This window comes from Stomoxys calcitrans, chromosome 5, assembly GCF_963082655.1.
Source record: "Stomoxys calcitrans chromosome 5, idStoCalc2.1, whole genome shotgun sequence".
Taxonomy (NCBI): Eukaryota; Metazoa; Arthropoda; class Insecta; order Diptera; family Muscidae; genus Stomoxys; species Stomoxys calcitrans.
Window position 1 is genome coordinate 122,278,580 of NC_081556.1, and position 72,089 is coordinate 122,350,668.

General features: G+C 35.6%; 2 protein-coding genes across 4 annotated transcripts; both read right to left on the reverse strand.

Annotated features, from left to right (window-relative positions):
- Positions 1–3,757: 3,757 nt before the first annotated feature.
- Positions 3,758–8,900, reverse strand: LOC106088047 (uncharacterized). Its single transcript, XM_013253343.2, has 4 exons — positions 8,613–8,900; positions 4,286–4,386; positions 4,054–4,210; positions 3,758–3,980 (listed from the first exon to the last, which is right to left on the reverse strand). Exons 1-4 carry the CDS (start codon positions 8,749–8,751, stop codon positions 3,847–3,849), a joined length of 531 nt encoding a protein of 176 aa, XP_013108797.1. The 5' UTR covers positions 8,752–8,900; the 3' UTR covers positions 3,758–3,846.
- Positions 8,901–19,599: 10,699 nt separating this feature from the next.
- Positions 19,600–27,168, reverse strand: LOC106088045 (uncharacterized). 3 transcript variants are annotated; one of them, XM_059369544.1, is made up of 5 exons: positions 27,119–27,134; positions 26,721–27,050; positions 26,536–26,636; positions 20,447–20,606; positions 19,764–20,374 (listed from the first exon to the last, which is right to left on the reverse strand). In XM_059369544.1, the coding sequence occupies exons 2-5, from the start codon at positions 26,857–26,859 to the stop codon at positions 20,157–20,159; spliced, it is 618 nt and encodes a 205-aa protein (XP_059225527.1). In that variant the 5' UTR covers positions 26,860–27,050; positions 27,119–27,134; the 3' UTR covers positions 19,764–20,156. The 3 variants fall into 3 exon arrangements, with proteins under 3 accessions (XP_059225528.1, XP_059225527.1, XP_013108795.2); XM_059369545.1 differs by having other exon boundaries at positions 19,600–20,374; positions 26,536–26,633; positions 26,721–27,168; XM_013253341.2 differs by having other exon boundaries at positions 26,721–27,166.
- Between the last annotated feature and the right edge of the window lie 44,921 nt (positions 27,169–72,089).

Sequence of the window (72,089 nt, forward strand, 5' to 3'; positions counted from 1 at the left end):
GGTCAGTATTGCTATTGGTATCATAACGGGACACATAGGATCACGAGCTTACTTATGTAAAATCGGTGCGGCAAGTGATAGCATGTGTAGGGCATGCGGGAAGATGATGAGACGAGCATTTCCTTTGTCATTGCCGGGCTTTCGCGTCCAACAGATACCGGCAATAGAGACACAATATCAGACATGAACCAACTTAGGGGAGTGGTATTGAAAACAATTAAGGATTTTGTAAGTAGCACGGAATTCCTAACTTAAAATTTTCTTTTTAGAGGTTACTTTATAGTTTTTAGAGCGCACAACAAGCCGATTACTGGCTTGGGTGTATGTCCATAGTGGCATGGGGCGGATTAATATCTGCACCCTCTTTTCAACCTAACCTAATTTCTGGTGGTCATTAGCTCGACTAATACTAATACGATTCGACAAACAAAAATAATGTCATAAAATAATAAAAAAAAAAAAACAAGTAAAAAGCCATTAAGTTCGGGCTGGAGATCGGTCTATAAGGCAAATGCAAATTTTGCCCATGAACATTCCACTAAGGAACAGGGGCAAACTTCTCACCTATCAATGAGCGCAGTCCGAATCAATTTAAGCTCAATGACAAGTGGCCTCCTTTTTATAGCCGAGTCCGAACGGCGTATCGCAGTGCGACACTTCTTTGGAGAGAAGTTTTACATGGCATAGTACCTCACAAATGTTGCCAGCATTAGAAGGGGAAAACCACCGCTGAAAATTTGTTCTGATGATCTCGCCAGAATTCGAACCCAGGCGTTCAGCGTCATAGGCGGACATGCTAACCTCTGCGCTACGGTGGCCTCCGGTCTATAAGGCAGCTATATGTAAATATAGTCGGATCCAAACCATATTTGGGGCGGATGTCGGGAGACCTAAAACTACGCACTGTTTCAAATTTCAGCGAAATCGGGTAATAAATAGGGATTTTATGCGCTTCAGACCTTTTATCGGGAGATCGGTCTATATGGCAGCTATATCTAAATATAGTCCGATTTTAACCATATTTGGATCAGATGTTGGGAGGCCTAAAACTACTCACTGTGTTAAATTCCAGCGATATCGGATAAAAATTAAACCTTTATGGGCTTCAGACCCTTTATCGGAAGATCGGTCTATATGGCAGCTATATCTAAATAATACTTTACTTTAATTGGCTACGACAGAATATTTGCTCCACTATGTCTAAATATAGTCCGATCTAATCCATACTTAGTTAAGATGTCTGGAGGATTAAAATATCCCATCGTTTAAAATTTCAGCGAAATGGGGTAATAAATAAAGCTTTTATCGGCTTTAGACCCTTTATCGACAGATCGGTCTATATGACAGCTATATCTAAATATAGTCCTCTCTGAACCGTATTTGGGTTCGAAATTGAGAGGCCTGAATCTACTCACTGGTTCGAATTTCAGATAAATCGGTTAAAAAATAAAGCTTTTATGGGCTTCAGACCCATTATCGAGAGATCGGTCTATATGGCAGCTATATCTAAATATAAACCGATCTGAACCATACTAAGGTCAGATATGGGGAGGCTTAAAATAACTCACTGTTTAAAATTTCAGCGAAATTGGGTAATAAATAAAGCTTTTATGGGCTTTAGACGCTTTATCGGCAGATCAGTCTATATGGCAGCTATAACTAATTATATTGCGATCAGAACCATATTTGGGTCAGATAACGGGAGGCCTAAAACTACTCACTTTTTAAAATTTCAGCAAAATCGGATGAAAAATAAAGTTTTTATGGGCTTCAGACCCTTTATCGGCAGATCGGTATGTATGACAGCAATATCCTAATATGGTCCTATTTAGCCCGTTCAAGAACTTAAACAGCGTCCATCAAAAAGACGTATCTGTGCCAAATTTCAGCTCAATATCTCAATTTTTGAAGACTGTAGATCGATTACAACAAACGGACGGACAGACACACGGACATCGTTAAATCGTCTTAGATTTTTACGACGATCCGAAATATATATACTTTGTAGGGTCGAAAATTGATATTTCGATGTGTTGCAAACGGAATGACAAATGACTATACCCCCTATCCTAAGGTGGTGGGTATAACAATGGTTTTTCAGTGCAGTTCAGCAGGAATACAACTTCAAAATTTAAGAAGATTTTTCTATTTAAAACAGCAGATTGTGTTATTTGAAACAGTGGACGTAAATATTTTCTAAAACAACAGTCATGTCTGCTTTTCCATTTTTAGCAGACAAAAACTCTTGTTTTAACAAACATTTTGCTATTTTGAGTAACAAATGTCGTTGAGTGTACGATGGGACTATAACTCATCAAGGCCAACCCTAATACCAAGTTTCTGCACTCAGTATTAGCATTTTTCTAGACAATTGTTGGCCAGCCCTTCACTGGATTTTTTCATGTTTGTCCGTCAAGACCACTGTGCAATGGCGAGTGATGCACACATAGTCCGAACATATTTATGACCTTGAAACGATTTGTGAATATATGCATTATCAGAAGCTACAACATTGTTTATATACGGTATCTGAAATTTGTGGTTATTTGTGCTTTTTTATTTTTTGTTAATAGACATTTTTCCAGACGATGGTTTAATATTTTGATTTTCTTACAACATCAATCACATGGGAAAGCTCATTCGCAAGAGTAGGTAAGATATTTGGAATTTTTTTCCATTTTCTACTTTGGACAAACATGTTTCCAACAAATTGTCTTAAATTGTTAACTAAAACGTGTAAAGAAGAGGAAAATACCACGCAGATATATAATAACCCACACCAGTGATAATGTATAATACCTATACCAGCAAGGGTAGGTTAGGTTAGGTTTAAGTGGCTGTCTGCCATCAGAATAACTTAGACGTTTTCGTCCATTGTGATACCACAGGAACAGAAGAAGGAAGATGCCTTCTAGATACCAGCAAGGGTAAACCAATGTAAATTAAACCTTGATTACAAGAAGACTGGGCATGAAGTCATTCTAAGTCGAGCGGTATACTTCTGAGAATTACACATCTTTCAAATCGTTGTAATAACCTATACCACAGTAGTATAGAAAGTTCGATTTTTCGATATTGCAGAAGTTCTGGACAATGAGAGCATATTATTCCATGCATTGAAAAAAAAGTTGGGCCAAAATTTAAGATTTTTCCTTATTCATAGGATTTTAACAATAAAAACGAGCCAAAAACCAAAACCTTATATTAAAAGTTCTATCTTTAAATTTATTTTTCTATTTACTAACGAACATGACCATCCGTTTCAAATTTTGATAGCTGATGGATTCTTATTTTACATCATAAATGACTGTTCAATAATTATTTTTAGAAAAATTCTTTTCTAAACTTAGCATCTTAACCCTAAAACATTAAACATTTAAAGACGCTCCTATGTGTATTTTGCTGCTTGAACTACGGTTCAATGCTGTCCCAAGGTCAATTTCCTTACCTTCAACGATATTTTGACTTTCATTTTAGATTTTTGTCTTTAAACACAAGACGCAAAGTTAAGGATTTATTAACCTTAACTTAAAATTCTTAATATGAAGTAAAATATTTATCACCAAAGGGAATGTTTCCTTAAAAAAAATTGGCAAATTGATCACCTTTAAATTAAGTTTGCTAATCTTTGGTTCGAATCTTTAAAATAAGGACAAAAATTTTTTTAGTGTCCCACAACATTTTTTTCCTTATTTTCAGCTTCAAGAAATTTGTGAAGAGTCCTATCACAAATTAATTTATTTATTAATGTTTTATTAATTTTATTTTATTTTTTATTTTAATTTTTATTTCATATAATCTTAAGGTTATTAAATATCTTCTCTCGGTGGAATTATTTGCTGCATCTTATATCTGTCCTCCATACAAGGACTTATTAACGGGTTCATTATTACTTAAGGAATGATGTTCGGGCAATACTGGTCCCTTGCGCATTTTTTGATACAGCAGATAAATGGGCGAGAATAGGATTATATCGAAAGCTAAAAGGAAAGTAAGCATAGGAAGATAAAGAAAAATATTAAAAAATCATAGAAATTACATTAGTTTACTTACCAAGATAGATGATATTGCGTATAAGGCCCAAGAAGACATCTCCTGCTGGCTGATGATCGACCAAATCATAAACGAATACAGCAAGTATAACGAAACTACCGAGCACAAACATGATATAAAACAGATAAACGTAGGGCATCATTAACCTGTAGCGATCCTGAAAATGAGAAAAATACCATACCGTGTTATAACGAATATTTTAGATTCGAAACTTTAACTAGTAGTTAATTACCTGGTAGATACCCACAAGCAGCATTACACAAAAGGCAAAAGTTAACGCAGCAACGAGACATCCAAGAATACAGGCCACAAATAGGATGGTTAACTCACTTTCTAATGGGATAAAAAAGAAAGAAAGGAAAAGAAGAACAAAACAATTTTATTATGCTTGATATTTGCAAATTTGCCTATGAACAGGGTCAACTTCTCACATATCAATATAACCAATAATTCAAAATCAATAGGCACCTCATAGTGCAGATTTGTCAATCGAAATGTTTGCGTATCCAAGGATTAATGCAGCAAAAATTTCTGTTGTTTCACAAGGATGACGTAGGGGATGATTGATACCTAGCAACGGTTCTATTTTTCGCGAACCTTAAATTCGTGGATGCCATTAACACATGTTCAAGTTAATGAACTAGCATGTGCAGCGAAATGATGGTTGGCTGGCAATCACCCTTTTCGAAAATAGCCAAATACTTTGAAGAGATAATGGAATAGAAAAACTAACACCCTAATGCTAGGCATGCATTTGTCTCTGGATTTGAGGTTAGTCGGAGACTGAAACATCTGTTGTCTTGCTTAACTCCGGTGAATGAGAGGCTAACCACAATCCGCATAAAAACCAAATTTTTCATCATCAGCCTCATCTATGTCCATGCCCCCACGGAATACAAGGACTAGCAGACCAAGGATATTTTCAACAAGAGAGAATATGACCGCTGTCCCGCCCATGATATTAAAATTGTTCTGAGAGATTTTAATCCTACGATAGGGAAGGAAGACATCTTTGGTCCAACAGTCCAAAAGTCCATACTAAGCACATTTGTTAGAAGTCATAACGAAACACGTCATGCTAAATTCCAGCGAAATCGGATAAGAATTGCGTCCTCTAAAGGCTTAAGAAGTCAAGACCACAGATCAGTTTATATGACAGTTATATCAGGTTAAGCACTGATTTCACCCACACTTGGCATAGTGGTTGAAAATCATAACAACACACCTCACGCAAAACTCCAGTCAAATCGGATAATTATTGCGTCCTCTAGTGACTCAAGAAGATCAAGATCGGTTTATATGGCAGCTATAACAGGTTATAGAACGATTTCAACCATACTTGGCACAATTGTTGGAAGTCATGACAAAACACGTCGTGCATAAGAATTGCGCCCTCTAGAGGCTCAAGAATCAAGACCCCAGATCGGTTTATATGACAGCTATATCAGGTTATGGGCCGATTTCAGCCAAATCGGATAAAAATTGCGCCTAGTAGTGGCGCATATAGCCCATTTGCAATCCCAACCGACCTACACCTATAGGAAGTTTTTGCGCAAATTTTCAAGCGCCAAGCTTTACTCCTTCGAAAGTTTGCGTTCTTTCGACAGACAGACGGACATGGCTTGATCGACATGAAGGCATTCATCCAGCGTGTAAGATGTACAATCGATCCGTGGAGTAAATATAGATTCGGATCATTACCTTGTTGCAGAAACGGTTCGATCGGACACCCCACGGAAGCTGGATAATAAAAAGCTGCAAAGACAATAGATAGCAACGCTATACTCCACTCGACTGACCCAACTGCTTGATGGAAGTACTACTTCTCGCGATGTTATAACGGCGCAGTAGCAATCCATTGCCTATTCCATGGAAAATGCGCGAACCCATACTTGGTACAGGAAGCCTCCCCCAATGAACGCATGGTACGACCAAACGTGACGAAATACTACTGAAGCGAAGAATGCGGCATACAGCAGCAACGCACCAAATGAAGGAGGGGCATCGGGAGAAAAGGAAGGAGGACAAACGTCTATAGTGCAGAAAGAAAAGGGAAATGGAAAGACGTGAGTGTGAGCGAATTGAGATGTACAGGGGTCAGATAGAAGTCCGGAAACTCTACAGGCACATCCTCCAGCACAGACAAAGAAGGAAATCTGGTAACTGATACAGATAGTGTGATGAGGATATGGAAAGAATATTTTACACAGCTGCAAGTGTCCGACGTTGGCGACGAAGCGGATACCGCAGAACCAATATCTGATTATGATATAGAATGTTTACCTCCTAATCATAATGAGATCCATGTAGCTGTGTCCCTACTGAAGAATAGCAAAACAGCAGGAGCTGACGGGTTGCCGGTGAACTATATAAGACCGGACGCGACACGCTGATAAGGCATCAGCATTATGCATCAGCTTGTCTGCGCGATCTGGTTAGAATAGCGCATACCCGATGATTGTAAATCTCAGCATGCTATGTCCCGTACACAAGAAAAGAGACAAAATGGAATGTGCCAACTACGGAGGAATAAGTCTCCTCCCCATCGCAAACAAGATACTCTCGGGCGTGCTGTGTGAAAGATTAAAACCTAAAGACAATGAAATAATTGGGCCCTATTAGTGCGGCCTTAGACCTGGTAAATCCACCGTAGACCAGATATTCACACTGCGCCAAACCTTGGAAAAGACCCAAGAAGGACAAATCAACACCTACCATCTCTTTGTTGACTACAAAGCCGCTTTCGATACCCCTATTTGTTCAACTGTATTTCAAGCCATATCTGAGTGAGGTATCCCTGCAAGACCAATAAGACTCTGCAGGATGACACTTGCTGATACGCGTTCTTCAGTAAGAATAGGAAAGAATCTCTCCGAACCATTCAATACCAAACGAGGTTTCAGACAAGGTGACAGCCTATCGTGTGATTTCTTAAATAGTCTGGTCATATTGTCAAATGAATGAAGAAGCTCCAGCGAAGTAGTCTTTTGAAGGCGATCGCGATGATATAGGCAAACCGGGACGGCCAAGAGCCCGATGGAAAGATCAAGTGGTGAGAGACACCTCGAAACTTGGTGTCAGAGATTATAGAAGGAGAGCAGAAGATTGAGGCACTTGGAACGCTTTTCTACGTTCGGCTTATGGGACAAATGATCTCTCATAGCCAATTAATGTAATAAAAGTGGTTTTCAAAAAGTGAGTAATCAAATTGATGGCATTCTAATAGAATGAAGAAGGAAGAGGAAATTTGTATAGAAGTTAGAAAGAAGTCCTTAAATTTTAAAATACGGCAAAAATGTATTTATAGCTGTTTTCTTCCAATTGTCGCGGCTAAAGTGAACCCACTGAGCGGCGGTATAGAATATGCATAACCTTTTCAGAACGGGTCAGCGTAACAGTAACCCTGTTAAACAACAACAACGCAGCAGGAGCCGATGGGATGCAAGCTGTTCTATTTACGACCGAAGGCGACACGCTGATCAGGCGTATGCCTCAACTCAAATCTTCTGCTCAATCTGGCCGAAAAATGCATTCCCGATAGTTTGAATTTCAGCACACTTTCTCTTGGCCCCAAGAAAGGAGGCAAACAGAAAGCACCAGCTACAGAGAAATATGTGCATTCAAGATTCTTTCAAGCGTACTTTATGGGAGTTTCAAATAAAAAGTAGCAAGATAAGTAGACATTATCTATTCGGCTCTATACATGAACAAGTTATTCATACTACGCCAATTCGTGAATAAGATCCCGATTATACTTCTCGAGCTTCTAGATAGAGTAATTTTTATTCGATTTGGCTGAAATTTTACACAACGGCTGTCAAGTATGGTCTTAATGAAGTATCAAATTCGACTTTTCTGAAATTTCGCACATCACCTTCTCCTATAACCTTCAACACACGTGCCAAGTATAGACCGACTCGGTGTAAAACCTGATAGATCGCACATATAAACCGATCTCCCGATTTACTTCTTAAGCCTCTCTAGGGCGCTATTCCTATCTGATTTTTCTGAAATTTTGCACAATGACTTCTACTATGATTTACAACATCCAAACCTGATAAAGCTCCAATAGCACAGCATTCTTATCCATTATCCTTATATTGCCTATAAAGTGATACCAGGCAAAGAACTTGGCAAATGCGACCCATGGTGGCGGGTATATAAGATTCGGCCCGACCCATAAAAACCCTAAAAGCCGTTATCATTACTCGATTCAGTTTTTGAAAGAATTCAAATATAACCCGATTTTTTAGGTAAATCCATTGTGGTTGGTAGCCAAGTTTACGCCCGGTTGAAGTTAAACCTTTAGTACTTGGTTTTCTCTAAATTCTTTTAAATTACTACAATATGTTTTTATATCAATTGTGCTGCAGTGCAATCAAAGGTTGACTTAGTCCAACTTTAATCTGTCTTATTTGTTTATTTGCTTTTTTTCCATAATAGCTCGTTTTAAATAAACATAAAAGAAATATTTTTTCAACATTTCAGATATTTTATTTTGTTTATCACATTAATTCACTCTCAATTGTATTGCAATTTGGTGTGGATTATTCAATTACCATTCAAATGTTCCTCTTCAGCAAATTCATGATCAATTATACAGGCAAAGCCCAGAAGACCGAAAAAAAATATAGCCGATACTATTGTAGTGAACCAAGCCACAATCAAACTCAGCACCCTGACGTTGCAACAGCCCATTGTGCGTTGCGTTTTTCGTACGTGTCTGCGAGTCGAAAGAAGTTTTTTTTTTATTTCTTATAACGAAATGATTTTTTTGCGCGTACCACCGATAATCATTTAAACACTAGACTCTTGTTAGCGGACCAAATTGGACTGGCATTAGCATTTCAAAACAATTGAAGCACTGCTGTCAGCAACAATGTTGACTATACATACACACCTCCAGATGACATCGTGCCCCATCTTTGCATGCGCAACTCTATTGAATACAAACAAAAGCGAAAGCATGCGAAAACGCATAGCAAAACATACTGCAAAGGGGTCAAGCAAATGCGGGAGCAACAGACGCTAGAACGCCCAAAATATGTGACGTAGACAAAGTTAATTTGTATTTTGTATACATACTCGTATATGTATACAATGCTCGTAGTACAACAGCATGTTAAGCAAGCAACAGTTTTGTTTTGAGATGTGGTGCCATCCATAGAAAATAGCAGATATTTGGCGTAATGTAAAATTTATAAGCATAGCATACATTTTAAGCTAATTTATTTAATTTTTTTTATGTTCTTTATATAAATAAGTGAGAAAGGAAAAATGCGGGAGGCCGATGTGGGCAATATTGGAATGAAAGGCTTTTAGGTATATAATACCCAAATTCTGAGTCAAGTATCAGGGGTATAACCCCTCCCCAAAAGAAACCCCAAGCTGGCAAGTAGGCCCATTGGGCCAATATTGGACTCATACTCAAAGTATTTGGCGGTAGAGGGTAGCCTACACGAAGTGATACCAATTCAGAACTAGTGCATTTGTTTGTAACACCCAGAAGGAAGATAGATAGGCCCATTGATAAGTATACCGATCGACTCAGAATCACTTTCTGATCGTCTGTCTGTCTGTCTGTTCATGTTAATTTGTGTTCAAAGTACAGGTCGCAGTTTCCATCCGATCGTCTCAAAATTTGGTACAGACATATTTTTCGGCCTAGAAACGAAGCCTATTGAAATTGGAAAAAATCCGTTCAGATTTGGATATAGCTCTCATATATATATTCGTCCGATTTGCAATAATAATGCAATAAAATAGTCATTTGTTAACCTATTCTCTCAAAATTTGGCGGGAAGAATTTTCTCTTGACTCTCGACATTACTGGTGAATTTCATGGAAATCGGTTCAGATTTAGATATAGCTCTCATATATGTATCGCTCGATTTTCACTCCTAGAGCCACTGCATGGGCATTTATCGACCAATCTTGCCAAAAATTTTGCACTACGCTTTCTCTCAGCGACTTCCACAATATTTGAATAGTTTGGTTGAAATCGGTTCAGATTTAGATACAGCTTCCATATATATGTTCGTCCGATTTTGAGAAATATTGCAATAAAATGCTCATTTGTTAACTGATTCTCTAGTAATTTGGCAGGCGGGATTTTCTTATGACTTTTAAAAATGCTGGTGAAATTCATAGAAATCGGTTCAGATTTAGATATAGCTGCCATATATGTATATCGCCCGACTTTCACTTCTAGAGCCACTGTAAGCGCATTTATTGACCAATCTTGCCAAAACTTTGTCCAACGTTTTCCTCGACAATTCCCACAATATATGACAAGTTTGTTCCAAATCGGTTCAGATTTAGATATATCTCCTATATAAATGTTCGTCAGGTTTTGGGTATTTGTCAACCGTTGTAATTACAGTTTGAACATATTTGCTCGAAATTTGAATGTTTAATAACCCATCTGAAAACATCCGTCGAGGTCCATCAAAATTGCTTCGAAATTGGATATATCTCCCACATTGTTTAGTACTGGTTTTATTGTGGAAATATTTTTTATTGATTCAAATGACAATAAGTAAAAGCGTGATAAGTTCGGCCAGGACGAATTTTATAATCCCCATACCATGGTTTGCATTTTCAAGTTCTTTACCCGAAATTTGTTTATGGGCAAACAAAGAGTTCCGTGCTTCCCCGCTGACGCACCCCTTGAGCCCAATCCAACAGGATGACCCACCCACACAGTACTTGTCGGGTCCTGTCTCGACGTCTTCCCCTCCTGTTTCGATCGTGGCAGAGGGGCTTCCAGTCTCCTGCAATCCTCCAGACCTTAGAGATGTGGTCGATAATTCCTCAGGCAAGTGTTCAGCAACAACTGCTGAGTCGCCTTCTGATTGCCTAACCCCACCGCTTCTATACACTTTCAGTCACAACTTGTTGAATCAGAAGGATACAACTCCTTCAGACTTGTTGAGGTCTGTAAGACAGCCGGAGTTTTGTACGAAAAAAGCATGTCTCCGGTCGCCATCAGCCTCATCCAATCCACCAGCTTCTAGTCAGTGGTTGATTACAGTCCCTTAGTCTCCCATGTATGGACTTGGTACCCCAGCGTGTGCAATTCGTCGAAAAGGAATATCTTCTCCCTTGACTAAATTTAGTGCTGCGTCTGCTGTTACAAACTGGAGGAGGCCCAGGTCATTCTGCAAGGACATTAGAAATTGACTATCCCACTCCAATTGTTCCTAGGTATGCAGCCCTGTTCTTCTCCTTTATCGACAACTACCATCACCAAGCTGTCCCTAGCAACATCAGCAAAGCGTCTTGGATCCGTATTAATATTGTTCGCCTTAGATCTTTTTGGCATGGAATGTTCTCCAAGGGACCACATCATTTCCAAATCTAGACGGGAGCCTCTCTCCTTTTCGGTGAGAGTTTTAGGATCATAAATCTTGTTAGTTTTTCGAATTTCTCCGAAAAGTTCAGGCAAACAAATTGTGGTGTACCAGTCAAAAATTACCGTCCTACGTTGCTCAAGTGGTAAAGTTGCCACCCGTTTTGCCGCAGAATCAGGAAACCATTTGCTTCTAAGTGCTTCTTCCCTACAACTTTCGTTGGACTTGTCTCATCTTCATAGACCCGGCCAATTGATATTTTTCAAAATTTTCAGCATTTCTTTGCACAGATCGACAAAGAGAACAAACCTTTTTTACGGCCAGGTGTGCATGCAATATCTAATGTATGCTGGTGGGACAAATGTCCAAGGATGCCTCTATCTCACGGTACGCTTAATGACGATCTTGCATTATAAGTTGACGCAAGGGATCAATGTTCTCTGGTACAACGGCCGTATTTGGATGACCATCATGGGATTCGACTTTAAGCAAGCATAGGCCATAGGATGGTGTTTCATCCTCATACAAAGATTTAAGTTCATCGTGATACAAAGAAAGTTGTGGGAAATAATTATTTTTTTTTTTTTCAAAACAATACAAATGGTGTTTTTTCAAAACAATGGTGATTGGGCCACGATTTTGGTGGAAAATATCAAATTTTATGTCAGATTGGAACTGGCAACACAAAGTTTTGCCTAGGCCAGAAATAGATAAAGCAGCCCTCGTATACATATACATAAGGATTAACACACTTGTGCTTTTCAGTGTCAAAGTTCAGTTCATATACAAAGGCAAGTGTGCTAGGTACTTTTTTATTACAAGTTACACGCAATCTACTTCAAAATTTTCTGCAAAAGGTAGGGCATGTCTATGCCGCATGGAATACGAAGGACTTAGTTAGACATTATCTTTGTTTTCATTTAACACAGACAGACTAATTGTAATTCTAGAATACGGAATTATATGCTAACCCAATTTTAAACAAAGAAATATAACAAGTAAAAAAGCATTAAGTTCGGCCGGGCCGAACTTTGGACACCCACAACCTCGGGTTTATATGTAAACCCCATTTCGCCACAATGCGGTGAAAATTGGATAACTTAAGGACCCAAGTTCGGCACGGACATTGAGTGGTCTAATATATATGCCACTATTCAATTTTGTAGAACAAAATATTGATCTTTTTGGCAGATATATCCAATTATAAACCGATCTGAACCATATTAAGGTCGGATATCGCGAGGCTCAGAAAAACTCACTGTTTCAAATTTCAGCGAAATCGGGTAATAAATAAAGTTTTTATGGGCTTCGGTCCCCTTTTCGGCAGATCGGTCTATATGGCAGTTATATCTAAATATAGTCTGATCAGAACCATATTTAGGTCGGGTGTCAGGAGGCTACAAATAACTCACTGTTTAAAATTTTTGGAAATCGGTCAAAAAATAAAGCTTTTATGGGCTTCAGACCCTTTATCGGAGGATCGGTGTTATGGCAGCTATATCTTAATATAGTCCGATCTGTACCATATTTGAGTCGGATGTTGGGAGGCTTAAAACTGCGTACTATTCCAAATTGCAGCGAAATCGGATAAAAAATATAGCTTTTATGGGTTTCAGACCCTTTATCTGGAGATCGGTCTATAAGGCAGCTATATCTAAATAAGTCCGATCTGAACCATATTTGGGTCAGATGTCGGAAGGCTTAAAATAACCCACTCAATTTTTAAAGCCTCTAGAGTGATTACAACAGACGGACGGACAGACGGATAGACGTACAGACACACGGACATCGTTGAATCGTCTTAGAATTTTATGACGATCCGAAATATATATGCTTTGTAGGGTCGGAAATTTATATTTCGATGTGTTGAAAACGGAATGACTAAATGAATATATCCCCTATCCTACAGTGGTGGGTATAAAAAAGTGTTCTAAGCGTTTGTCAAGTTCATTGCCCGTTATCTCTTTATAGGCAAAAAAGGATAATGGATAAGAATAGCTATAGTATTAAAGCTATATCAGGTTATGGACCGATATGGGCCATACTTAGCTCGAGACCATAGGAAAAGTCGTTGTGCAAAATTTCAGCCAAATCAGACAAGAACTGCTCCCTCTGGGTCTCAAGAAATTCAATCGGTAGATCGGTTTATATGGGCGCAATGCCAGATTTTAGATCAATTCAAGCCATACTTGACATGTATGTTGTAGGTCATAGGAGAAGTCATTGTGCGGAATTTCAGGTAGCGCTCTAAAGGATCAAGAAGTATAATCGAGAGATCGGTTTATAAGGGAGTTATAGGAGTGCCAGGTTTTAGACCGGTTCGAACCAAACTTGGCACATCTATTGAATGTCATAGAAATCGTCATAGTACAAAATTTCAGTCAAATCGAATAAGAGTTGCACTCTCTAAAGGCTCAATAAATATATTTGGAAGATCGGTATATATGGGATCGACACAAATAGAAGCATTTTTGCAAAATATCAAGCGCCCGGCTTCACTCCTTCGAAAGTCAACGTGCTTTCCACAGATAGACAGACAGACAGGCATGACTATATCGACTTAAAATGTCATGGTGATCAAGAAAACATATACTTTATGTGGTATTAAACAAAAATTTGTATGTGCTACAAACGGAATAACGATGTTAGTATGCCCCGTCCTATGGTGGAGGGTATAAAAATTAAATTGTGAATCAACCGAAAGTTGACTTAGTCCACTTCGCTTATGGACAAAAACTCGGATTAATGTCGGGAAGGGAGATAGCGGCTACTATTGATGCCGAGAGAGTGAAGGTGAATGTCGTTAGGGGACCACCTAAGGGAGGGGTGATATCGCCTGTGCTCTGGATTCTCGTGATTCACGGATTGGAGAAGATTGGTGGTAGAGTTCATGCGTAAGCGGCCGATCTGTTAATTCTCGCCACTGGAACGTTTTGTGACACAATTCCTGAGTTTTTTTGGTTGGTGCTATACTACTACATGGACAATGGGTTGTGACCTGGGTGTGAATGCGGGGAAACGGAATTGGTCCTGTTTACGCGTGGCCAGTAGATACCGGTCTTTAGGTTTCACATATGCAGGGGATGACTTTTCAGTTATCGCAGACGGCGAAATTTTTTGTGGGAGATTTTAGACAGCAAATTGGATAGGAAATTGAACATGGGGTCAAGAATTACAAATGCCACTGCTGCATTGTGTTCGTGTCAGAAGTAGGGTTTGAGGCCCAGACTTCACTGGTTATTCTCGGCGGTGGTACCGCCATTACTGGCATATGGCTGCCATATCTGGTGGTCGGTGACGGATTTTATGTCATATGTCCGTAACCATTACAGGGTGAATAGGGTCGCACTAATGTGGGGAATTCAGCCTATGGACTAGTTGATAAGGGAAACAGGGAAGAGGACTCTTCTCAGATTGTCGCATCTTAGCTTGATTTGTGGGCCACCTAAAGAACATATACGTATATTGGATAGTAACTTGGCGGTCTCTCAGATGGACTTCCAGATATGTATGAACGCGGTGGATAGAGGACGGCGCATAAAGTTACGTACCCTGGCAGAGTGACAGAAAGGATGGGTTAGGTTTTCAGGCATTAACATTTTTACAGATGGATAGAAAATGGAGAATGGAGCAGGATGTGGTATATATTGCAACGAACTCGATATCCATGTCTCCTTACGGATGAGCAATGATATAGGACGAACGCAGAACATAGACTCTCTGGAGAAAATTCATTAAGGTGCGGTCATTACGATTATAACTGGACGCAATAAGTTAAGTAAACACACATTGCCGCTGGTGTAACGCTATAGATGCTACAGAGGACTGTTTTCATTTCCTATGCCAATCCCTTGCGCTACCCAAAATAAAAATAAAATGAATGATTTTTTTTCTTCTTTCAGGCACTAGAAGAACTCACAGGGTTTAACCCACTAAAATACATGGCCTTCATCGAAGCAGCAAAGTGGTAAGAGAAAGTATAATGAAACCTGTCTTCCTGGCAGGTCTTACTGTTGAGAGAAGAGGAATAACTCATGAGGAATCACAATGGGTTACATGATGGCCGACGCCGACATGCTAACCTAACCTAGTTCGATTCTCAAAGACCGGTAAGCAGACAACAACAAAGTACAAGGACTTGCTGATACCAAGAGTTGTTTACAACTTTTGGGACCACCATCCTATGGCGTATGGTTATTTCTTAATTTTAAAAAAATTAAATATTCAATATCAATTTTATTTATTTTTTTAAACTTTCTAGATTTTTGTATTAACTTTCTAACTCTGGTAAAAGCTTATGAAAGAGTATTTGAAAGAAAAATTAAAACTTTCAATTACAATGCACATCAATTTTCTTTGCCAATAACAAAAACAAAATCCATGAACTCATTCTTACAAATTGTAAGTAGTCTGTAATGAATACCCAGATACAAACACATGTACTCTTCCATATACTGGTAACAAAATGGCTAAAAATGCAAATAGTATTTTATTCCCATTTGGTGTAGAGGCCACGAAAGGATAGTGGAATTGGTCACGGTTGGAAAGTAACAAAGTTTTGTTTACAGTGTTGCTGATGCCCATGCTAGGTGTTTTAATTCATTTTGCAGCAGTTGCATGGGGCTGACATCATCACAAGTACGATAATCATATAAAAATGTTTTAGTGTATGCGTGGCTATTGAAAAAAAGAAGAAATATCCTAGTCATTGGGCAAAGTGATGTCAACTCTGAAGAAACCAAAATATAAAAATGATTTTCATTGAAACTTAATCTCGTCGTTCCTTTTGTAACACATCGAAATATTGATGTAAGACCCCTTAAAGTATATAAATTCTTGATCGCCATTACACTTCAAATCGATCTAGCTACGTCCGTTCGTCTTTATGTTGTATATCGGTCCATATTTAGATGAAGCTCCCGTATAAACTGATCACTAAACCGAACCGTTTTCTATGATATTGAACACATGTGCCAAGTATGATTCGAATTCGGGTTAAAACCTTATATAGCTCCCATATAATCTGATCTCTCGATTGTGCTTTTTGAGCCTTTAAAGGACGTATTAGTTATCCGACTTGGATGAAATATTTTACAGTGTTTTCTCCTATCACCTCTAACATACGTGCCATGTAAGGCCTTAATCGGTTTAAAACCTGATATAACTCCCATTGAACCGATCTCCCGAGTTTACTTCTTTCTTATGGTCTTTAACCTACGTGCCAAATATGGTTTGAATCACTACAAAATCTAATATAGCTCCCATATAAACCGTTCTCCCGATTTTAAATCTTGAGCCTCCAGAGGCCCTAATTCTTATCCGATTTGTCTGAAATTTCACAATGGCATCTACTATAGTCTCCAACATCTAAGTCAAGTATGATCCGAATCGGTTCATAACCTGCTATATCTCCAATAGCATAGCAACACGTATGTAAATGTGTCCGTTTGGGTGGGTTATGGGGTAGGGCGTCCCCCACAGTTTTTTGACTTCAAAGTATTATACTAATTTTGTGTTTTTGGGTTACCATTTCGCTTAAATCGATGAACCCATCTCCGTAATCTGACGTGTTTGAAAATCGCGGATATCAAAAATTTTAATATCCCATTTTCTCTGGGGGAACAAACTATACTATCTGTGAACATTTCATGAATATCGATACAGCCGTTTTGGAATTTATTCGGAACAAACACAGCGCAACACTTTAATTTGTATATAATAGACTTGCTGTACCCGGCCCGCTCTGATATACCTTCATTAGTACCACGCGAAAAATTAGTTTCTTACTTACTACCATATGTATCTCCCCAGTATATTTTGTTTAGTACCAAATATAGGGTGATTTTTTTGAGGTTAGGATTTTCATGCATTAGTATTTGACAGATCACGTGGGATTTCAGACATGGTGTCAAAGAGAAAGATGCTCAGTATGCTTTGACATTTCAACATGAATAGACTTACTAACGAGCAACGCTTGCAAATCATTGAATTTTATTACCAAAATCAGTGTTCGGTTCGAAATGTGTTCAAATTTTGACAAATTTTGTTCAGCGATGAGGCTCATTTCTGGTTGAATGGCTACGTAAATAAGCAAAATTGCCGCATTTGGAGTGAAGAGCAACCAGAAGCCGTTCAAGAACTGCCCATGCATCCCGAAAAATGCACTGTTTGGTGTGGTTTGTACGCTGGTGGAATCATTGGACCGTATTTTTTCAAAGATGCTGTTGGACGCAACGTTACGGTGAATGAACACATTTCGAACCGAACACTGATTTTGGTAATAAAATTCAATGATTTGCAAGCGTTGCTCGTTAGTAAGTCTATTCATGATGAAATGTCAAAGCATACTGAGCATCTTTCTCTTTGACACCATGTCTGAAATCCCACGTGATCTGTCAAATACTAATGCATGAAAATCCTAACCTCAAAAAAATCACCCTTTACTTTTTATTGAACCCCATATACCCATTATTGAAAAATATTCACATTTTTGGAGGTGTATGGAGGGGTTGGCAACCACCTATAACTTGACCCTCAATTTTAATACCATATTCGTAATCTACTGCCGAATACCTTTTATTTGAGTCCCATATTATCATGATCGTCTAATATGCCCACTTGGGACGGTTTGGGTTTGGGGGTGGCCCCTTTGTTAGTAACACCCAATTGTTAATATTCGATAATCATATTCGTACTCTACTCTCGAATACCTTTCATTGGAGTCCCATATTGTCCCGATCGGTCCACTTTTGATTTTGGGCGGTACTTTTGTTGTGGTTTTTGGCTTGGGGCGGCGCTTGGATTCAATTTTTGACATCATATTCGTATTATGCAACTGAATACCTTTTACTTCATCCATTATGAATGAATACCTTGTCTGAATCGGTCCATTTTTTATTTTGCACAATATTCTTGGGCTATAGAGGATCAAATTTTTGACGCTATTTACATATTTTACCCCCAAATCCCTTTCATTTGAGGCCCATATTATCCCGATCGGCCCACTTTTGATTTTGGGCGCTATTTTTGGGGCGGTTTTGAGCCTGGGTGTACTCGTACCCTAATTTTAACACCATTTACATATTTAACTGCTAAATACCTTTCAATTGAGTCACATATTGTTCCAATCGGTAAATATGACCTGCTGGGGCCTTTTGGGGGTGCGAATGCCTCTCAGACAACAAGGAATACATTTTCATGTCAGATTTGTACTCTACCCTATAGATTTGTACTGGACCCTCTCACCCTAGGGGATCCCCAACCCTTTAGTGGGTACTCTTAGTGTACTCTTAAAGTCCATTTGATACCCATATTGTCCCAATTGGTAAACATGTCCGTGTGGGTCGGTTTTGGGATGGGACTTCCCCCCAAGTTATTTGACGCAAAAGTTTTATACCAATTTCGTATTTTTGGGGTTCCATAAGAATGGCAAAAAATTTCGCTTAAATCGGTGCACCCATCTCCGAGATCTGGAGTTTTTGAAAATGGGGGTAGGGGGAAGGGTCTGCCACCCCTTCGGCTATCAAAAAATGTTGTACCCTATTACAGCCGTTTTTGAGTCTATACGGAACAGACAAACAAACTAACCAAAACAAAAACAAACAAACAAAGCCCAACAATTTCATTTTTATATCTACGTGAAATGGGACAGATGCCAAACCGGACACGGGATAGGTCCTCTGGTGATAGAAAGACCTGGAATAACCTATCACTTTCATAAGGGTTTGTCGCTCGATGTGACGAATTGTCACCATTCTAACACCGTAGATCCTGGGACAGTTCGAAACAGTAATATTAGATTATTGTAAACAAAAGTCCGTAGTCCCCCAATGTAGAATCTATCTTGGTTTTTATTTATCTTTGACCTGAGACCTTTCAAATAATAGTATTGCATTACATATCGGTAACCAATTTTTTTCATATGTACGAATTCATTGAGATTGTTCACTTTTGAGTGCTTCACTTTTGAGTGCTTCAATAAAAAACAACTGCTTGGTCTGCGTTTTTTGACAAATTGACGTTTGGGTTGACAAATTGACCCAACTTAATATGCATGTGAACCTTATGTACGAAGTGCATTCTAAGATGTAAATTCCTCCAATGGATTCCTTACAAATTATTTTTGATCGTCATGTTGGCAGGTGTTACCTTAACTTTCGTTTTTATACTTCATATTCTGTTTATCGAGGCCAAGCTGAAAAAATGAAAGGTATGTGGTTCTTTATTTGCAAAAACAAGCTTTCTCTTTATCACATGGAACAATATAATATGCATACATATAACGTACGTATATCCATACAATAAATTAAAATAATTTTATTTTGAATGCATTAAATCTGAAACAATTAAACATACGATTCAAATTTAAGCGGTCTTACAACGTCAATTATTGTTCATTAAGCAAATACGTTTGAAAAAAGCAATTATCAAATTTTAGAATTAAAATAAGGCTTGATTCAAAAACTCGAGATATGTACAAGTATTTGTTTATATTTGAACTTTATGCAAAGTGTTTTGTTTTTCAATGACATCATCTTACGTTGAATATAGAATGTTTTTTTTTTTCTATTATCAAAAGTTCTACTTATTCCAATTTACTCTCTTCATTAAAAAAAAATACTTAAATGTTAATTAATTTACTACTTAATCACCCTTGGGGCTGTCTAATATGCTGACCACCGTATATTTAGTCTAACAGTCTGGTTTTTTACTCAATGTCTATTCCATATTAACTTGGTGAGTGATTCAAAATTAGATATAAACCACTTTATCTTCTAAGGTTTCACCCTTCTTGGTAGAATGTTGGTTGTGAATCTTGTAAATATTTGTATTATAATTTTCGTTGTTAACCTCTTGATGTTCACACTCAGCTTCATACTCCTGTTGTTCCTCGAGTCTGGAGCAAGGAGGACTATCCCTCCATATTTGGTATAATTTGTGGACGGGTGAAAATATTAAAGCTTCGGCACCTGTAAGAGTTAATCGAGTGTTGTTTTATTTTCTAACCTCCTTAAGTTATTTGTACAACAAAGACAACTTACCCACTAAAGAGAAACTTAACAGCAGTGTTTGCAGAAGCTTACCAAACGCAGCTTTGCCATTCCAAAGACCACCTATGAAATAACTCAAGGCTAGTAGACCACAAACACTTATTAGGGTGTAAATCAGAGTTACGAAGGGCGCCAGCAGCAAATTTTTTCTCTGGGTGTAAAAGGGGAAAAAGGGATGTTATAACAATATTATACATAATTTCTTCGTTTGGTATTTCGAAGTCCTTACAAAAAATTCACCACCAGTAATTATTTCTTCTTTGTAACTCAGTGATTGTAAAAGACCCATAAGACCCCAAAAAATTATAGCCTACCCTACACGAAATTTAATTATACCCACCATCATAGGATGGGGGTATACCAATCTAGTCATTCCGTTTGTAACACCTCGAAATATTGATCTAGGACCCCATAAAATGTATATATTCTTGATGGTTTCGAAATTCTGATTCCAACTGGCCATGTCCGTCCGTCCGTCTGTCTCACTGTCGACATCACGATAGCGGTCGAACGCGTTGATCTAGCCGCTTGAAATTTTGCACAGATTCTTAATATTGATGTTGGTCATTGGGGATTGCAAATGGGGCATATCGGTTCTCATTTGGATATAGTTCCCATATAAACCGATCTCCCGATTTGACTTCTTGAGCCCCTGAAAGCCACAATTTTTGTCCGATTTGGCTGAAATTTTGCACATTGAATTCTGTTATGACTCCCAACAACTGTGCCAAGTACGGTCCAAATCGGCCAAGAAGCATATAAACCGATCACGCGATTTGACTTCCTGAGCCCCTCGAAGCCGCAATTTTTGTCCGATTTGGTTAACATTTTGCACATAGTGTTCTGTTATGACTTTTAACAACTGTGCCAAGTACGGTCAAAATCGGTCAAGAACCTGATATAGTTCCCATATAAACCGATTTCCCGATTTGACTTCTTAAGCCCATGGAAGCCAGAATTTTTGTCCGATTTGGTTAAAATTTTGTACTTAGTGTTATGTTATAACTTCCAACAACTGTGTCAAGTACGGTCTAAATAGGTCAAGAACCTGATATAACTCCTATATAAACCGATTTACCGATTTGACATGAGCCCATGGAATCCGCAATTTTTGTCCGATTTGGCTGAAATTTTGTACATGGTATTCTGTTATGACTCCCAACAATGAAGCCAAGTACGGCCCAAATAAGTCTGTAACCTGATATAGCTCCCTTATAAACCGATCGCCCGATTTGACTTCCTGAGCCCCTCGAAGCCGCAATTTTTGTCCGATTTGGTTAAAATTTTGTACTTAGTGTTCTGTTATGACTCCCAACAACTGTGCTAAGTACGGTTTAAATCGATCAAGAGCATGATATAGCTCCCATATAAACCGATCTCCCGAATTGATTTCTTAAGCCTTTACAAGCCTCGATTTCTATCCAATTTGGCTGAAATTTTGCATATAGTGTTCTGTTATGACACTCAACAACGGTATGGTCGAATTCGGTCTAGATATATCTCCCATATTTTTTAGCATGGTGGTGGGTTGCCAAGATTCGGCCCGGCCGAACTTAGCACGCATTTACTTGCTATACCCTCCACCATAGCATGGGGATATACTAATTTCGTTATTCCGTTTGTAACACCTCGAAATATGAGGTATATATAAAGTATATATATTCTTGATCGTCATGATATTTTAAGCCGATGTAGCCATGTCCGTCTGTCTGTCCAAAGCACGCTAACTTTCGAAGGAGTAAAGCTAGGCGCTTGAAATTTTGCACAAATACTTTTTATTGGTGTAGGTCAGTTGAGATTGTAAATGATCCATATCGGTGTATGTTTTGATATAGCTGCCAAATAAACTGATCTTGGGTCTTGACTTCTTGAGCTTCTAGAGGGCCCAAATATTATCCGATTTGGCTGAAATTTTCCATGGTGTGTTTTGTTATGACTTTCAACAACTGTGCTAAGTGTGATCTAAATCGGTTGATAAACTGATATATAATAGCTGCCATATATACCGACTCTTGACTTCTTGAGCTTCAAGAGGGTGCTATTATTATCCGATTTAGCTGAAATTTAGCATGGCGTGTTTTGTTATGACTCTCAACAACTGTGCCAAGTATGGTCCATAACCTGATATGGCCGCCATATAAACCGATCTTCCGATTAGACTTCTTGAGGCTAAATTTTGGCATGACGTGTTTTTTTATGACTTCCAATGACTGTGATAAACTTTATTTAAATCGGTCCATAACCTGATATTGCCTCCATATAAACCGATCTTGGGTATTGACTTCTTGAGCTTCTAGAGGGCTCAATTCTTATCCGATTTGACCGAAATTCTTATCCGATTTGACTTCCAATAACTGTGTCAAATAAGGTCTGAATCAGTTCATATCCGCATTTGGCAACCATATAAAGCGATCTTGGGTATTGATTCTTAGGCTTCTAAAAGGCGCAATTCTTATCCAATATGGTTGAAATTTTGCATATGTTGTTTTGGTATAACTTCCAACAACTGCTCCAAATATGGTCTAAATCGGTATAAAACCTGATATAGCTGCCATATAAACCGATCTCCCAGTTTGACTTTTTGAGCCTCTGGAGGGCGCAATTATTATTCGATTTGCCTGAAATTTTGCAGGTGGTGTTGTTCTATGACTATTTGAAAAAGTAATTCAAAGAACTTGACAAATGGGATCCATGGTGGAGGGTATATAAGATTCGGCCCGGCCGAACTTATCACGCTTTTACTTGTTTTTCGTCTATTTTTGGCATATTTTTGCACAAACAATTCGGGCCCAATTTTTAATGAAAATGTAGGATACTCCCAAACTGAATTAAAACTGCAAGAATGGCCCAAAAATTTATTTACTTTCTATACCCATCACTCAATGATATTTAGGATGGATGGGTATACTAATCTAGTCATTCCATTTTTAGTACCTCGAAATAATAATCAGTGACCCTTTGAATAATATATGCCCGTATTCTTGATCGTATTGACATTTTATGGCAATTAAGCCACGTCCATCCGTCTGTTGATATCCCCATAGCGAACGAGTAATAATATACGCTTTAAATTTTCATAATATTCATACTTTTTTTTTTTGATGGACAATGATTTACAACCTGTGACTGCAATTAAAGGTATTCGAGAATAGAGTACGAATATGATTATCGAATATTAAAAATATATATAAAAAAAAAAAAAAAAAATATATATATATATATATATATATATATATATATATATATATATATATATATATATATATATATATATATATATATATATATATATATATAAATCTGAACCAATTTTTCATAGGCTTCATCTCTACGCCGAAAACCATGCCTGTACCAAATTTGAAGGCGATCTGATGAAAACTGCGACCTGTTGTTTGTACACATATTAACATGAATCCAGAAACTAAAACGACGGAGGCGGCTGCATCTGCCGGATCGTAATTGAGCCAAAATAACTCCGGTTTGCCGGGGGAGATCACTTCCTCAAGGACCACACTATTCACCGCATCTGCTACCGTGTCTGCAAGAATGTTGTCTAGGCCCGCTTGATCTAGAGGTTCTATCTTGTATCGCTGGACCTCACGCTCTAGATCATGTAGATCTACCTTAAGGCTTCTGGGCGGTGAATACTTATACACAAGATGATGATTTGAATGGTATCTGCGATAACAGCCCAGTAGGTATTGCTTATACAGCATGCAGTTATGTCTTCGCACGCGTACGATCTTTGTCTCCTGAAAGAGGTGATATTATTGGCCAATATTGACAACCTCCGAAATTTCAGGCAAATCGAGTAGTAAATGCTCTCTTCACAGGCCCAGGAAGTCAAATTGGGAGATCGGTTTATATGGCAGCTATATCAGGTTATCAACAGATTTAGTCCCTACTTGAAACAGTTGTTGGGAGTCATACCAAGACAACATATGCAAAATATCAGTCAATTTTGACAAAAATTGCGCCCTCTATAAGCCCAAGAAATTTTTTCGGGAGTTATATGGCGGGTATATGAGGTTATGGATTGATTTATACCATACTTGGCACAGTTGTTGAAAGTCATACCAAAACGATATGTGCAAAATTTCAGCCAACTCGGATAATAATTGCGTCCTCTAGTAGCACAAGAAGTTTAATCGGGAGATCGGTTTATATGGGGGCTATTATCAACCGACTTGAGCCATACATGGAACAGTTTATTAAAGTCATACCAAAACAACGTTTGCAAAATTTCAACCAAATTGAATAAGAATTGCGCCCTCTAGAAGCTCAAGAAGTTTAATCGGGTTTATATGGCGGCTACATCAAGTTATGGACTGATTTAGACCATACTTGACAAAGAAGAAGTCTAATCGGGAGATCGGTTTACATGGGGGCTATATCAGGTTATGGGCACAGTTATTGGAAGTCATACCAAAACGATGTGTACAAAATTTCAGTCAACTCGCATGAGGTTTGCGCGCTCTAGAAGCTCACGAAGTCTATTCGCGAGATCGGTTTACATGGCAGCTATATCAGATTTACACCGATTTGAACAATAGTTAGCACAATTTTTGGAAGTGATACCAAAACACGTTCAAAATTTCAGCCATATCGGATATAATATGCACCTTCATCACGATTCAAATCGGTTAATAATCTGGTATAGCTGTCATATAAACCGATCTTGGATCTTGACTTCTTGAGCCAATAAAGCGCGCAATTCTCATCCGATTTTGCTGAAATTTTCCATGAGGTGTTTTGTTATGACTTCCAATAACTGTGCTAAGTATGGCGCAAATCGGTACATAACCTTATATAGCTGCCATATAAACCGATCTGGGATCTTGACTTCTTAAGCCTCTAGAGGGCGCAATTCTCATTCGATTTGCCTGTAATTTTTTACGACGGATCCTCTTACATACGTATTTATTATGGTCTGAATCGGTCTATAGCCTGATACAGCTCCCATATAAATCGATCTCTCTATTTTACTTCTTGAGCTCCCAAAGGGCGCAATTCTTATTCGAATAGGCTGATATTTTATACAGGTCTCCAACATATAATTTAATTATGGTCCGAACCGGACAATACCTTTATATCGCTCTAATGGCACAGCAAATCATTTGTTTTTCCTTTTTTTTGCCTAAGAAGAGATGCCGGGAAAAGAACTCCAAAAATGCGATCTATGGTGGAGGGTATATAAGATTCGGCCAGGCCGATTTTAGCACGCTTTTACTTGTTTTAAATTTTGACCGAGACTGGTTTGGTATTTTGCGATTTACGAAGGCACTTGTGGGTCGATTTTCATTTTGATTCATTATTTGGTTCGGTGATAAAAGAATTTTGCTGCAGATATGCACCAACATCCTCTAATTTGTTTAATAGCTATTTAGGTTGGAATTTCAAGAATTTTTAACATTTTTTGTTGAAAAAAAAAGTGTTTTCATTGATTAGTCTTTATTGAAAAAACTTGTTTAAATTTGTATTTTTTGTAGCGAAGACATATTGAAGACGAGTTTTAAGTAAAATTTGAACAAGATATGTCAACTTTTACGGGTGCTAAAATGTATTTTAAAATAGGAAATTTTCTATTAAAAAATTGAAAAAACCCCTCGAGTTATCAAAACACAAAGCCCATATCCCCCATCCGGGACTATGTCTCTTTTTTACGAAATATGTCGCCTAAGTCCGTGCAAAGTTTTTTTGCGCCAAACAATATTTATAGCCTCCCTAGCAAATTTACCAAAAAATGCAGATTTTGTAGCTATCTTTGCCCGAAATTGGTATTTCAGGTGTTTTTTGGGGCAGTATTAATTTTTAGATTTTTAAGGACACCTTCACCTTAAAGACATCTTCAAAATGCAGTACAAATTATTAAGATATTTCTTTTCGTTTTTTTTTTCTTAAAATTTTTTCAATTTGAATTTTCTTTTTCTGAAAATTAAAATTTTCAGCATGCAGTTTTTTTTTTGTTTCCACACACTAGTTTCTCTTTTCTAAGATTAATAAACTGGTGTTAAATACATTATCAGCTCGGCTTTAATCAATTTTAGATTTAGAAATTACCATGTTTGGTTTCTACTCACCCTGCTAATGCCCACAGCGGCGACTAGGGAAAAGCAAAACAGAAGAATGTGATACACCAGGCCTGCCGCCAAAAAATACATGGCAGTTAATTTGTTGTCTTCTAAGCAAAAACAAAAACACATTTGTGGTTATTCTCCAGAATTACAACCATACGAAAAAAATCATCTTTATATTTTTCTTTTACCATAGGAGTTCATGAACGTGTATTCACTGGCAACCTCAACAACCATTAGAACTACGAAAACATAGATGCCAATAATGGCCAGACCCAGATGAATATAGGCCGAAACCGCAGCGTAACATTTTAACCGATCCAGAGACATTTTTTGCAAACAAAATGTTTATCACTTTTGTTGATAAAAAAAAATAAAACTTGTGATGACGATTTGTTTTGTTTTTGTAACACGTTTCGAATAGATCTGTTGACTTTTTGCCAAGCAGCAACAACAATGATCGGCACAGCTACCCCACACCTCCGGAGATGTTGAAATCTTTCCGTCAACTGAAAATGATTCTTAATGTTTCGACAAAATGTGCAAAATAAATGTGCAAACAGCGGTGGCGCGTGAGCGATTCGCTTACCACTTGCATACACTTCGCCGCGTTTCGATGGACAGCGTTCGGTCAGAACGAAAAAAGGTGTTTGAAATGCTACGTGAGAACTACTGAAAATCTTAAATTCTTACACACAACACACAGATAGCCGTGCTGAGATCAGAACCCAAATACCGGCATTCCTATACACATGCGCACATGCTAGTGTTGGATTGTGAGCCCATAAAAGAACAAAAAACAAGTTAGGAAAGAAGCTTTTTTTCTGTATTTCTGGCTCTGACCGATCTCACAATGCCCTACCTGCCCACCAATATGGGTAGGGAGAATATTCCATCGGTCATAACCGTACATTAATTGGCTGGGAAGCCCAAACGAGTAAGACAAGCTTTTGTGAGAATTCACTGTGCCATTATTTGACTTGATTAAAATTTTAAATGTGTGAATAATTTTTTATTTGCGCTTTTTATTAAAGACAGTCAGCCACATACATAGCCACTATCTACTGGTGTGTGATTTCATAATAAATTGAGGCATTTGCGAAAGTAGATACCATACAATCTGTTGAATCTTTTCGAGATAATCTGTGCAACATGATTTTCATTCATATACTGTACAGGGAGGGCCACAAAATTGTAAAACACCTCAAATATAATATTTAGTCGTTAAAAGTAACAGTCATCTGTGGTGTTGATTATGGCAGAACATTTCAATAAAACTAGTTTTTAGAAATTCGCAAAAAATATACTTATTATGTAGTTATGAACAAAAGTCTTAAAATTTGATCGTAGGAGAAGATGAATGAAAACCAAGTAGCTGCTGTGAATGGCAAACAGCAATTATTTCTGCGATATATCGGAAATTCAAAATTCCTGCAGTTCAACTATAAACGTTCACTGTTCAACAGTTTGCCGGAAAAAGGTTTATCTAATAATGGGGGGACGAGCAGACCAAGGATATTTTCTATGAGCGCTTAGAGAGGCTACGGACACTGTGTCATCCTTGATACAATATCCGATATTTCAGGCATTGTGGATTACACCCTACCTGAGCCGCTTTGTGATAAAAACTACTGCACCACTATTCATGATAGAACCGATTGGAACTACGATATTCCTGGTAACAGAAGTTATATAGACTTCTATACGGATTTTTCCAAACTAAACCAGGTGGGCTTTGGGGTGTACTCTAAAGATCTAGAACTGGTCATATCGAAACGGTTACCTGACCACTGCAGTGGAATTAAGAAAGTGGTAGAATGGCTGAGATATAATGTCATTACGATGATTGGCATAAATATCTTCTCAGACAGCCAGGCAGCCATTAAAACCTGGAGAACGTATTTCTGAACACAAAAACTGCCATGGACTGTCGCAGATCTCTCAACGAGATGGCTGAACAGTTCAAAATTCATATGTTGTGGGTGCCGTGCTGCAGAGATATGCCAGGGAATTGTAAAGCGGACGAGCTTGTGAGACTAGGAACTACCCTACACATTCCAGAGATACTGGAACCTGTGGGTATGCCTCTAGCGATATGTAAGCTAAATTTTCAGGACCAGGCTCGAAGGACAACGAATGATAGATGGTCACAAAGAGGGGGTTGTGAGCATTCCAAAACTATGTGGCCTAATCTGGACTTGAAAAGGTCTACTGCTTTGCTGTCATTGGCTAGAACAGACGTCTCAGTCAATGTGTCTGTCATGACAGGTCACCGTCTAATCGAAAAACATGCTGACAGACTGAAGGTTGCAAGCAACGGCTTTTGCAGAAGCTATGAGGACATCGAAGAAGAAGAGGCTATAGAACCGCAGGAAGTGGAGGTGATGTATCAAGGATTTCACTTTAGGTTCTCATTTCTTTGAGGACCTGTCTGATTTAGCGGATGTGAACATTCGCAAGTATTGGCCTTTTAAAGCGATCTGGATAGTTCACCGGCAGGAACTAGAAGAAATCTTTCTTCTTCTGTTCCTGTGGTATCACAATAGAAGAAAACATCTATGTGAGTCTAATGGCAGACTGCCACTTAAACCTAACCTAACCTCAAGAGAGAGAGAATACGACCGTTGCAGCAAAGGTTCGCACCCGTCTAAGCATGGTGAGAAAAGCTGCAAACACAACAGATGGCAAAGGCATACTCCACTCGACTGGGCCAACAGCTTGATGAAAGCACTCCTTGTACCGATGATTTAACGGCGCAGTGGCAAACTATTGCCCACTCCATTGAAAATGCCTCGAAATCCTTACTTGCGTACCAGAAGCCTCCCCCAAGAAACCCATGGTAATACCAAGAGTGTCGAGATGCTACTGAAGCAAAGAATGCGCCATGCAGAGCAACCCTACAATCAGTAGCAACGCGCCAGATGAGGAGAGGCATTGGGAGAAAAGGACAGAGGAGAAACGCCTATTCTGCAGAAAGAGGAAGAAAATGGAAAGACGTGAGTGCACCCAGAAAAAAAAAGCTGATACCAAACGAGCTCATTTTAGTACCATACGGTATTGAAAGTAAGGCAACACCGAATGGTACAAAAACAATACCGAATGGTGTGAACGGAAAGACGTGAGTGCACCCAGAGAAAAGTTGATACCAAACGTGCTCATCTTAGTACCATACGGTATTGATAGTAAGGCAACACCGTACGGTACAAAAACAATACTGGATGGTGTGGATGAAATTTAAAATGGTTAGTACCGTTTGGTACTAGCCTGAATACCGAACAGGTATTAATTTTATTACCAATCTGTTATTAGTTTTAGCACCATATCGTTATTGGTTTTAGTACCAAACCGTTATCGAAACACCCCCAAATGAACCAAAAAAAAACCATTGAAAATAATTTGAATCTAATTTTATTTCGATTATTTATGTTGTAATTACAAAAAGTTATGTTACACAGTGACCAACCTCGATTCTTTGTATTGAGCAATTGATTCCATATGTATTGATTCCCGGAAGTGGTTTTCACACAAGTGACTATCCAGTTTTTGATGTAGAATGTCCTTAGAATTTGTACTATTTCCATTTTCAACGCTTTCGAGTATTGAAACAGGTTTTAATGCACACAAATTGTATTAAAACATTTTATTTATTTTTTTTACAAATATTTTATAATGGCGTCAATATTTTAAGTACAAAGCTCAACAACACTTCTGGAACGATGACAAGAATACAAGTGCGACGTCATCAATTCTTAATAGGCTCCTTTGTCTGGTATTGAATGGATACCAAATGGTATTAAAAATCTTTGCCAATGATGCGAACAAAACAATACCAGGTGGTGTTAGCAAAGTACCGTCATTTTTCTATCAGTATGTGAGCGTATTGAGATGTAAAGAAGACAGAATGAAGTCCGGAAATTCTACCAAAGAATCAAACATGAAACCAATGGCCTTTGGTACAGGCACATCCTCCTGCAGAGACAAAGAAGAAATCTGGTAACTAATACAGATAGTGTGCTGAAGATATGGAAAGAATATTTTACCAAGCTGTTAGGGTCCGGCAATGGCGGCGAAGAAGATACCGAAGAACCAATCCCTGATGATGGTGTAGAATGTTTGCCTTCGACTGAAAAACAACAAGGCAGCAGTAGCCGATGGATTATCCGCTGTACCATTTAAGGCCGGAGGCGACACGCTAATAAGGCATATGCATCAGCTTGTTTGAGCGATCTGGCTAGAAGAACGCATACTCGATAATTGGAACCTCAGCATACAATGCCCCGTACACAAAGAAGGAGAAAAGACGGAATGTACCAACTACAGAGGAATAAGTCTCCTCACCTTCGCATAAAAGATACTCTTGAGCGTGCTGTGGGAAAGATTAAAACCAAAAGTCAATTATATAAGTGGGCCATATCAATGCGGTTTTAGACCTGGTAAATCCAGGCTAGGCCAGATATTCACGCTACGCCAAATCCTGAAAAAGTTCCGAGAAGGACAAATCAGCTCCTACCATCTCTTTCAATGATCAATGATTCTATTATTATAGTATAATTTCCCTTGGGAAAGGGTAATTTTAGTTACATTTGCCAAGGGAAACGGTAGCTTTAATACCCTGTTCCAAGGGTTAACTTTTTTTAGAATGGGTAGTTTTAGTTCCATGGGAAAAGGTAGTGTTAGTACCCTTTTCAATTGGAAAGGGTAGTTTAAGTACGTTTTTCCCCTTTTCCATGGGAAAGGGTGGATTTGATACGCTTTTTCAGGGGAAATGACAGTTTTAATACTCTTTTCCATTATTTTAGTACCCTTTTTCATGGGAAAGAGAAGTTTCAGTACTCTTTTCTATGGGAAAAGGTGGTTTTAGTACCCTTTTACATGGAAATGTGTAGTTGTAGTAAGCTTTTCCAAGAGAAAGGATAGTTTTAGTACCCTCTTCCATGGGAAAGGGTAGTTTTTCGTATCCTTTTTCACGAGAAAGGCTAGTTTTGGGTACCCTTTTTCCAAAGGGAAGGATAGTTTTAGTAACCTTTTCCATAAGGAAGGGTAGTCTTTAGTACCCTTTTCCCTAGGAAAATGTTAGTTTTAGTATCTTCTTCCATGGGAAAGGGTAGTTTATAGTATCCTTTTCCATGTGAAAGTGTAGTCTTTAGTTCCCTTTTCCATAAGGAGCGTTAGTTTTAGTACCCCTTTTTCATAGAGAAGGGCAGTTTACAGTACTCTTTTCTAAAGGGAAATGTTAGTTTTAGTACCCCTTTCCAAGAGAAAGGATAGTTTTATTACCCTTTTCCATGTGAAGGGCAGTGTTAGTACCATTTTCCATGAAAAAGTGTAGCTTAAGCACAATTTTTCACAGAAAAATGGTAGTTTTAGTTTTAGTAAACTTTTTTTACTTTAGTAACCTTTGCCCCTGTTCCTTAGTGGAATGTTCATGGGCAAAATTTGCAATTTGCACCCTTTTACATTGAAAGGGGTCATTTTATTTTTTGCAACCTTTCCATGAAAAAGGGTAGTTTTATTACCCTTTTCCATATAGAAAAGGGTAGCCTTATTACCCTTTTCTATAAAAGCATAATTTTTGTACTGCAACTGTTTGTTAACAAGTGGTACGATAAGGAATGTTTAAAGGAAAGGGCTAAATCAATGAGAAAATTAAAGAAGTTTAGGTCAACTCATGATCCTATAGAGTAAATTATGCCATACAGCAGAAACACTACAAAAGGGGGTAGTATCCAGAAGCAAAAAGAATATTATTTTCGAATAGAGGGCAGATTGGAAACAATAATGGATAGTAAAGCATGGTGGAAAATGCCAAACGAAATAAGGCAAAAAGAATATATTATTGGTTGCAATAATGCGGCTGACAACCTTAGGGAGTATTTTGACGGCCTTTTGAATCCGACCATCGAATCTCCAGTTATACATTACGCACAAAATTAAATTCAAAACGATATGTTGGATAGAGACTTCTCTGGGAAAGAAAACAAAGCACTAGGTGGGAAAGAAAACAAAGCACTAGGTGAGGACAGAATACCTTACGAATTTTTTATACATGCCACAAATGAGTTTTAGCATTTATGAATTGCATAGCAAAAATTATGATGGGAGCGATAAACATAAGGATAACCGAATGGGTTAACAGGAACCACATTCTCAATGAATATCACGCAGGGTTTCGGAAAGGATATTCGACGGCGGACAACGTTTTCAACCTGATGGCAATAGTAGACCTCAAGCTTATGAAAAATAATAAAAAAAAGTGTATGCTTTTTTGTCGATTTTAAAGCTGCTTTTGATAGAGTTCCTCGGAACCTCCTGATATATAAACTATATGAAATTGGTCTATCAAATAAAATATTGCATTTCATAGATAACGTCTATGTGAATAAAAAGTCAACAATGTGGGCAGGAGAAACTTAATCAGCAAAATTAGAAACAAATTCAGGCTTTAAACTAGGTTCTTTGCTATCACCACTATTATTTGTGTTATATTTAGACGACATGCATGATGCGCTAGTATGCGGATGAATCGTAATCCTTGCAGATAACCCTCTAGTATTACAACAAATGATAAATAACCTGGCCCTCTATTGTGACAAATGGGGAATGGAGGTCAATCAATCTTAGTCGGAAATTATGGTTTTCCGCAAAGGCAGGAGGTTGACATCAAATGATAAATGGTCTTATAATGGAGAAATTCTTAGAGTAGTTAAAGAGTATAAATACCTCGAAATCTTATTAACTCCAATACTATTCTTTTCAAAACATTGCAATGAAAAAGGTGGTGGCTAAACATTGTCTTAATTCTACGTGGAAATTTCATAGGAAAATTAAATATATCACTGTTTTTGATATTTTTAGCAGTTTGTCATTCCGTGGAGAGTTATGGCTCCCAGGTTTGAGGAAATCACCACTTTGAAGATATTGAACAACTTTATAGGTTTTTCATTAAACGAACTCTCAAACTACAAGCAAATACTTCAAACTACATCCTCGCTCTGGAAACAGGATATGAACCAGTCTGTGTATATATACGTACACACACACTGCATCTGAAATATTTGGTCAAAGTACTTTTTGAATTCAACAAACACAGACTCCCTCACATTCTAGCAAATAAGATAATACAAAGCAATATTTCTTGGTATAACGATTTTAAACAACGTTTGCACTTGTACAACATTGAGATCCGAAATGTTATCAGGAGTAAAGAACAATGGTTCAATGCCAATCAACAATTAATAAAGCAAATAAAGAACGATAATTACATCCAGCACTTGCAAAAATCGCAAGAAAGTGAACATCGTCAATATAAATTTTTGAACCAAGACGGGAGACCAACAAACTGCAACAACAAATATACTCAAAATCAAATCTCGTACATAATAAAAGCCAGTGCTGGAACTACAACAATTATAGATCAGATCAAGTAATTCGCTGTTCAATCTGCAATATGGGAAAGGAAGAAAATACTCAACTTCTTATAGATAAATTTAATTATTAATTAAAAAAAAAGGAAAAAAAAAATCAACACTTCGGCAGACGGTGTTGAACTATATATGCTGGAATATTATATTTTCAAATAAATTGTATACATGTTACTTAATCTTAAATGTAAAAACGAATATGAAAAAATAAAGTAATAGAATTGAAAATTAAAAAAAAATTCACTTCTGTATATTCAACTAAAAAAAATTTTTGCAACAAAAATTTAAAAATTTGGCAAGGTAACCCCCTTTGGTAAAAAATAAAATTTTAAATTTTAAAGAATTTTGTTTATTTTACGATTTGCCTTCGAATTTCGAACTGCGGAATGCTTGAAAATTTTCTAAATTCGAAAAAATCAAGGAGTTACAGCGTTTTCGAACTTAAAAATGACCTAGAAGATTTTAGACCCAAAAATGGTTTGTTTTTGCGATATTTTTCATAGAAAATTTTAAAGTATTGATTCTACCAGCACCACTAAGGAAAGAGCTTTACTTCACGAATCCAATGGTGTTTTCAAAATTTCGGAGTTCGAAAATCTAAGGAAGTTACAGCAATTTCGAACTTGCATTGGGATTTTTTTGCATTTTTCGGGTACTAATTATGCGGTTTGGGCTCGATTTTTGAAGAAAACTCTCGGGAATCGAGTTAAATCATATTTTTTTGCCACATACTTCACTTCTATATATTCAACTCAAAAAAAATTTTTGCATCAAAAATTTCAAATTTTGACAAGGTTACCCCCTTTGGTAAAAAATATGGAAAAAAATTAAATTTTAAATTTTAAAGAATTTTGTTTATTTTACGATTTGCCTTCGAATTTTGAACTGCGGAATGCTTGAAAATTTTCTAAATTCGAAAAAATCAAGGAGTTACAGCGTTTTCGAACTTTAAAATGACCTAGAAGATTTTAGACCCAAAAATGGTTTGTTTTTGCGATATTTTTCATAGAAAATTTTAAAGTATTGATTCCTCCAGCACCATTAAGGAAAGAGCTTTACTTCACGAATCCAATGGTGTTTTCAAAATTTCGGAGTTCGAAAATCTAAGGAAGTTACAGCAATTTCGAACTTGCATTGGGGTTTTTTTGCATTTTTCGGGTACTAATTATGCGGTTTGGGCTCGATTTTTGAAGAAAACTCTCGGGAATCTGTTTAAATCATATTTTTTTGCCACATACTTCACTTCTGTATATTCAACTCAAAAAAAATTTTTGCATCAAAAATTTCAAATTTTGGCAAGGTTACCCCCTTTTGTAAAAAATATGGAAAAAAATTAAATTTTAAATTTTAAAGAATTTTGTTTATTTTACGATTTGCCTTCGAATTTCGAACTGCGGAATGTTTGAAAATTTTCTAAATTCGAAATAATCAAGGAGTTACAGCGTTTTCGAACTTAAAAATGACCTAGAAGATTTTAGACCCAAAAATGGTTTGTTTTAGCGATATTTTTCATAGTAAATTTTAAAATATTGATTCTACCAGCACCATTAAGGAAAGAGCTTTACTTCACGAATCCAATGGTGTTTTCAAAATTTCGGAGTTCGAAAATCTAAGGAAGTTACAGCAATTTCGAACTTGCATTGGGATTTTTTTGCATTTTTCGGGTACTAATTATGCGGTTTGGGCTCGATTTTTTAAGAAAACTCTCGGAAATCGAGTTAAATCATATTTCTTTGCCACATACTTCACTTCTGTATATTCAACTCAAAAAAAATTTTTGCATCAAAAATTTCAAATTTTGGCAAGGTTACCCCCTTTGGTAAAAAATATGGGAAAAATAAAATTTTAAATTTTAAAGAATTTTGTTTATTTTACGATTTGCCTTCGAATTTCGAACTGCGGAATGCTTGAAAATATTCTAAATTGGAAAAAATCAAGGAGTTACAGCGTTTTCGGACTTAAAAATGACCTAGAAGATTTCGGAGTTCGAAAATCTAAGGAAGTTACAGCAATTTCGAACTTACATTGGGAATTTTTGCATTTTTCGGGTACTAATTATGCGGTTTGGGCTCGATTTTTTAAGAAAACTCTCGGGAATCGGTTTAAATCACATTTTTTGCCACATACTTCACTTTTGTATATTCAACTCAAAAAAAATTTTTGCATCAAAAATTTCAAATTTTGCCAAGGTAAAAAATATGGAAAAAAATATAATTTTAAAGAATTTTGTTTATTTTACGATTTGCCTTCGAATTTCGAACTGCGGAATGCTGGAAAATTTTCGAAATTCGAAAAAATCAAGGAGTTACAGCGTTTTCGAACTTAAGAATGACCTAGAAGATTTTAGACCCAAAAATGGTTTGTTTTTGCGATATTTGTCATAGAAAATTTTAAAGTTTTGATTCCTCCAGCACCATTAAGGAAATTAAGGAAAGAGCTTTACTTCACGAATCCAATGGTGTTTTCAAAATTTCGGAGTTCGAAAATCTAAGGAAGTTACAGCAATTTCGAACTTACATTGGGATTTTTTTGCATTTTTCGGGTACTAATTATGCGGTTTGGGCTCGGTTTTTGAAGAAAACTCTCGGGAATCGAGTTAAATCATATTTTTTTGCCACATACTTCACTTCTGTATATTCAACTCAAAAAAAATTTTTGCATCAAAAATTTCAAATTTTGGCAAGGTTACCCCCTTTGGTAAAAAATATAGAAAAAAATAAAATTTTAAATTTTAAAGAATTTTGTTTATTTTATCGGTTTAAATCACATTTTTTTGCCACATACTTCACTTCTGTATATTCAACTCAAAAAAAATTTTTGCATCAAAAATTCCAAATTTTGTCAAGGTTACCCCCTTTGGTAAAAAATATGGAAAAAAATAAAATTTTAAATTTTAAAGAATTTTGTTTATTTTACGATTTGCCTTCGAATTTCGAACTGCGAAATGCTTGAAAATTTTAGAAATTCGAAAAAATCAATGAGTTACAGCGTTTTCGAACTTAAAAATGACCTAGAAGATTTTAGAGCCAAAAATGGTTTGTTTTTGCGATATTTTTCATAGAAAATTTTAAAGTATTGATTCCTCCAGCACCATTAAGGAAAGAGCTTTACTTCACGAATCCAATGGTGTTTTCAAAATTTCGGAGTTCGATTTGCCTTCGAATTTCGAACTGCGGAATGCTTGAAAATTTTCTAAATTCGAAAAAATCAAGGAGTTACAGCGTTTTCGAACTTAAAAATGACATAGAAGATTTTAGACCCAAAAATGGTTTTTTTTGCGATATTTTTCATAGAAAATTTTAAAGTATTGATTCCTCCAGCACCATTAAGAAAAGAGCTTTACTTCACGAATCCAATGGTGTTTTCAAAATTTCGGAGTTCGAAAATCTAAGGAAGTTACAGCAATTTCGAACTTGCATTGGGATTTTTTTTGCATTTTTCGGGTACTAATTATGCGGTTTGGGCTCGATTTTTGAAGAAAACTCTCGGGAATCGGTTTAAATCACATTTTTTGCCACATACCTCACTTCTGTATATTCAACTCAAAAAAAATTTTTGCATCAAATATTTCAAATTTTGGCAAGGTTACCCCCTTTGGTAAAAAATATGGAAAAAAATAAAATTTTAAATTTTAAAGAATTTTGTTTATTTTACGATTTGCCTTCGAATTTCGAACTGCGAAATGCTTGAAAATTTTAGAAATTCGAAAAAATCAATGAGTTACAGCGTTTTCGAACTTAAAAATGACCTAGAAGATTTTAGACCCAAAAATGGTTTGTTTTGCGATATTTTTCATAGAACATTTTAAAGTATTCATTCTACCAGCACCACTAAGGAAAGAGCTTTACTTCACGAATCCAATGGTGTTTTCAAAATTTCGGAGTTCGAAAATCTAAGGAAGTTACAGCAATTTCGAACTTGCATTGGGATTTTTTTGCATTTTTCGGGTACTAATTATGCGGTTTGGGCTCGATTTTTGAAGAAAACTCTCGGGAATCGGTTTAAATCACATTTTTTTGCCACAAACTTCACTTCTGTATAAAATATGGAAAAAAATAAAATTTTAAATTTTAAAGAATTTTGTTTATTTTACGATTTTATATGGAAAAAAATAAAATTTTAAATTTTAAAGAATTTTGTTTATTTTACGATTTGCCTTCGAATTTCGAACTTCGGAATGCTTGAAAATTTTCGATATTCGAGTAAATCAAGGAGTTTCAGCGTTTTCGAACTTAAAAATGACATAGAAGATTTTAGACCCAAAAATGGTTTTTTTTTTGCGATATTTTTCATAGAAAATTTTAAAGTATTGATTCCTCCAGCACCATTAAGAAAAGAGCTTTACTTCACGAATCCAATGGTGTTTTCAAAATTTCGGAGTTCGAAAATCTAAGGAAGCTACAGCAATTTCGAACTAACATTGGGAATTTTTGGATTTTTCGGGTACTAATTATGCGGTTTGGGCTCGATTTTTGAAGAAAACTCTCGGGAATCGGTTTAAATCACATTTTTTTGCCACATACTTCACTTCTGTATATTCAACTCAAAAAAAAATTTTTACATCAAAAATTTCAAATTTTGGCAAGGTTACCCCCTTTGGTAAAAAATATGGAAAAAAATAAAATTTTAAATTTTTAAGAATTTTGTTTATTTTACGATTTGCCTTCGAATTTCGAACTTCGGAATGCTGGAAAATTTTCGAAATTCGAAAAAATCAAGGAGTTACAGCGTTTTCGAACTTAAAAATGACCTAGAAGATTTTAGACCCAAAAATGGTTTGTTTTTGCGATATTTTGCATGGAAAATTTTAAAGTATTGATTCCTCCAGCACCATTAAGGAAAGAGCTTTACTTCACGAATCCAATGGTGTTTTCAAAATTTCGGAGTTCGAAAATCTAAGGAAGTTACAGCAATTTCGAACTTGCATTGGAATTTTTTGCATTTTTCGGGTACTAATTATGCGGTTTGGGCTCGATTTTTGAAGAAAACTCTCGGGAATCGGTTTAAATCACATTTTTTGCCACATACTTCACTTCTGTATAATCAACTCAAAAAAAATTTTTGCATCAAAAATTTCAAATTTTGGCAAGGTTACCCCCTTTGGTAAAAAATATGGAAAAAAATAAAATTTTTAGTTTTAAAGAATTTTGTTTATTTTACGATTTGCCTTCGAATTTCGAACTGCGGAATGCTTGAAAATTTTCGAAATTCGAAAAAATCAAGGAGTTACAGCGTTTTCGAACTTAAAAATGACATAGAAGATTTTAGACCCAAAAATGGTTTGTTTTTGCGATATTTTTCATAGAAAATTTTAAAGTATTGATTCTACCAGCACCATTAAGAAAAGAGCTTTACTTCACGAATCCAATGGTGTTTTCAAAATTTCGGAGTTCGAAAATCTAAGGAAGTTACAGCAATTTCGAACTTGCATTGGGATTTTTTTGCATTTTTCGGGTACTAATTATGCGGTTTGGGCTCGATTTTTGAAGAAAACTCTCGGGAATCGGTTTAAATCACATTTTTTGCCACATACTTCACTTCTGTATATTCAACTCAAAAAAAATTTTTGCATCAAAAATTTCAAATTTTGGCAAGGTTACCCCCTTTGGTAAAAAATATGGAAAAAAATAAAATTTTAAATTTTAAAGAATTTTGTTTATTTTACGATTTGCCTTCGAATTTCGAACTGCGGAATGCTGGAAAATTTTCGAAATTCGAAAAAATCAAGGAGTTACAGCGTTTTCGAACTTAAAAATGACCTAGAAGATTTTAGACCCAAAAATGGTTTGTTTTCGCGATATTTTGCATGGAAAATTTTAAAGTATTGATTCCTCCAGCACCATTAAGGAAAGAGCTTTACTTCACGAATCCAATGGCGTTTTCAAAATTTCGGAGTTCGAAAATCTAAGGAAGTTACAGCAATTTCGAACTTGCATTGGGATTTTTTTGCATTTTTCGGGTACTAATTATGCGGTTTGGGCTCGATTTTTGAAGAAAACTCTCGGGAATCGAGTTAAATCATATTTTTTGCCACATACTTCACTTCTGTATACTCAACTCAAAAAAAATTTTTGCTTCAAAAATTTCAAATTTTGGCAAGGTTACCCCCTTTGGTAAAAAATATGGAAAAAAATAAAATTTTTAATTTTAAAGAATTTTGTTTATTTTACGATTTGCCTTCGAATTTCGAACTGCGGAATGCTTGAAAATTTTCGAAATTCGAAAAAATCAAGGAGTTACAGCGTTTTCGAACTTAAAAATGACATAGAAGATTTTAGACCCAAAAATGGTTTGTTTTTGCGATATTTTTCATAGAAAATTTTAAAGTATTCATTCTACCAGCACCATTAAGAAAAGAGCTTTACTTCACGAATCCAATGGTGTTTTCAAAATTTCGGAGTTCGAAAATCTAAGGAAGTTACAGCAATTTCGAACTTGCATTGGGATTTTTTTGCATTTTTCGGGTACTAATTATGCGGTTTGGGCTCGATTTTTGAAGAAAACTCTCGGTAATCGGTTTAAATCACATTTTTTTGCCACTTACTTCACTTCTGTATATTCAACTCAAAAAAAATTTTTGCATCAAAAATTTCAAATTTTGGCAAGGTTACCCCCTTTGGTAAAAAATATGGAAAAAAATTAAATTTTAAATTTTAAAGAATTTTGTTTATTTTACGATTTGCCTTCGAATTTTGAACTGCGGAATGCTTGAAAATTTTCTAAATTCGAAAAAATCAAGGAGTTACAGCGTTTTCGAACTTAAAAATGACCTAGAAGATTTTAGACCCAAAAATGGTTTGTTTTCGCGATATTTTGCATGGAAAATTTTAAAGTATTGATTCCTCCAGCACCATTAAGGAAAGAGCTTTACTTCACGAATCCAATGGTGTTTTCAAAATTTTGGAGCTCGAAAATCTAAGGAAGTTACAGCAATTTCGAACTTGCATTGGGATTTTTTGCATTTTTCGGGTACTAATTATGCGGTTTGGGCTCGATTTTTGAAGAAAACTCTCGGGAATCGGTTTAAATCACATTTTTTGCCACATACTTCACTTCTGTATATTCAACTCAAAAAAAATTTTTGCATCAAAAATTTCAATTTGGTAAAAAATATGGAAAAAAATAAAATTTTAAATTTTAAAGAATTTTGTTTATTTTACGATTTGCCTTCGAATTTCGAACTGCGGAATGCTTGAAAATTTTCTAAATTCGAAAAAATCAAGGAGTTACAGCGTTTTCGAACTTAAAAAATGACCTAGAAGATTTTAGACCCAAAAATGGTTTGTTTTTGCGATATTTTTCATAGAAAATTTTAAAGTATTCATTCTACCAGCACCATTAAGGAAAGAGCTTTACTTCACGAATCCAATGGTGTTTTCAAAATTTCGGAGTTCGAAAATCTAAGGAAGTTACAGCAATTTCGAACTTGCATTGGAATTTTTTTTGCATTTTTCGGGTACTAATTATGCGGCTTGGGCTCGATTTTTGAAGAAAACTCTCGGGAATCGGTTTAAATTACATTTTTTGCCACATACTTCACTTCTGTATATTCAACTCAAAAAAAATTTTTGCATCAAAAATTTCAAATTTTGGCAAGGTTACCCCCTTTGGTAAAAAATATGGAAAAAAAATAAAATTTAAAATTTTTAAGAATTTTGTTTATTTTACGATTAGCCTTCGAATTTCGAACTGCGGAATGCTGGAAAATTTTCGAAATTCGAAAAAATCAAGGAGTTACAGCGTTTTCGAACTTAAAAATGACCTAGAAGATTTTAGACCCAAAAATGGTTTGTTTTTGCGATATTTTTCATAGAAAATTTTAAAGTAATCATTCTACCAGCACCATTAAGGAAAGAGCTTTACTTCACGAATCCAGTGGCGTTTTCAAAATTTCGGAGTTCGAAAATCTAAGGAAGTTACAGCAATTTCGAACTTGCATTGGGATTTTTTTGCATTTTTCGGGTACTAATTATGCGGTTTGGGCTCGATTTTTGAAGAAAACTCTCGGGAATCGAGTTAAATCATATTTTTTGCCACATACTTCACTTCTGTATATTCAAATCAAAAAAAATTTTTGCATCAAAAATTTCAAATTTTGGCAAGGTTACCCCCTTTGGTAAAAAATATGGAAAAAAATAAAATTTTTAATTTTAAAGAATTTTGTTTATTTTACGATTTGCCTTCGAATTTCGAACTGCGAAATGCTTGAAAATTTTCTAAATTCGAAAAAATCAAGGAGTTACAGCGTTTTCGAACTTAAAAATGACATAGAAGATTTTAGACCCAAAAATGGTTTGTTTTTTGCGATATTTTTCATAGAAAATTTTAAAGTATTGATTCTACCAGCACCATTAAGAAAAGAGCTTTACTTCACGAATCCAATGGTGTTTTCAAAATTTCGGAGTTCGAAAATCTAAGGAAGTTACAGCAATTTCGAACTTACATTGGGATTTTTTTGCATTTTTCGGGTACTAATTATGCGGTTTGGGCTCGATTTTTGAAGAAAACTCTCGGGAATCGGTTTAAATCACATTTTTTTGCCACATACTTCACTTCTGTATATTCAACTCAAAAAAAATTTTTGCATCAAAAATTTCAAATTTTGGCAAGGTTACCCCCTTTGGTAAAAAATATGGAAAAAAATAAAATTTTAAATTTTAAATAATTTTGTTTATTTTACGATTTGCCTTCGAATTTCGAACTGCGGAATGCTTGAAAATTTTCGAAATTCGAAAAAATCAAGGAGTTACAGCGTTTTCGAACTTAAAAATGACCTAGAAGATTTTAGACCCAAAAATGGTTTGTTTTTGCGATATTTTTCATAGAAAATTTTAAAGTATTCATTCTACCAGCACCATTAAGAAAAGAGCTTTACTTCACGAATCCAATGGTGTTTTCAAAATTTCGGAGTTCGAAAATCTAAGGAAGTTACAGCAATTTCGAACTTGCATTGGGATTTTTTTGCATTTTTCGGGTACTAATTATGCGGTTTGGGCTCGATTTTTGATGAAAACTCTCGGGAATCGGTTTAAATCACATTTTTTTGCCACATACTTCACTTCTGTATATTCAACTCAAAAAAAATTTTGCATCAAAAATTTCAAATGTTGGCAAGGTTACCCCCTTTGGTAAAAAATATGGAAAAAAATAAAATTTTTAATTTTAAAGAATTTTGTTTATTTTACGATTTGCCTTCGAATTTCGAACTGCGGAATGCTTGAAAATTTTCGAAATTCGAAAAAATCAAGGAGTTACAGCGTTTTCGAACTTAAAAATGACATAGAAGATTTTAGACCCAAAAATGGTTTGTTTTTTGCGATATTTTTCATAGAAAATTTTAAAGTATTGATTCTACCAGCACCATTAAGAAAAGAGCTTTACTTCACGAATCCAATGGTGTTTTCAAAATTTCGGAGTTCGAAAATCTAAGGAAGTTACAGCAATTTCGAACTTGCATTGGGATTTTTTTGCATTTTTCGGGTACTAATTATGCGGTTTGGGCTCGATTTTTAAAAAAACTCTCGGGAATCGGTTTAAATCACATTTTTTTGCCACTTACTTCACTTCTGTATATTCAACTCAAAAAAAATTTTTGCATCAAAAATTTCAAATTTTGGCAAGGTTACCCCCTTTGGTAAAAAATATGGAAAAAAATAATATTTTAAATTTTAAAGAGTTTTGTTTATTTTACGATTTGCCTTCGAATTTCGAACTGCGGAATGCTTGAAAATTTTCGAAATTCGAAAAAATCAAGGAGTTACAGCGTTTTCGAACTTAAAAATGACCTAGAAGATTTTAGACCCAAAAATGGTTTGTTTTCGCGATATTTTTCATGGAAAATTTTAAAGTATTGATTCCTCCAGCACCATTAAGGAAAGAGCTTTACTTCACGAATCCAATGGTGTTTTCAAAATTTTGGAGCTCGAAAATCTAAGGAAGTTACAGCAATTTCGAACTTGCATTGGGATTTTTTGCATTTTTCGGGTACTAATTATGCGGTTTGGGCTCGATTTTTGAAGAAAACTCTCGGGAATCGGTTTAAATCACATTTTTTTGCCACATACTTCACTTCTGTATATTCAACTCAAAAAAAATTTTGCATCAAAAATTTCAAATTTTGGCAAGGTTACCCCCTTTGGTAAAAAATATGGAAAAAAATAAAATTTTTAATTTTAAAGAATTTTGTTTATTTTACGATTTGCCTTCGAATTTCGAACTGCGGAATGCTTGAAAATTTTCGAAATTCGAAAAAATCAAGGAGTTACAGCGTTTTCGAACTTAAAAATGACCTAGAAGATTTTAGACCCAAAAATGGTTTGTTTTTGCGATATTTTTCATAGAAAATTTTAAAGTATTCATTCTACCAGCACCATTAAGAAAAGAGCTTTACTTCACGAATCCAATGGTGTTTTCAAAATTTCGGAGTTCGAAAATCTAAGGAAGTTACAGCAATTTCGAACTTGCATTGGGATTTTTTTGCATTTTTCGGGTACTAATTATGCGGTTTGGGCTCGGTTTTTGAAGAAAACTCTCGGGAATCGAGTTAAATCACATTTTTTTGCCACATACTTCACTTCTGTATATTCAACTCAAAAAAAAATTTTTGCATCAAAAATTTCAAATGTTGGCAAGGTTACCCCCTTTGGTAAAAAATATGGAAAAAAATAAAATTTTTAATTTTAAAGAATTTTGTTTATTTTACGATTTGCCTTCGAATTTCGAACTGCGGAATGCTTGAAAATTTTCGAAATTCGAAAAAATCAAGGAGTTACAGCGTTTTCGAACTTAAAAATGACATAGAAGATTTTAGACCCAAAAATGGTTTGTTTTTGCGATATTTTTCATAGAAAATTTTAAAGTATTGATTCCTCCAGCACCATTAAGGAAAGAGCTTTACTTCACGAATCCAATGGTGTTTTCAAAATTTCGGAGTTCGAAAATCTAAGGAAGTTACAGCAATTTCGAACTTGCATTGGGATTTTTTTTGCATTTTTCGGGTACTAATTATGCGGTTTGGGCTCGATTTTTGAAGAAAACTCTCGGGAATCGGTTTAAATCACATTTTTTGCCACATACTTCACTTCTGTATATTCAACTCAAAAAAAATTTTTGCATCAAAAATTTCAAATTTTGGCAAGGTTACCCCCTTTGGTAAAAAATATGGAAAAAAATAAAATTTTAAATTTTAAAGAATTTTGTTTATTTTACGATTTGCCTTCGAATTTCGAACTGCGGAATGCTTGAAAATTTTCTAAATTCGAAAAAATCAAGGAGTTACAGCGTTTTCGAACTTAAAAATGACATAGAAGATTTTAGACCCAAAAATGGTTTTTTTTTGCGATATTTTTCATAGAAAATTTTAAAGTATTGATTCCTCCAGCACCATTAAGAAAAGAGCTTTACTTCACGAATCCAATGGTGTTTTCAAAATTTCGGAGTTCGAAAATCTAAGGAAGTTACAGCAATTTCGAACTTGCATTGGGATTTTTTTGCATTTTTCGGGTACTAATTATGCGGTTTGGGCTCGATTTTTGAAGAAAACTCTCGGGAATCGGTTTAAATCACATTTTTTGCCACATACTTCACTTCTGTATATTCAACTCAAAAAAAATTTTTGCATCAAAAATTTCAAATTTTGGCAAGGTAAAAAATATGGAAAAAAATAAAATTTTAAATTTTAAAGAATTTTGTTTATTTTACGATTTGCCTTCGAATTTCGAACTGCGGAATGCTTGAAAATTTTCGAAATTCGAAAAAATCAAGGAGTTACAGCGTTTTCGAACTTAAAAATGACCTAGAAGATTTTAGACCCAAAAATGGTTTGTTTTTGCGATATTTTTCATAGAAAATTTTAAAGTATTCATTCTACCAGCACCACTAAGGAAAGAGCTTTACTTCACGAATCCAATGGTGTTTTCAAAATTTCGGAGTTCGAAAATCTAAGGAAGTTACAGCAATTTCGAACTTGCATTGGGATTTTTTTGCATTTTTCGGGTACTAATTATGCGGTTTGGGCTCGATTTTTGAAGAAAACTCTCGGGAATCGGTTTAAATCACATTTTTTTGCCACATACTTCACTTCTGTATATTCAACTCAAAAAAAATTTTGCATCAAAAATTTCAAATTTTGGCAAGGTTACCCCCTTTGGTAAAAAATATGGAAAAAAATAAAATTTTTAATTTTAAAGAATTTTGTTTATTTTACGATTTGCCTTCGAATTTCGAACTGCGGAATGCTTGAAAATTTTCGAAATTCGAAAAAATCAAGGAGTTACAGCGTTTTCGAACTTAAAAATGACATAGAAGATTTTAGACCCAAAAATGGTTTGTTTTTTGCGATATTTTTCATAGAAAATTTTAAAGTATTGATTCTACCAGCACCATTAAGAAAAGAGCTTTACTTCACGAATCCAATGGTGTTTTCAAAATTTCGGAGTTCGAAAATCTAAGGAAGTTACAGCAATTTCGAACTTGCATTGGGATTTTTTTGCATTTTTCGGGTACTAATTATGCGGTTTGGGCTCGATTTTTGAAGAAAACTCTCGGGAATCGGTTTAAATCACATTTTTTTGCCACATACTTCACTTCTGTATATTCAACTCAAAAAAAATTTTTGCATCAAAAATTTCAAATTTTGGCAAGGTTACCCCCTTTGGTAAAAAATATGGAAAAAAATAAAATTTTAAATTTTAAAGAATTTTGTTAATTTTACGATTTGCCTTCGAATTTCGAACTGCGGAATGCTTAAAAATTTTCGAAATTCGAAAAAATCAAGGAGTTACAGCGTTTTCGAACTTAAAAATGACCTAGAAGATTTTAGACCTAAAAATGGTTTGTTTTTGCGACATTTTGCATAGAAAATTTTAAAGTATCGATTCCTCCAGCACTATTAAGGAAAGAGCTTTACTTCACGAATCCAATGGTGTTTTCAAAATTTCGGAGTTCGAAAATCTAAGGAAGTTACAGCAATTTCGAACTTACATTGGGATTTTTTTGCATTTTTCGGGTACTAATTATGCGGTTTGGGCTCGATTTTTGAAGAAAACTCTCGGGAATCGGTTTAAATCACATTTTTTTGCCACATACTTCACTTCTGTATATTCAACTCAAAAAAAATTTTTGCATCAAAAATTTCAAATTTTGGCAAGGTTACCCCCTTTGGTAAAAAATATGGAAAAAAAATCAAATTTAAAATTTTTAAGAATTTTGTTTATTTTACGATTTGCCTTCGAATTTCGAACTTCGGAATGCTGGAAAATTTTCGAAATTCGAAAAAATCAAGGAGTTACAGCGTTTTCGAACTTAAAAATGACCTAGAAGATTTTAGACCCAAAAATGGTTTGTTTTTGCGATGTTTTTCATAGAAAATTTTTACGTATTGATTCTACCAGCACCATTAAGGAAAGAGCTTTACTTCACGAATCCAATGGCGTTTTCAAAATTTCGGAGTTCGAAAATCTAAGGAAGTTACAGCAATTTCGAACTTACATTGGGATTTTTTTGCATTTTTCGGGTACTAATTATGCGGTTTGGGCTCGATTTTTGAAGAAAACTCTCGGGAATCGGTTTAAATCACATTTTTTTGCCACATACTTCACTTCTGTATATTCAACTCAAAAAAAATTTTTGCATCAAAAATTTCAAATTTTGGCAAGGTTACCCCCTTTGGTAAAAAATATGGAAAAAAAATCAAATTTAAAATTTTTAAGAATTTTGTTTATTTTACGATTTGCCTTCGAATTTCGAACTTCGGAATGCTGGAAAATTTTCGAAATTCGAAAAAATCAAGGAGTTACAGCGTTTTCGAACTTAAAAATGACCTAGAAGATTTTAGACCCAAAAATGGTTTGTTTTTGCGATGTTTTTCATAGAAAATTTTTACGTATTGATTCTACCAGCACCATTAAGGAAAGAGCTTTACTTCACGAATCCAATGGCGTTTTCAAAATTTCGGAGTTTGAAAATCTAAGGAAGTTACAGCAATTTCGAACTTACATTGGGATTTTTTTGCATTTTTCGGGTACTAATTATGCGGTTTGGGCTCGATTTTTGAAGATAACTCTGGTGTTTTCAAAATTTCAGAGTTCGAAAATCTAAGGAAGTTACAGCATTTTCGAACTTGCATTGGGATTTTTTTTTGCATTTTTCGGGTACTAATTATGCGGTTTTGGATCGTTTTTTTGAATAAAACTCTCGGGAATCGGGTTAAATCACATTTTGTTTGTGACATGCTTCACTTCTGTATATTCAACTCAAAAAAAAATTGTTCGCATCAAAAATTTCAAATGGGAAGTTTTAGTACCCTTTTTAGGGGAGAGGGGAGGTTTTAGTAACCTTTTTCGTGGAAAGTGCAGTTTTAGTATAATTTTCATGGGAATGATTTGGCAGTGATAACGCGTCGTTCAGATTGTAGCATTCAATACTTGTCACCTAATCATATTTTTACTTACAAGTCGTTCACTTTATATGCACTATGTAAGTTAGTCGGTAGCACAGATTTTCCATAAATTTTTATAGACTACGAGTCTATAAATTTCTGGCCTAACAATGAAAGTTCAAATTTTTGTCTTGAAAAATGTTTTTTTTTCTTTTTTTCTTTTTTTTCCTCCAACATGATTTCTACACTTTTGTATTCGCTCATAGCAATTGTCGTAGCTCTTTTTCCACTCCGATGGAGACACCATCAAAACATGGTTACTAAATGCTTCAACAGCATTTTCTGGTGACGAAAATCAATTACCACCCATTTTTATCTTCATATGCGGCAATAAAAAGAAGTCAGTTCGACATGTTGGCCGGTCAAATAGCGCAGAATTAAGCCGTTGTATGAAAGCTCGCATTGTCATGGTGTATTATGATTCGTTTTCTCCTGTTCGTGTTTCGAATTTCTCTGAAGATTTTAAGGCATTCAAATTGTGGCATACCACTCAAAATTGACCGTGCTACGTTACTTAAGCGAAACAGTTGCCACATGGCCAGTTTTGCCAAAGGAACTGGCTACCATTTGCTTCGAAGTGCTTCTTCCACGAACAAATTTCGTTGGATTTGTCGATATCGACTTCGAAGACCTACACGATCGATTGTAGTTTTGTTTGGGCTCATGCGCATCCATCCACGATTCGCCACCAGTGACGAAGGTGCTGGTGGAAAAAATGGCCAAGAATGACTCTATCATACGGTTTTTGGACGACCTTCATGGAATTCGACTTTGAGCTAGCGCCGTCCACGACAAAATCCCTAAAAACCTTTTTTTGCACAGTGCTATAGGAAGGCCACCGTAACGCAGAGGTTAGCATGTTCGCCTATGATGCTAAATGCCTGGCTTCGAATCCTAGCAGGACCATCAGAAAATTTTTCTGCGGCGGCTATACCCTCCTAATGCTGGCGACATTTGTGAGGTACTTTGCCATAAAAACTTCTTCCAACCGTACGTCGTACGTTGAAACGTTCTGAATACAAGTATGCTAGAAGATGTCAATATTCTAGCCTAGGCCTGAAACTTTTAAAGCAACCCTCGTAGTGCACTGCTTTTTTTTGTTTCCTCAAGAAGAGTTAAATAAAACTACAAGCTTTTTAAGATTTTCATCATTTTAAATTCATTATATATATATGTATATATATGTTTTTTCATTTTTATTTATTTTTTTTTTTTTTTGTTTTTTTTCATTTAATTAATATTTTGGTTTTCTGTTTCTTTGACAAAAGATAATTTGTTTATGTATTTTTTTTTATATGTATATATATACTTTGTTGTTGTTCTTGTTTTTTTAATAGCTCGCTACAGATAATATGAAAATTGTTTATTTGTTTTTTTTTATAATATTTTTTTTATTATAATTTAATTACAACTTGATCTTTTTATATTGATTTGTTTTTATTATTTTGAATTTTTTTTTTTAAACTATGATTTTTAATTTGTTTCAAATTTATGTATATATATAATTATATTATTGGGTTGGTTTTTTTTTTTTTTTTTTGTTTTTTGCTTTATATGTCAACATTCTGATTAAATGATTTAATTTTTTCGATTTAAAATAACATTTTTAATTTACAATTTTTTAGCTTATGTTTATTCTAAATTAAAAAAATCAATGACTTAAATTTATAAAATATAGTGTTTCGTATTTATTTTTTTTTTAAGAAAATGCTATTAAAATTTACACTTTCTTCTTCAAGGTTTGATGAGTTTGCTTTTCGAAAAATTTTAAATTCAAATTGAAAATATAAAAAAAAAACTAATTTTCTTTGTTTTTTTTTGTTATGTAATTGTTTAACAGGCATGCAATTGTTTTTTCTGTTTTTGTTTTTAGTTGTTTGTTATAGGTATGTTCATTAAGGGTTTTGCTAATTTTGGTTTTCGTTTTTAATGTGGTATGCACGGGTTTTCTTGAAGTCTGTTTTTTGGTTTCTTATTTCGTGAGGAGCAGAGCAGAGAAGTTTTGGGCTTTTCTCTTCAATATTTAACTATTTTTTTATTTTATTTATTTTTTTTTTTTTGGGTGAAGGTTAAGTTTTATTCTCTGTTCTGTTTGTGTTATAAGGTTTTGTACTTTAAAAAATATATTTATTTGGTTTCATTTTGAAAATTTTGCTGTTTTTCCTTCGTTTTGGTTTCTTGTTTCATTTTTCTTTAGAAATACTTTGGTTTTGTTTGTTTGTCTGGTTTGGTGATATGATTTCGTTAATTTGTTTTGTATTTGTATTTTTTTTTAGATTATTGTTGTTTGTTTAGTTTGTGTGGCTCTTGTTTTGTTGATTTAAATTTAAAAAAAAATTGTCATTTAATCTATGTTGTTTTGCTTGGTTAAATTGTTGTTCGAGATTTATTTTAAGGGCTTCCTTTTCATTGATCTTTCCTTTATTTTTGTTTCTTTGATTTGAAGAGAAGGAAGAAGAAAAAATTAAAAAAAAAAACATTTCTTTCAAGCTTTCAAAGTTTGTTTTCTAGTTTTTAGAAATTAGTTTCTTGATTTTCGATTTATATTTATAAAAGATTTGGATTTTGTTTCTTTGGTTATCATTTTTGGTTTTAGTTTTGGTTTTAAGTAACAAATTGTAGTTTGTTTGTTTGTTTTAAAAAAAGTTATAGTTGTAAAAAATTGTGATTAAAATTCCCTTGTTGTATTTATAGTACGTTTAAAAAACCCGTTGTAGAGATAAAATCGTTTCATATATAGATTTATTTATTCATTTTTCTGTTTTTTTTATTTTCGTAACTTTTACTTTTGCTTCAATAGGAAAAATACACAAGCCCGCAAATAATATCCGAATCAAATAATAAGATACAAGTATTCGAAAAATTCGTTAGTTTAATCTGTATGTGGATAGTGTGTGTGTGTTTTTATGCATTGTGCTATAATAGAAGTATGAAGGTAAATCGGGAATTAAATTTGAAAGCCATATGAAAAAATATCAAAGAGGAAAAAATATATGGCGGATGAGTAATTCTAAACCAAATTACAAAACGCGCCCCATAGAGGTTGGTGTGTGTTGCGATCTCTGGCTTTCATTTCCCATTTCCAAAGAAAATCTCCAAACATTAAGCTCGTCTCGAAAGAGAAACAATCGAAATTGTGAAATTTAATGATCTCCGCCCTAACAGGCAAAAACTTGAAAATGAAAAAATTCGGCAGAGACCGGCTGGGATTCGAACCTGCGCATACGAAGCAACAGCGAGAACCGTTAACGTTGTCAAGCGTTCGAAGCCATCAATACAACTTCCAACAGATGCACAAAATCATGTGTATACCATGGGAGCAATGTAATTGTATAGACAAAAAATCTGCCATTACACAAAAACACATGCATTGGGAAAAATACAGCTTACAGACAGAGATGTCGAGCGAGTTGGTTAATGTGGTATTTATATCATAGAGGCGTTTTCGCAATAAATTCCGTATAAGTACAACATTCTAACTCACAGCCACTGAAGCCTTCACACCTAATATGGCTGATGAGTAATTCTAACCAAATTACGAAGCGTGTCCCATAGTGATTGGTGTGTGTTGCGATCTCTAACATTCCTTTCCCATTTGCAAAGAAAATCTCTGATCATTAAGCTCGTCTCGAAAAAGAAACAAAGAAAATTTTAAAAATTCTGCTATTTAATGAGGTGTTTATATCATAGAGGCGTTTTCCCAATAAATTTGGTATCAGTACAACATACCAAAATACGGTCCTTAAATCCTTCACACCTAATATGGCCGAAACGCGTCCCATAGTGGTTGGTCTATGTTGCGATCTCTGGCTTTTATTTTGCATTTGAAACGAAAAATCTCCGATCATTGAGGTCGTCTCGAAAGAGAAACAAACAAGAATTGTAAAATTTAATGATTAACAGGCAAAACAGTTGAAAATGAAAAAAATTATCTTCTCTGTTTAAAGAACAACCAGTTCAGCGTATCGGTTGTCATATATAAATAATAGTAGTTCTAATACACTTTTCCAAGAAAAAGGCTTCTATGGTAACATTTTCTAGGGAAAAGGTGTTTTAGCCCACTTTTCGAAGGGAAAGTATAGTTCTAGTATATTTTTCCAAGGAAAAGGACAACTTCGGCACATTTTACCAGGGAAGAGGATAGTCTTAACACAACAGTTTCTCAAGGACGAAGCCTTAGTATCTGTTCCAAAGGAAAGGAAAGTATCCTAAGTCAACTTTTCCAAGGGCGAAGAAAGTCTTAGTACGTTTTCAAAGGAAGTCTTAGTAGACTTTTCTAAGAGAAAGGGTAGTTGTAGTACCATTTTTCAACAAAAAGTGTAATTTTAGAGCCCTAATTCAAGAAATAGGGTGATTTTTATACCATTCTTCAAGCAAAAGAAGATTTTTGTAGATATCAAGGAAAATGCTAAATTTGTACCATTTTTGTAGGTAAAAGGACAAGTTTTGTAGTACTTGTACGCACATATAAAGAATAGTTTTGATTCCTTGATAAGGGAAACTCTTTTCAATGGAAAGGAAAGTCTTGATTCCCTTTTCGAAGTGAGATGGTAGTTTAAGTATACTTTTCCAGGAAAAAAGAGCCGTTTTAATGGGTTTTTTATTGCCCTCTATCAAGGGCAGTTTTTTTCCAGCAGAAGGAGTCTGCCTATTCCCTTTCCTAAGAGAACAGGGAGTTCTGACGCCCATGACGCCCAACCCATGCGGCCAAATCGCCCGCCTTCATCTAGAACGCCTATGACGCTGAACGCCTGGGTTCGAATTCTGGCGAAACCACCAGAAAAACTTTTCAGCTATGGTTTACCCCTCCTAATGCTGGCACCATTTGTGAGGAGCTATGCCATGTAAAACTTCTCTCTAAAGAGGTGTCGCACTGCGGCACGCCGTTCGGACTCGGCTATAAAAAGGAGGCCCCTTATCATTGAGCTTAAACTTGAATCGGACTGCACTCATTGATATGTGAGAAGTTTGCCCCTTAGTGAAATGTTCATGTGCAAAATTTGCATTTGCATTTTTGCTAGTGTCCGACGTTGGCAGCGAAGAGGATACCGCAGAACCAATCAATGATGATGGTATAGAATGTTTACCTCCTAGTCAGAATGAGGTCCAATTAGCAGTGACCCGGCTAGAAAACAACAAGGCAGCAGGAGCCGACGGTTTAGCCGCTGAACTATTTGAGACCATAAGCGACACGCTAATAAGGCAATCTGGCTAGAAGAACGCATACCCGATGATTGGAACCTCAGCACATTCAGCAACCTCAGACGGAATGTACCAACTACGGAGGAATAAGTCTCCTCCCCAACGCAAACAGGATGCTCTCGAGCGTAACAAATATAAAAGAGATAATTGTGCCATATCAATGCGGCTTTAGACCTGGTAAATCCATCCTGGACCAGATAGTCACACTGCGCCAAATCCTGGAAAAGACCCAAGAAGGACAAATCAACACCTACCATCTCTTTGTTGACTACAAAGCCGCTTTCGATACCCCTTTATGTTCAAAGTTATTTCAAGCCATGTCTGAGTTAGGTATCCCTGCAAAATTATAAGACTCTGCAGGATGACACTTGCTGATAAGCGTTCCTTAGTAAGAATAGGTAAGAATATCTCCTAACCATTCAATACCAAACGAGGTTTCAGACAAGGAGACAGCTTATCTTGTGATCACTTTAATATCCTGCTGGAGAAGATTATATGGCACACTAATCACAAGAAAACACATGCTACATGCCAATGCCGACGACATCGACCTCATAGGTCGGTCACCGATAGTAGTAACTGCAGCCTTTGAAAGAATCGAGAGAGTGTCAGTCAAAATAGGTCTGGCAGTTAATGGAGATAAGACGAAATGGATGGTTTCAATTCCCGAAACGCCTTGTACAACCGAGCAGATAAAGAAAATGGAGAAAGTTGGGAACCACAACTTTGAGACAGTGAGTAACTTTATCAACCTCGGCATCGCCGTAACCGAAACGAATGACACCAGTTTTGAGATAAAGCGAAGAATAATACTGACAAACAGATGCTACTTTGGATTAAGTAAGCAGTTTAAAAACAAGGCCACCTCTCGACAGACGAAGATTACACTATACAAGATACTGATACTACCCGTGTGGTTATATAGAAAGACCAAAAGCCCGATGGAAAGATCAAGTGGTGGGAGACACCTCGAAACTTGGTATCAGAGATTTTAGAATGAGCGCAGAAGATCGAAGCGCTTGGAAAGCTATTCTACGTTCGGCTAGTGGAACAAATGTTCTGTCATAGCCAATTAAAGTAGTTAAGTATGCATAGCTATTCAAATTTAATACCCGATTAAATATTGTTTTTAATCTCCTAGTATAGGGATTTTGCAAGTATAATGTGTATCTGTGAGTGTGTGAGAAGATCGAGGCGCTTGGAACGCTATTCTACGTTCGACTAGTGGAACCAAAGAATTAAACATCAAACCGATGGCTTTGGTGCAGACACATCCTCCTGCAGAGACAAAGAACGAAATCTGGTAACTGACACAGATAGCATGCTGAGGATACCCAACTCCTAGTGTCCGACTTTGGCGGCGAAGAGGATACCGCAGAACCAATCAATGATGACCGTATAGAATGTTTACATCCTAGTCAGAATGAGGTCTAAGTAGCAGTGACCCGACTAAAGAACAACAAGGCTGCAGGAGCCGACGGTTTACCCGCTAAACCATTAAGGTCAAGTAGTGGGCTAGTGGAACAAATGTTCTGTCATAGCCAATTAAAGTAGGTAAGTATGTATAGCTATTCAAATTTAATACCCGATTAAATATATTTTTTAATCTCCTAGAATAGGGATTTTGCAAGTATAGAGTGTATCTGTGAGTGTGTGTGTATGGGTGACCAATTTTACTGTTCCAACTGTCATGCATTAGAAATGTTTGAGTTATTGTTACTATATTTCTGTTAACATACATATATGGTTTGTTGTTTTCTGTTTATTTTCATCAGTTTTATTGTTTGCTATTTTAGTTATGGTTATTGCATTGTAGAGCTAAAACTACAATTTGTATGGTAATATAAAATTGTTAACATTATGTTATCTCATGTTTATGTTCTCAACTTTTTGAATTTCATCAATTGCTTTTGCTTTATTTTCTTATAAAAAATTATTAAAAATTAACAAGCGCTTGATTTTTTGTATTCTTTAAATTTTCTTCTTTTTTTTTGCAATTAATAAAAAGTGCAATTGTTATTGTCATTATACTATCATTAAATTAAATGGTTTATTTTTAAATAAAACTGATGAGATTCACAAGATAAAAATTTGAAAATTTTCTACATTTCACGAAATATATTTTGATTTTTTTTATATACGAAAACTTAAACGAATATAAAAACCATAGCTATGCAATACTAAAAATAAACTCTAGTGAAATTATAACATTTTTGGGTAACTAATTTTTTTGTAATAAAATTCTTTTACTATAAGCTTCAGTTTGTTTTTGTTTGCTTTTTATTTTGGGAAAATTTTTTTTTAAACACTATACTTGTTTTATTTTTTTTTTTTATATTTTTGGTTTAGTTTGATTTCTTATTTACTATTTACATTTATATATTTAATGGGATTTATTTTATTTAATTGTTTATTTTTTTTGGTTTTGAGTTTACTATTTTCCTTTAATATTGGTTATCGGTTTGGTTTTTCTCTTTTCGCTTAACATAAACACAAAAAAAAAAAAAATTTCTTTGGTTTTGGATTTGGTTTTCGTTTTGTTCATATCATTTCCTTTTTTAAGTAGTACTTTTTATTCCATTTACTTTTGGTTTAATTAATATCACTTAATTGACGAGTGTATTTGGTATTTCATTTATTTTTTTCGGTTTCCTTTCTTCTCATTTTGTTTGGTATTTTGTTAATTGATGGAGTTTGTGGCGGGGCAGGGGGCTGTTGTGAATGTCTTTTTTGTTTTCTTGGTTTATAAATTTCCTATCTGTCTAAGGGACTATTTAGAATTAACAGTTGTAAGAAAAAATTGTTGCTATTGGTTTCGTTTCGGTTTGTTAATATTTTTAAAGGCTCTTTGGAGTTGGTACCATTTTTTTTTATTGTTATATATGGATATTAGGATTTCGTCGTCGTTCTAAATTTAATCATTAATTTTAAATGAAATACACTGGCAATAAATTTTGTTTTGTTTTGTGGATATGGATATGGAAAAATATAATGATATTGTAAATCTTGTAAAAATCCAGCAGTTGTATAAAATTTATCATTTATTACATATAGACAAGTATCAAGTACCACATGTTCACCGATATGACCCATATGCAATACTCAACGATCTAAAGATGAAGATCCTGACAGACGGACATGGCTACGCTAACATAGACAGCCCAATTCTGAAAACTCCATGGGAATAAACTCCCTCAAATAATTTCTCCCTCGAATAAAATCCTTTTATTCTGGTTGAATAGGGAGAGGAAATTTTTGGGAGAGGGAATTTCGAATTTTCAAAAATAATTGTTTTGCTTCAGCTATTTTATTTTGGCTTAACATTTGACTATTATTTTTTGGAAAAAAACATAAAATGGAAAAAAAGCAAAAAGAAGTTATAAAGGTTGCTAAAAAGTCTACTTGTTTACTGTTGCTTTTGTAATGTTTGTTTTGATTTCTGTATTTGAATACAGCTTGTCACCATATTTCTGTGTTGTGATAACAACTTTTCGTCTTCATCCAACAATCCTTGGGTAAATTAGATGCTTCCAGAGTGGTTCAGTGGACAGATTAATTGTGTCGTGTTGGCTCTGGTTGCAGGCGGTGCACACTTCCTGCATGTTGGCATTTTCCCTTGCCAAAAGGAGTTCATGGTGACTGAATCGTGATATAGAGGTTTGCATTTCCTTCGTCTACCATGCGACGTTTTATCTATAGGCCATTTTTATGGAACTAGAACTTGAAGATCTAATCGACATTTCCCGGCGGCGGCCGCTTTTCTTGGTGGATGGGACGGCTGCTGGACATAGTACTGCCGTAAAGCGACTTAGGGATTTATTCTTACTCTTGTGGAGTTAATGCTGCCAAATGTGGCTCCAAGTATATTTGAATAATTGCCCACGAACATTCCATTAAGGGACCGGCAGAAGACTTCTTGCACACCATTGAGTGCCGCTCGATTCTACTTTAAGCTCAATGATAAGGGAGTACCTTTAAATATCCGACTCGGAATGGAGTGCCAATAAAATTGTTCGTAAATAATAAGAAGTGGTTTTTTATGAAAACAATAAAATTCATAATTTTTTATCCTAGCTACCTTTCATTTGTTTGGGGGAATTTTTACCGTCTCATTCTCCCTTTTACATCGATTCAGAATAGCTACTATTTTCCCTGGGAGATATTTCCTTTTTTCTAAGTTTGTTTAGAATACGGGAACAGGGATTAAGGAATAAACTCCCAGGGAAGTATTATTTAGAATAGGGGAAAAGGGAGTAGGGAATAAATTCCCAGGGAATTGTTATTCAGAATAGGGCTGAGAATGTCAAAACTAAGAAGAATATTTGTACTTAATAGAATCGCAAATAATTATTTCGTGATGGTATAAAAAAAACAAGTAAGCCGGGCCGAATCTTGGGCTTCCACTACCATGGATTCCTCTAAAAATTTACTTTATTAACCCAGTTCGTATTTGAAATATTTTACATCAACCAAATCGGGATTTGGCAGTAAATCAGTATGGTCTCAAGTACACAGAAAAAAAAAACTCGCCTAAAAATTTTCATTTAAAAATTTAATTGAAAATAAAATCGTAAAAAAAAAAATTCAATTAAATAATTAAATTAAATTCAATCATTTTATTATTGAATGCGATTTTTTCCAATTCCAGTCGTTATTGAAATTTTCGAAATTTTCGTTTACAAAATTAATTAATTGATTTTTTTAATTGAATCTGAAAGAATTTTCCATCACAATTGTAATTAACATTTTTTAATTTTCAATTATCAATTTTTTTTTTAATTGAATCGAAAAATGTTTGAATTACGAATTGGTATTAGACTCTATACTCCTTCTTTTTTAATATCTGTACTGTAGCATTTATTGATGTTATTTAAGCGTCACATCCCATATCGTCCCCTACGATATAACTGGAGTTAGATTTCAAAGGCCCACGCGTCCCACAATTCGGCAAATTGATGGGAATCCCATGACAGCCGCTTCAACGAACCGGATTTTAAGAAAAAGTTTCAAAATACTTCAATCATTTTTTAATTGAATATGCAACTTTTTTAAGAAACGATTTTTCAATTATTATCCAGCCTACTAAGAGAATAAAACCTACCAAATTTGGTAGGAACCTACCAAAAACGGCAGTTCTGCACACGACTTTTTATATCAACTCACGTTTATGTACGCTTACGAGACAAACTTTGAGGTCTGATCTGTGTGGTGTTCATCGCTGTCACGAGAAGCTTAGCTGCGAGCTACTGGGCGCATCCACAGATTGCGGATAATGGAATGCTCCATACGGAGTAGCTTCAACAGTAGTCTCGGACAATCAGCGGTATCGAGCGAAAAGTCTCAGTGAGAAGCCCGGCGGCATCGGGTCTTGCAAAAAATACTAAGAGCCAATGATGACCAAGCGATTCATTGGTAACTTTAAATAATCAATGACCTGTTCCCGCGACGATCAGTCTTTTGGATCGGAATGAGCTTGTTCACTTACAGTAGCTTGACGAGGATCGCAACGACAACAAATATATTACTCACACAACGACAACAAATATATTACTCACACACGACTCAAAAGAACATCACCTCTCACGAAAAAAACATGTTGTTGACAAAATATTTTTCGATGAAGCGAATAATAATTTTTTTCCATGCGTTTCAAATCAAACGGCATTTTAATGTACAATTATTAAAGTATTAACAGTCTCTCCCCTATATAAACACTTATTTGATCTTATTATTTGCATGCATTTCTTGAGCCTCTAGAGGGCACAATTCTCATCCGATTTGGCTGAAATTTTGCATCAAGTGTTTTGTTATGACTTTCAACAATTTTTCTAAGTATGGCGCAAATCTGAACATAACCTGATATAGCTGCCATATAAACCGATCTAGGATCTTGACTTCTTAAGCCTCTATAGGGCGCAATTCTCATCCGATTTGACAGAACTTTTGTACAACCGCTTCCCCCATTACCCTTAACATACGTTTCCAATATGGACTTAATCGATCTCTAGCTTGATACTGATCCCATATAAACCGATCTCCCGTTGTTGCTCTTCAGCCCCTACATGACCCAATTATTATCCGAATGGACTGACATATTACACAATGACTTCTAGAATGTTCAGCATTCAATTCATTTATGGTCCGAAGCGGACTATATCTTGATATAGCTCCAATAGCATAACAGTTCTTATTCATTATTCTTTGTTTGCCTTAAAAGAGATACCAAGCAAAGAACTCGACAAATGCGATCCATGGTGGAGGGTATATAAGATTTGTCCCGGCCGAACTTAGCACGCTCTTACTTGTTTATAAATAAATCCATAACGTGGCGCAAAATGTTATCAATGTAAGTTTCCATTTTATTCCTCTTTCGAGATGAATTTTTTGTGATCAAAGTATTTTGCAATGGAAAAGTAAAGCCAGCAGATACCACAACACCAACCCTAGCATGACTCGTTTCAATTCTTGGTGGAAATCTCATTGGATACTTTTAGGTGTGAATGCTTCAAGGAGCGTACGTTGGTATGTTGTACTTATATCGAATTCATTGCGAAAACGTCTCTATGATGAGTTAAGTACCACACTACCACGCGCGACTACCTGTCTGCTAGATGTTCTTTTCTCAATGCATGTGTTTGTGTGTGCAGTGGTAGATTTTTTGTCTACTCAACTACACAACTCCCATGGCACACACATGTTTCTGTGCATCTTTCGGAAGATGTGTCAGTGGCTGCGAATGTTAGACAACGACAGCTGCTCTCGCTATTGCTACGAGTGTCCAGGTTTGAATTCCAGCCAGGCTCCGCCAAATATTATTTTCCAAGTGTTTTTGCCGGTTGAGACGAAGATTATTATTTTTTTAAATTGTTTTCTTGCAATGAAATAAAAAAAAAATGATATATTCAAGGCCTTCAATGTCATCCTGTAACACAAGGCAAACCCATAATTTCGCTTAAGATATGTCAATACATTTCTTAATGCAACGAAAATTTCATTTGAGGTGCATACCGAACTTAAGAATAGTACGCAGCTAAAACATAATTTTCGTTGCCATAAGAAATACATTTCCGAATATAGCAGGGTACTCTTTTTTTAGTTGTGAAAAACTTCCACAAAATATCTAAATCTTAAACATATTTACGGAAAATATTCTGTCCCAATACAATCCTGGCATCATACTCGTATAACACTAGAATAAATACTGCCTAAAAGCTGCTTTTAAATCATTGACCTAAAAGTAGCACATTTTTCATTTACAATGTTTTTTTTACGGAGTTTGACAGTTGTTGGGCGCCCCGGTAGCCGAGTTGGTAGCGTGCTTGGATTGTCAGTCGTGGGTTCGATTCCCGCAAGAAGCTTTGGTATGTCGCTACTGTGGTATCACCATCGACTTTAAATTTTCTAAGTGAGTCTGTTAAGGATTGCCACTCTTACCTAACCTAACATTGACAGTTGTTTACGTGGAAAGCTGAATAGAGTACCAACCCTATATCGTTTGTGCGTACCTGCACGGTTAAATGAAATTTTCTTTGCGTTACAAGGTGACAGCGGTGATTTTGCCTGCAACTACGAATAAAAATTCGTGTTTAAAATTCTTGAAAGAAAAACATGAAAAACGCGGCTTTCAAAATTGGAACTGATCACCCTTAATATACTGTAGCACTTTATATAGCGCATTCACTTGTTTATGGCCTTCTATTTTTTATCCGTCTGTCTGTCGTTAATAACGAGTATGACTACTTGGTCGAAATGTTGTAAATGGAATTGTAACCGGGCCAAATCGATGTCTCGATGTTTTTAAATAACTCCCATATAAATCAAATATCTTGAATTTTCTTTTTGAGCACAAGGAGGAGAAAACTCTTATTTCTATAATTTGAAACATGGATGTCAAGTATGACACAAATTGGTCCATGACTTGATGCTGCTCCTTTCTACACCGGTCTCCCAAATAGACTTAATGGCTACCTGGTTGGCATTATTTCTATATGATTAAGCTAAAAACTAAGCATGTAAACGGAGATCTCGTTTCAAAACATTAAATTCAACCCAATGCGGTTTAGGTTGGTAAAGCTTGCCACGATGACAAGAAAAATACCAAAAATGTAACAACCAATGATATTGATTGAAACAGTGGAGTTAGCTTGAAGATATGTTTCTCAGAAAATAACTATTGTAGTTGACTGGTTGGTGTTAAATATGTGAGATTTCAGATATTCATTGAACTAATGATCTGAACTATAAGTACTATACTATATTCCATAAGCTATAAAACTCTGAGCCGGTCAGACGGTTAAATATGATTCATAATGGTGTTGAAGATGATTATCTAACCAATCATCGAAACGCGTTCACCAGTGGTGTGATATGTCTTTGACTTATCAGAAAAGCCGGCAATTTCTGTTCTTCGAAACCCATTTAAAAATCACTTTTTTCTAAATAGCATTCTCGTAGCAATTAAAGCTCGACTCCATTAGTGAGAAATTAACGCAAAAGAATGAATCAAATCACTTGACCGATCGAAACAATATTTAAAAATCTTTTTCACAGTTGAACAAGTCAGTCCATAATCTGATCAAGGTTCCTCATTAAATGATCTTTCGATTTCCCTTTTGAAGTAATTTCGGTTTCTATCCCCTCAAGATGTTAACTCGGACAAATATTAAACTCACAAATTAAAGTTTCATTGAAGATAAAAAGCCTTCAGTGACCTACCAAAATCTAATCAGAAGATCGGTTTATATGCCAATTTATATCATTATCATCTATCCATCTAACCCACAAAAAAAAATTGCACAGTGTATGTATTTTTTTTCTATATTATTTTTTTAAATCATTGTTTTATTTTTGTGATATATGTATATTTCAATTAACAAAGATATGAGAATGATTTTATTTTTCGGTTTACAGAGGAAAGGGAGGACTATTTCATATTGTTTTTAAGCAATGTTGATGTTTTTATTATTGTAATTGTGTTTTAATCAGTTTCTTTTGTTTTCCATAATGATTGTCAGAAAAAAAGTTGTATGTTCGGTAAGGATGAACATTAATGATTAGAAGGTTATGTGGTCAAAGCATCAAATAAAAAAAGACCACTTCTTTTAAATTTCAAAATTAGTAAATTATTTGTTAAAAATTGGAAGCATTTCAAAGAAGAGTTTAGTGTGGTGGTGAGGACTGTGTTGCAATAGAAATGAATTATTATCATGTATAGAATTTAGGATGAGAAAATGGCCTTTAATTTACAGCTCAAGGGATATTTCGATAACTATTTAGCATATGTATAGTGGTTTTATGCGAAGCACATTTATAGTAGACATAGAATAAAGAAATCACAACCAAATTTGCAAGTATAAAATTGGATAAGAAATTGAAATTGGATGTCAAAAGGAGCCTTTTTTGAAATTTCCATATATTAAATCCCAAAGAGGACAATGAAATGAATAAAAGGCTATATTGGCCAATAGTCGAATGAACAGTGCAAATGCAAATTTGCCCATGAACATTCCATTAAGGAATAGGGGCAAATTTCTCATAAACCCCGTACACGATCGAGCTAACTGACATTAATATGTCATAAATACTCCAAATATTTCTTTATATCTAAAAACTTAAGTTACACATAAGTGTAACATGCATTGGGAAAAGTACAGCTAATAGACAGGGTTGTCGAGCGTGGTGGTAATGTGGTAATTGTATCATAAATGCGTTTTCGCTATTAATACAATTAAAATACAACATACCAATGCACGGCCCTTGAAGCCATCACACCTAATATGGTTGAAAATTCTTCTAACCAAAGAAGAAACGCGTTCCATAGCGGTTGGTGTGTGTTGCTATCTTTGGCTTTCATTTTCATCTCCGATCATTGAGCTCGTCTCAAAAGAGAAACAAACAAAAAAAAACAAAAGTGTTATGTTCTTTTCACAGAATCTAGGGATCAAATATTTTTTTTTTGTATTTTTCACATAACTATGGCAAAAAATAAGCACCTGGTAAAGATTTTATACAAATCGGTGGAAGTTTTTTTTTCAGGTCTGAAATGTTTATGTTTAAGTTTAAATTTTAGTTCTTTTTCATAGCCGAGTCCGAACGACGTGCCGCAGTGCGAAGCCTCTTTTCGGGAGGCATAGTACTTCACAAATGTCGCTAGCATTAGGAGGGGATAACCACCGCTGAAAATTTGTTGATGGTCGCGCCAGGGTTCAAACCCAGGTACGGTGACCTCCAACATTAACTAACTTGAGATTGTCTTACATGGATTTAAAGAAAAGTTGATACCAATGCATTCTGCTATCGCTGGCGTATGGCATCGATGGTTTACCAGGCAATAATACTTCGATAAAGCGTTTAATGCCAATAGGTATTGACAAATTGCCGCCTTTTTCTACCATTTTACAGCACTACTTGAATGTCATAAAGAATATTCGATAGAGAAAATCTAGGCGAATTTTATAATATTTTTAAGGGGCTGGAATCCAAATCAGCTATGTAAAAAGGCCGCAATGGTATTGGAGGTTGTTGGGCTAGACCATACGGTCTGAATGTTAACCCAGAGAAGACTGAAATCCGCCTCTTCACGAGCAAGACGAACGTGGGCCAGTTTGAAGCAAAAAGTTTCCTAATTATAACGACAAAGTTCAATGCTTAAGAGTGATCTTGGACAGGATTCTGAACTGGAAAAGTCACATTCGGGAGCGTACCCCTTGGGGTCATCCTGCCCTGGTTTGAGCGATTTTCCGAACGACTGTGACATGGTCCTCCATACCAAGGGCAGGGAGGAAGGTGATCTTTATCCCCAAAGCGGAAAGAATAAACCACAGTACGACGAAGGATTATAGGCCTATTAGTCTGTCATCGTTTTTGCTGAAAACACTGGAAAGACTGATCTGAGATCTGATTCCGTCTGCCTGACCATAATACTGTCGTAAAGTCGGCGATCACGGAATTCGTGAGTTGGTATGGTGTTAACGCCAGAACGTCGAGTGTAAACATCTTTATGGCAGTTAGCTGGCCATTAGGGATGTAAAAAAAGGACTATAAGGTCAATTGCAGTGTTGAAATGTAAGAAGGAGATGAACGGATTTTTTGAGGATGGCATGATCCGCATAATTTGGGTGCCGAGCATAGCGGAGTAGGGGGGAATGATATAGCCTTATAGGATAGATGGCTAACGTCAATAAACATGGTTCATTCGATGCATTTCAGGGCAACTCAGTCCGAGTTCAGGGCGAGGGTGACGAACCCGCATGTAGCACTGTGGAGCAGTGAAACGGTTGGTAGGACGACGAAAATGAGATTCGATTCTTCAGAAGACGACGCTATTACTAAAAGGAAGTAAGAAGGAGATCAGTATAGCTTTCGGTATCATAACGGTACACATAGAACTACGAGGGCACTTAGGCAGTATAGGTGTGCCAAGAGGTAGCATGTGCAAGATTTGCGGGGAAGATGATGATATGTCATTGACCGGCTTTCGTGGCTAGCAGACACTGGCACTTAAGTAGGGACATAATACCTGACATGAAGCGACTTAGGGGCGCGAAATAGAGAGCAATTAGTAGCAAAGGATTTCTGTCCTAAAAATTTTTTGAGGTTACTTTATAACATTTAGAGCGCCCAAAGAGCAGTTTAATGGCTTAGAGCCGGTTCGTGATAACTATGAGCACCACGAACTTACAGCTCCGATCTGTGTAGTATTCATGGTTATAACAAAAAGCTTAGCTAGGAGGTTGCGGATAGTGGAACGCTCCATACGGAGTAATTGTAATTGAAGTCGCAGACAATCAGCAGTATCGAGTGGAGAACCTCAGTGTTAGGCCGGACAGCACCGGATCTTGCTAAAATATTAGGTACCTATGATGATCGATATTACAAGGCGAGTAATTATCGCCTTTGAATAACCAATAGCCATCAAGTTCCCACGGCGATCGATCCTATGGACCGGAAAGAGCTTACACAGCTATACGACCTTGACGATCGCTACCTCCACCTCCAAGTGTGACTACAACAACAGGCTTACATGTATATCCATACTGGCATGGGGTGATATTAGGCCACACACTCTTTTCAAACTAAGCTAACCTTTTCGTAGGTCTAGAAATTCTGGAAATTCTAACAAAATCAAAAATCAAACCGATAGCTTTGGTATAGGCACGTTTTTCTACAGAGAAAAATAAAAGAAACAGATTATGCAAATATAATTTTTATTGGCTGCTAATATCCGGTGTGGTGGCGAAGAGCATGTGCCAGATCCGGCCCCCAATAACAGTATAGATTGTTTACCGCCAATAAACAGCTATAACTTGGCTGAAGAACAACACGGCAGCTGGAACCGATTGATTACCAGCACACCCATTTAAAATCGGGCAAAATGGTGATAAGGCGTGTGCAGCAGCTCGTCTTCGCAATTTGGGTAGAAGAAATCATACCCGAATATTAGAACTTCAGCTTCCTTGTCCCGTGCACAAAAAATGAAACATGCAGTATGTGTCAACTACATAGGAATCAGTCTCCTTCCCATAGCATACAAAATATTTTCAAGCGTTCTGTGAGAGATTTTAAAATCTTAAATCAATGAGGCTTTAGACCTAGCAAATTAATCATAGATCAGATTGCAAAAAGAGAATAAAACCACACATGCTACGCGGTTTTGCATGTACAAATACAAAATACAAATGTTGCCCATGAAAATGCCACTAAGGAACCGGGACAAACTTCTCGCATATCAATGAGAGAAGTTTTACATGGCATAGTACCTCACAAATGTTGCCAGCAATAGGAGGGGATAACCACCGCTGAAAATTTTTTCTGATGGTCTCGCCAGGATTCGAACCCATGCGTTCAGCGTCATAGGCGGACATGCTAAGCTCTGCGCTACGATGGCCTCCATGTACTCTACTTTAATGGAAACTTTGGGAAAGGCTCCTCCATGAACATCCAAACCTCCAAATTATACCTTCAGATTAGCAAATTTTAACCAAGTTTTTTATTTTAAATAAAACTGGTCTATTTCGTCAAGCTTATGTGCACGTGGTATGTTAGTCGTCGTCTCGAAGCATGAAAATAAAAATGCAAAACTGCATTAAGCAAATTATAATTCATATTGTTTTTCTACTCTTCAATGCTCGTACTAGCAAGCATGGTATCGTCCTCGTAATTAATGCTAAGAAATGATAGGGAATTGTTTTTTAGTCTCTAAAAACTAAGTCCTACTCATAAAATCAAAACTTCTTATGGGATTCACGTGGTATAGAAACTCTGTCTTAATTCCCATATGTTTTTGGATATTTTGATTTTTTCCAGGACTTCATTTGAGCTTTGGTGACAATATTGTGCTAATAATCTTGGGTTTTTTTTATATATATACAATAATGTTATGGTTTTTTTTTCTTTTTAAGTACTAACTTTTTACATAGTTATATCAGGCTTAAAAGCTATATGTATATATATTAATGTAAAAAAACAATGTTTAACCATAATGAAACTCAGTTTATTTTGTAATAGTTTTTATATGTACGTGTTGTGTTTGTGTGTTATTAAACTTATGTTCACTTTTTGGCGTTTTCTTTACAGTTTTCTTATATACTTTGTTGTTCAGTTGTTTGTTTTTTTTTTTAATTTTTTTTTGTTATAGTAAATATTTTCCTACTCCAAATTTTTTTTTTTGTTATCAACTGGATTTTAAATCATTTACAATGAAAACTATATTTTTTAGGTTATATATTTATTATTATTATTTTTTTTTTTTTTGTATTTCAGCTATGGTCATGGTAACTATTTCTTTTTTATATTTAACTAACTACATATTTCTTTTTCGCTTTGGTTTATTCTATTTAAGTTCATTATCTTTGCTTTGTTTTCGTTAGTTGTTGGTTTTTTGGTATATTTATTAAATTGGTAACCTAGGAATAACAATAACTAAACTTAGTTTATTTTGGCAAAAATGCAATGTAACTTAGGTGTTGTAATTACTAATAAATTGTTTTTAATTATCTATTAATACAATTAAAATTTAATTTTTAATTACATCATTCATACGTACATATTTACAAAGACACAGTGAAGTAGATGGTCTCGGTATGTGGTCATGTTTAAAAGTCATGAATGTTAAGGAAGGAGAGACAGATTTTATGAAAATGTATATTGGGTATCTTACTTTACAATTCACCCTCACCCAAAATCCAAATTAGGCAAAAACCTTCAAAAGAAACCTAAATCTGGCGATACCATTATATGGAGACTATGACATGATGGACCAAAATTAAATATTTTTTCAAGATCCGAAATCATCGGAAACTGAAATGCCGAAATTACACGCAAATGCGGTAGAACAGAGCCGTAAAAAGCATAGAAGTACCTCACGTTATTGAAAGACTGTAAAAGGAAAGGGTCAAGTACTTTCCATTTCCGCATAACCTAGAGCTGCTAGATGGGGACACATGAGGCGAGAATAGGCCTGGGACCCAAGGGGATCGCAGAGACTAAGACATGGTGGACCAAAATTAAATAATTTTTTCAAGATCCGAAATCATCCGAAACTGAAATGCCGAAATTACAAGCAAATGCGGTAGAACAGAGCCGTAAAAAACATAGAAGTACCTCACGTTATTGAAAGACTGTGAAAGGTAAGAGTCAAGTACTTTCCATTTCCGCATAACCTAGAGCTGCTAGAAGGAGACACTTGAGGCGACAATAGGCCTGGGGCCAAAAGGTATCGTAACAGCGCAACTAAAAAAAGTCTAGTTACTTATCATGAATATTCCATTATGTAACAACTTTGGGACATTTCTTAAACCCGATACTTATTTATACTCAATTATAAGGAATCTCTTTTTCTATAGCCTAGTATAGGCGGTGCATCCCTTTCAGAGAAATTTTACATGACTGAATTAGAATCTTGTGGCACAGCTTCATAGGCAAATATGCTGTCTTAAGCTTTAGGGTGGCATTCTGAGGGCATTTACCCAAAAAGTGAAATCTCTCCTCCGTGATACTTGGGGAAAAAAAGATTCTCCTATTGCTAAAAACCTCCAGAAATGATTTCTGAACCATGATTGGCGTATCTGCACCTGGAATACCCAAACTCTATTCAGATAAAATGCAGTATAGAAAATCGAGGACTTTCTAAAACGTACAAGGCGAAAATTACCAATGCAAAGGCAGAGGCGCCGCAATAATACCGAAAAATGACGCGTTGCACAGTGGGAGAAAATCGAAAAAAAACTAATAAAAAATATGCCTTGGGAGGAGGGGTAGAGATATCTCTTTAAAATTTGAAATTTTTAGAGCAGAGCTTTAAAGGCCCTAGGTTGTCCGGGCGCCTCTTGGCAGGCCTCTAAAGTTGGTCATCTCGGCATTTCGAAACATTTTTCGGGCTGCCAAACCTTCATTTGTGGATCGATTTTCAAATTTTCTTGTATAGTACCCATAAAGCACTATCTAAGAAAAAACGAATTGAGATATCTTAAGAGTTATAATAGTTTTTCAATTTTGTAGAAAAAGTTTCCTTAAAAAACTAAAAACTAATTATGACCGATTTTTTTACGGATATCTTTAACGATTTTTGGGGCAAAGATAGTTTTAAATGCGGAATTTTTTTTATAAAATGGCTGTGGATGCAAAAATTGCCTTTTTTGAACTAAATATAGCAAACCTTAAAGTTGATATATCTTGATCAAATTTCACTTAAGAAGCATCTACAACAAGTCCTCTTTACAAACAATAAAGAAAAAATTAAGGTACTAAAGCACGTTTTTTTTTTCCATAAAGACTAATCAATAAAAATACTTTTTTTTACCAAAATATATAAAATAAAGATTTACTCACATTTTTTGACTTCCAAACTGCATAACTTTTGATTGAATGTGGATGTGGATACTGCGAATTTTGCGGCACAGTCGTTGTTAATTTTGTCACAAATCTAAAGCTTGCATTAAAATGAAAATTGAACCACAAATGCCTTCCTAAATTGCAAAATACGAAGCCAATGTTCAACAATTAAAAATAAAAACAAATAAAAATTAAAACTTGTTTATCCCCGAAACTAGTGAAGATATTGTACACCTACAGCGGACTTTTATATAGGGATATTTGTTATTTAGGGTCCTGCTAAAAGGCGCCTGACAACCACGGGCACACGATCTCGCTAACACCACTAACCATTTCAAAGAGATATCTTTACCCGTTCTCACACGGCATATTTTTTTTTTGATTTTCTCCCACTGTGCATTATTATAAATACATAGCTGGAATGATACAAGACTTAGACTTGCTGGGAACTAGTGTTAGTTAGGGTTCGTAGGGGAAGAGGTAGTGGTATCTGTAAACATCTCTCGCGAATTTCTGAATATTTTAGCAGGTACAACAGACATTAGTCGGAAGTCGATTCGAGTCTCCGTGCGGAAAATATATTTTCGGTCAGCTAGCAAATGAATTACAAACCGTTGCTAGTTTCTTAGCTTATCTCATTGAAAAGGGGACCACCTGTTTTACACTTTGACCTCCTCCTATTTTACACCTTGACACTTCTTTGTTTAGAAGTAGTACATGACTTAAACACTCACAAATGTTGCCAACAGTTGGTGAGAGAGAGAGAGTTTTTTTATAAAGATGTTCTCAGCCCGTTCGTTTGTGCACGATCAGCGGGCATGCACCACTATGCACCACTATGGATCCCTGTTTGGTAATAAAACTAATACCAAATGGTACTAATCGTTTTAAAGTTTATACATACCAGTAAATATTGTTTTTAAAATCATACGGGGTGGCTTCAGCATACCGGTAATGACAGAGACAATGTCAGAATTTTGTTCTGGCCCACAGCAATGTGATAGTGCTTTCTTGGAATGCAATATTAAAGTGATGACGAGAATGACATTTAAACAATCTCAACAATTTGGTAATAAAGCCAATCATAATTTGGAATTAGAAGCAAAACCTGTTTGGTAATAAAAAGAATACCATACGGTACTAATTGCTTTTCCATACGAAGTTTCTGCACTATACCTGTAATGCAATGTACGAATTTCGTTCTAGCCAGCAATGCGATAGTGCTTTCAATAGATTGATCAACATAGAATGGCATATCATGTCAACATAAACAATGTCTTACTATTTTGTGAACTTATGAGTTGCAAAACCTATGTTCTTCTGCATTGCCCAAAAAAATTAGCGAGTGTTTGTTTGACAACTGTAGCAAGACGTTTTTGTGACTGTTAAATAAAAAATTTCTGACAAATGATGTCAATTTTCCAAATAAAGGGTAGCTGACACTTTCAAACTAGAAATGACAGCTCCATGAAATTTGTATTATTGATAGCTCATTATATTGTTTACAAGCCACCGAAGGCATTTGCTTCTGTCATTATTTTAAAATAAAGTTTTTCTTGATGGAGTTCAAGCGTAATAGTGTGGTTGCGTTATATTTGGCTTAAAAATGATAACCGGCTATTGTTGGCGAACTCAAACCTCTCAAAGTGAACAAAATGTTTGTGTATCGTACCATGACTCATTATGACTCGGAAAGCGTTGTCAAACATTACGTGGCCAACAACACCTGAAATTGATTCGGCAAGTGAAGTTTCGAATTCATCCAAGCCGTAGTGGCAATCAAATAGGTAAAAATCTGAAAATATCACGTAACAAGGATGAAAAACTATCTCAAGGCAACGCCTTACCAGTTTCAAAAGGCACACCATCTTACACCAATTCTAAAAAGATAGGCTCGAAAGGCCAAAGGAAAACAGGGTAATATTATGAACAATATTTTTCAGCCTTGAAACGGCCGCCAGAATTAATTTTCCATCTCAAATGATAGTATGGGCAGCTGCGACTGGCGATGGCCGCTCTCCAATAGTTTTCATCCAGCCCAGGGTGAAAGCAAATGCCACTTATTATCGGGAAAATAATTTGGAAGCTGCTTTGGAGACGGTGCATGCAAACTTTTCGTTCGTAGACTTTACCTAAAAAACAAGACACGGTCACATTAAGCATATGTTAAGAAAAAATTATATTCCGAACTTCATTTCGTCCACACAGTGACTGTCCAATTCGCCAGATGCCAATCCGATGGAGTTTTTATTTGGGCCATTTAAGAGAGCAAAGTAAGGACTCAAATATATGCCAGTATAGATGGGCTGAAGAGAGACATTGCACGGGAATAAGCCAAAATACCTCAGATTACATTCGTACCGCTTGCAACTTTTGTTTGACCGGTTCAGAGTAAAACTCAGTGTAAAAGGTAGTCACGTAGGGAAAAAGCTAAAGATTTCTGAAATTTGGATTATTTCCACATATTTTTGTCATTTGAATCAATAAAAAATATTTTTAAACAGAAATACGTGTTCGCCAAAATTCGTTATCCGTTAAATGAGTTAATGTGCAAGTCCCATATTCAAAATTTCCCACGAACATTCCATTAAGGAACAGGGGACGCTGCTCTCATATCAATGAGTGCAGTCCGATTAAAATTTAAGCTCAATGACAAGGTTCTCCTTATT

Coding starts and splice junctions, on each gene's coding strand:
- LOC106088047 (XM_013253343.2), bottom strand. CDS start 8,751: ATGGGCTGTTGCAACGTCAGGGTGCTGAGTTTGATTGTGGCTTGGTTC. Junction 4,387..8,612: donor TGAAGAGGAACATTTGAATG/GTAATTGAATAA, acceptor TTATCCCATTAG/AAAGTGAGTTAACCATCCTA. Junction 4,211..4,285: donor TGCTTGTGGGTATCTACCAG/GTAATTAACTAC, acceptor TCTCATTTTCAG/GATCGCTACAGGTTAATGAT.
- LOC106088045 (XM_013253341.2), bottom strand. CDS start 26,859: ATGTCTCTGGATCGGTTAAAATGTTACGCTGCGGTTTCGGCCTATATT. Junction 26,637..26,720: donor CACGTTCATGAACTCCTATG/GTAAAAGAAAAA, acceptor GTTTTTGCTTAG/AAGACAACAAATTAACTGCC. Junction 20,607..26,535: donor CCGCTGTGGGCATTAGCAGG/GTGAGTAGAAAC, acceptor TTTTACACCCAG/AGAAAAAATTTGCTGCTGGC.